The following is a 72,089-nucleotide window of genomic DNA, read 5'->3' as shown; positions in this document are numbered from 1 at the left end:
AATGAAAACTTATTAGTGCTTCTGAATCCTTGTCTCGTAAATGTATTCCATTTGTAATCTCTGCAGCATATGTTTCCAACTTCTCATACTTGAGTTTCTTCCAAAAACAAAAATGCAGCCCTTTCTGTTAGTCTTATCTGCTTTCGTAGGACAAACGTCTCTGTCAGTCACAAAGCCTACAAGTCACTGCCTGGGAGGACTCTTTTTCTTGGGCCTCCTTCACACATCAGTGAATCTGGTACATATGTTGCAGTTTTTATATGTACCAGAATCACGGACATACTCAGACCCATTAAAATGAATGGGTCTGCGCACACATCAGTGATTTCTGACTGATGTGTTTCCATGCAGCGCACGTGTGTTCCACACGGAGACATGTCCATTTTTCTCCAGCCTTAGTGATGTCCCACAGACCACACTATGGTGTGATTCGTGAAACACATACCAGATAAAACAAGTATATTTAAAATAAAAAAGCTTTATATACTCACCCATCTCCAACGACGCTGTCTCCGGCCACTGCTGTCTCTGCTACCCGGCCAGCTAATTATGCTCATACATATTCACTGCACAGCAGACCTGGAAGTAGCTGCAGTGGTGAGACAGCAGTGGCCAGACACAGCATCAGGGGAGACTTCAGCACTATGGACCGTAGCCTGTTACATCTCGTGGCTCTCCTGAGGCAAGGACTGAGGCAGTCTCCCATTCCTTGCCTGCCATGAGCACTCCTGCTCAGCAGCGCCGAAGGTCTGCCAGACTGCGCAGTGTGCAGGAGATACCTTCTCAGAGAGGCAGCAGAAGGGTGACACCTAGTGGTTCTCCTGTTACAAGGAGTGAAGCGGTCTCCCATTCCTGGCCTGCCGCAGACTCTCCTGCTCAGCGGCCCCGAAGGTCTGCGAGGCTGCGCAATGTGCAGAGGTTTACTGCTCAGGGAAGCAGTGAGATTCCCATTATCTCTCCACATTGTGAGACCGAGGATCCCGCCTCTATTTCCCAGAGGCAGGAGGGTGAGCATGTGCAATGCGTGGTGGGTCCTGATTCGCTCACTGACGTCACACGGCTTGATGACAAGGCTGGTGACGTGGTGAATCCTGACTGGCCAGGCTGGGACGTCGTGGACCCTGATTGGGTCAAGTCCGTCATCTCCGCCTCGCGCCCGCCCTCGGGTGGAGCTGCACCTCCTTAAAAGCTCCCCCTGCCATCATGGCGGCGCGCGACCGTCCTTCTATGTTTGGATGTCTGGCAGCGTGCTGCCACACCACTGCTCAGGCATTACTGTCTCTTGTGGGCTTGGCCCTTGCTGCTCCGGCAGTACCTCGTTTGCAGGCCGTGTTCCTGCCTTGCTGCTCCGGCAGTACCCCCGTCAACAGGCCGTGTTCCTGTCCCAGGTGAGCTCCTCAAGTCTCCATTGGACTCACCTGGTTATTGAAAGCACACGTGCGTGGGCACCTCTGTGCTACCCTCGTGCCATATTCTCGTGACTTCCACTGGCACACGTGCGTTGGCACCTCTGTGCTTCCCCGTGCAACAGGTACACCGAGCCGTGAGATCTGTGCCATACAACCCTCACGGGTTAGGGCAGATCGGTGTACATAGATCGTCTGTGACATTCCAGACGATCGCTAGCAGCAACCCGCTCACTCTTCACCCACCATAGCGGCGGTCCCTTACACCGCACAGTGGACCTTGACCGGCGGAAGCAGTCCATTTCCCATCTTGGCACGCTTCCCCGGGTCCCCCTCGTAACATTACGGTCGCGCCAAAGGTCTGGCTATGGCTGAAGAGCAGCAGCAGTTGCTGCGTTATGTGCAGCAGTTGGAGTCACGATTGGCAGCAGTGGAGCAGTCTTCCTCCGATAAGACTACTCTGACGACAGTCGCCACCCAGGCGGCTACCCAGGCTGTGCTATTGGGCGGAAGGTCTCCTCGCCTTGCGCTTCCAGAGCGCTTTAGCGGCAACAGCTCTGAGTGCCGTGGTTTTATAAACCAGGTTACCACCTACTTAGAGCTGTCCGCGACTCTTTACGCTACCGAGAAGGCGAAGGTAGCCTTCGTCCAGTCCCTGCTCACAGGGAGAGCGCTGAAGTGGTCCACGCCGTTGTGGGAGCGCGGAGATCGTGTGGTGAATAACTTAGCAGCTTATCTTGGGGCCATGAGAATGGTGTTCCTCGGGCCTCAAGTCACCCACGATTCCGCGCTGCGCCTCCTACGACTTCGGCAAGGGTCTGCTTCAGTCGGGGACTTTGCTGTACACTTTAGGACACTGGCCGCAGAGCTGGACTGGCCGGATAAGGTCCTTGTCCCTGTGTTTTGGGAGGGCCTGGCAGGGTTTGTCAAAGACGCACTGGCCACACGTGAGGTGCCTGCCACTTTAGAGTCCTTGATTCAGGTTGCCTCTCGCATAGACATCCGCCAGGCGGAGCGAAGGCTCGAGGTCTCTTCAGCACCCACGTCTTCTCGGCCTAAAAAGCGTCTGACTCCCGTCTTCCATCAGACAGGTCCCCCAGCCAGTCCTGTAGGCGACTCCGTGGAGTCAATGGAGGTGTCCAAGGTGGTCTCCTCTGCCCCAGGTTCTCGGTCTTGTGTCATCTGCTTTTCCTGTGGGCAGAGGGGACACATAGCTACCCTATGTCCCAAACCGTCGGGAAAAGACAGCGTCTAGTTTCTATCAGAGGGGGGACTCTAGACGCTACTTCTCCCTCTAGGTTGACTATCAGCGCCCAGTTGCAGTTCGGCACTACTCTCTTCTCTGCCCTGGCTTGCTTGGACTCAGGCGCTGAAGGCAATTTCATCTCGACCTCCCTGGCAACCCGATACTCAGTTCCCCTGGTTCTGTTGCCCAAGCCACTCAGGGTCCGGGTAGTCGACGGGTCCATACTACTCGATCCTATCACCCAGATCACCATCCCTCTCAGGATGAATGTACCACCGGGACACCATGAGCAGGTGTCCTTCCTGGTGCTTCCAGGGGGGACGGATGAGATCCTACTGGGCCTTCCCTGGTTGAGACAGCATGCTCCTATACTCAACTGGGCAACAGGGGAGATCTCATCCTGGGCAGGATCCTGTAGAGAGCACCTCGTGACTACCGAACCACCCGCTACCATTAGGTCGGTTGGGTCCTCAGGGAATACTGAGGGGCCGGGTTTACCGACACCTTATGAGGCCTACAGGGATGTCTTTTCCAAAAGGGCCGCAGATACTCTTCCTCCCCACCGGCTATATGATTGCCGAATAGACCTGAAGCCAGGCTCCGAGCCCCCTAGGGGCAGAGTGTATCCACTCTCTGCTCCAGAGACGGAGGCTATGTCCAAATATATTCAGGACAGCCTGGCGAAGGGGTTCATTCGCAAGTCTATTTCACCGGCTGGTGCAGGGTTCTTTTTTGTGCAGAAGAAGGAAGGGGATCTGCGCCCCTGTATCGATTACAGGGGATTAAATGCAATCACAATCAAGAACAAATACCCTTTGCCCCTCATTACTGAGCTATTTGATCGATTCCGCGGGGCAAAGGTCTTCACAAAGCTGGATCTACGCGGGGCGTATAATCTAGTGCGAGTCCGAAAGGGCGATGAGTGGAAGACCGCCTTTAACACCAGGGACGGTCACTACGAGTATCTAGTAATGCCCTTCGGACTCTGCAATGCCCCCGCCGTATTTCAAGACTTTGTGAATGACATTTTCCGGGATTTGTATCTTTCCGTGGTTGCATACCTGGATGACATTCTTATCTTCTCCCCCGATCTTACCACCCATCGGAGGGATGTCATCCGAGTACTTAAGAGGCTCCGCACCCATTCGTTATATGCTAAGCTGGAAAAGTGCGTTTTTGAACAGGAATCCTTGCCGTTCCTGGGGTACATAGTGTCCAGTCAAGGGTTAGCAATGGATCCGGGGAAGTTGGAGACAGTGGTGAACTGGCCTGAGCCCCGCTCGCTGAAGGCGATCCAGCGATTCTTGGGGTTTATCAATTATTATCGCCAGTTCATTCCCAACTTCTCGACGGTGGCAGCACCCATCATTGCCCTTACCCGCAAGGGCGCTAATCCCAAAGCATGGACACGGGAAACGGTAGAGGCATTTCACACTCTCAAAACTCACTTCTCCAGAGCTCCCATCCTTCATCGTCCAGACATCTCCAAACCCTTCCTACTGGAGGTAGACGCCTCTTCGGTCGGTGCAGGTGCAGTCCTGTACCAGAAAAACGAACGAGGAAGGAAACATCCATGTTTCTTTTTCTCCAAGACCTTTTCTCCGGCCGAGAGGAACTACTCCATAGGGGATAGGGAGTTACTGGCGATGAAACTAGCATTCCAGGAATGGCGGCATCTCCTGGAGGGTGCGAAGCATCCATTTGAGGTTTTTTCTGACCACAAAAACCTCACATACCTCCAGACAGCACAACGCCTGAACCCAAGGCAGGCCCGTTGGTCTTTATTCTTCTCCCGGTTCCGCTTTATTATCCGCCACCTGGCCGGTGAGAAGAACGTACGGGCCGATGCCTTGTCACGTTGTATGGTTGTGTTGGAGGAGGACGAGGAGTAGCCTCGTCTTATACTACCCCCGGACAGCTTGAGGATGGTCACTCCCACTTCTTTGGACCAGGTGCCACCTGGCAAAACCCTCGTTCCCCCTGAACTACGGAACGAGGTGCTATCGTGGGCCCATGCCTCCAAGGTCGGGGGTCACTTCGGGGTCAAAAGGACCAGAGACCTGGTGACCAGGCATTATTGGTGGCCGAGACTACCCCAGGACATACAGGAGTATGTGGGAGCCTGTATGTCGTGTGCTCGGAATAAGCCGTCCCGGCAGAGACCGGCAGGTCTTCTTCACCCACTGCCAGTGCCGGATCGTCCCTGGGAAGTGGTGGGGATGGACTTCCTGGGAGATCTGCCCAAGTCAGCAGGGCACAGGGTCGTATGGGTCATCACGGACCACTTCTCTAAAATGGTCCACTTGGTGCCTCTCCCACGACTCCCGACGTCACGTGCTCTCGCCACCTTGTTCATTCGGCATGTATTTAGGTTGCATGGCATGCCTGACAACAACGTGGTGAGCGACCGGGGTCCCCAGTTCGCGTCTCGCTTCTGGAGAGAGCTCTGTAAGCTCCTGCAGATAGAGCTGAACATCTCCTCCGCATACCATCCCGAGACCAATGGACTAGTGGAGAGGACTAATCAGACCTTGGTAACTTACCTCCACCATTTTATATCCGCGCACCACGACAACTGGGCTAACCTCCTTCCTTGGGCCGAATTTGCCATTAACAATTCGGTCCATGAATCCTCTGGCCAGACTCCGTTCCTACTCAATAACGGACAACATCCCAGAATCCCGGTTCCGATGCCCATTACGTCACCCGATACTAGAGTGGAGGATTGGGCGACCAAGGCCCGGGAGATCTGGGATGACACCCAAGAGGCTCTTAAAAGGGCTAAAGACCGGATGGTGACAACGGCTGATGTTCGCCGCCGCCCTGCACCATCCTTCGCCCCTGGTGACCTAGTATGGCTGTCCTCTAAGAATGTTAACCTACGGGTACAGGCAGCCAAATTCGCCCCTAGGTATCTGGGTCCGTTTAAAGTACTACAGCAGGCAAACCCAGTGGCATATCGACTCCAGCTCCCTCCACACTGGGCTATAGCCAACACCTTTCACGTGTCCCTCCTGAAACCCGTACGACTTAATAAATTCTCGGGGTCCCTGCCGGCTCAAACCGACTCCACGTCCGACGACCCTGAGGTGGCAAAACTTGTGGAGACAAAAGTCATACAGGGCAAGAGGTACTACCTCGTGGAGTGTGCCAGCCGTGGTCCGGAGAATAGATCCTGGGAGTTGGAGGATCATATCCGCGCCCCGGGTTTGATAGCAGCCTTCGAGCACGGACAGGGGGGGGGGGGGCCTAGACGGGGGGGTAATGTTACATCTCGTGGCTCTCCTGAGGCAAGGACTGAGGCAGTCTCCCATTCCTTGCCTGCCACGAGCACTCCTGCTCAGCAGCGCCGAAGGTCTGCCAGACTGCGCAGTGTGCAGGAGATACCTTCTCAGAGAGGCAGCAGAAGGGTGACACCTAGTGGTTCTCCTGTTACAAGGAGTGAAGCGGTCTCCCATTCCTGGCCTGCCGCAGACTCTCCTGCTCAGCGGCCCCGAAGGTCTGCGAGGCTGCGCAATGTGCAGAGGTTTACTGCTCAGGGAAGCAGTGAGATTCCCATTATCTCTCCACATTGTGAGACCGAGGATCCCGCCTCTATTTCCCAGAGGCAGGAGGGTGAGCATGTGCAATGCGTGGTGGGTCCTGATTCGCTCACTGACGTCACACGGCTTGATGACAAGGCTGGTGACGTGGTGAATCCTGACTGGCCAGGCTGGGACGTCGTGGACCCTGATTGGGTCAAGTCCGTCATCTCCGCCTCGCGCCCGCCCTCGGGTGGAGCTGCACCTCCTTAAAAGCTCCCCCTGCCATCATGGCGGTGCGCGACCGTCCTTCTATGTTTGGATGTCTGGCAGCGTGCTGCCACACCACTGCTCAGGCATTACTGTCTCTTGTGGGCTTGGCCCTTGCTGCTCCGGCAGTACCTCGTTTGCAGGCCGTGTTCCTGCCTTGCTGCTCCGGCAGTACCCCCGTCAACAGGCCGTGTTCCTGTCCCAGGTGAGCTCCTCAAGTCTCCATTGGACTCACCTGGTTATTGAAAGCACACGTGCGTGGGCACCTCTGTGCTACCCTCGTGCCATATTCTCGTGACTTCCACTGGCACACGTGCGTGGGCACCTCTGTGCTTCCCCGTGCAACAGGTACACCGAGCCGTGAGATCTGTGCCATACAACCCTCACGGGTTAGGGCAGATCGGTGTACATAGATCGTCTGTGACATTCCAGACGATCGCTAGCAGCAACCCGCTCACTCTTCACCCACCATAGCGGCGGTCCCTTACACCGCACAGTGGACCTTGACCGGCGGAAGCAGTCCATTTCCCATCTTGGCACGCTTCCCCGGGTCCCCCTCGTAACAGTAGCCCCCACTAGGGACAGGTGAGTATGGGTGCCTGATCTCTGTATACTATCACGGATAGCACACAGAGATCACACGTGTGCAAAAATCATGGCACAAGGAGGGACAAACACACCTTTATCACATCAGTGAAAAACGTTTGTCAATTTCACTAACATGTGAAGGGGGCCTTAAGTGATGTTGAATGCACAGGCAATACAGAGATAACGATTAGCACAATCATTCCTAATTCGATCATAGCAGCTTATATTTAAAAAAAGCAATGTCCAAGGCCAGTGGCTTACACAACTGAAATAGTGTACATAAAGAGTGTTCATTTAACATTAATCAAAACTATGCAAAAAGTAATAGGTAATTAGAGAGTGTTTTTTGATGAATGAGTCAGTATCTGTTCTGAGACTCATCAATCACTGAGTTCTTCCTTTGTGATGCTTTTCCAGGCCTTTACTTCAGCTGACTTCAGTTGTTGCTTGTTTGTGGATCTTTCTGCCTTAAGTTTTGTTTTAAGCATGAGAAATGCATGCTCGATGGGGTTAAAATCTGCTGATTGACTAGGCCATTGCAGAGTATTCCAGTTCTCTGCCTTGAAAAAAATTCCTAGTTGGCTTTACAGTTGTTTTAGCTGTCCATCTGTACTGTGAAGCGCCATCCAATCAATCTTGGTTGAATCTGAGTAGAAAGTATCACCCTGTACACTTTTGAATTCACCCAGGTGCTTCTATCTTCAGTTACATCATCAATAAACACTAGTGACTCAGTGCCATTGGAATCCATGAATGCCAATATCATCACCCTGCCTCCATCATGTTTTACAGAGGATGTGTTGTGCTTTAGAGGGGTTTCTCTTCATCAAGTTAGGATTCTGCGATCAACCACCAAAGATTTTACCATGTGAGCTCCAAGAAGATGGAAAACCAATGATGAAGTCAACATTCCAATGCAGGAAGAATTCTTCATGGTAGTCCTGGCCAAATGGAAAAGTAAAAGTTAAGTGATCATTCACCACTGTTGTCTTTTATGGATGCCCAGGTGTTTTGATCCAGAACCATGGAAGATCACAATAGATCATTGGCAAAAAAGGTGACAAGAGCATTGTCATTTAATCTAGCCGCCATCCCCTTACTAACCATCAACACTAGAAGTAGCTGAGGGATGAACTAACATCCTATGCACCGCAAACCCAGCCAGAGAACTAGCTATCCTAAAGGTAGGAAGGATGAATAACTCTCTGCCTCAGAAATAGACCGCAAAAGGTATAGCAAGCCCCCCACATTCAAAGACTACAGTGATATAGGAAAATACAATACACAGATGGATGATAGGATTAGCAAAGGTGAGGCCCCACTGACTAAATAGGAAAGGATAGGAAAGGGGCTGATGATGGCCAGAGAAAAACCCTACAAAAACCCAAATACCTGATAGTACAAAAAGGTCCTCAGATCGCACGATCTGCACTCCGTCCTATATCAGGATCTTGTCAAACCAATGAACAGAAAACAGGAACAATTACAAATTCAAGAAGCAACAAACACATGGACTTATAGGAGCAAAACTCCAAACATAGCTGCAGGGAGCTTCCAAGCTAAGCAGCAGAGAGGGAAGATTCCTGCATGCAAATAAACTGACAATAACCACAATAATTGACAACCAAAATAAGAACAAAAGAACATAAACAACATAAGAAAGAACCAAACACTTATCTGGGGTAGATGTGGTCAGAAGCAAGATGAAAAGGCTGGTGAGCTACAGGACAAAGATAACCGGCTCAGACTGCCAGGAGGCCAAGGTTTAAATAGGCAGAGAGTTAGCAATGGAAACGCCCATTGCTCCAGCACACCTGGTTTCTGTCCAAATCATTCCTGGCCACAAGAGGGAGCCTCACAACAGCAAAAGCATAACTGACATTCACAACACCCAGGCTTTTTTGCGTTTCCAAGCTCACCAATGCAATCATCTTTTGCACAATGTACCAAACTACTGATTTGGCAACTGCCAACATTTCTGATATCTCTCTGATGGATTTCTTATTTCAGCCTAATGCTTCTCGACGATTGAGAGCTACTTTCCCCACATGATGTAGCATGCGGGCTGCAATTCTTCGGCTGGGAAGTCCCAAATAACCATTGGCCTTCCAGCCTGATAATGCCGGCTTTACCTTGGCTGATTATCAAAAATAGAGGGGATACCATGTAGTTTTTTAAATAATTTATTCATAAAGAATTTTAAAAAACGGTGTGGGCTCCACTCTTTTTTTTTTTTTTTTTTTTATAACCAGGCAAGGTAAAGCATTCAGCTGGAGGCTGGTGTTATCTGGCTGGAAAGGCCCATGGTTATTGGGCTCTTCCCAGCCAGGAACAGCAGCTCACAGCCACCCAAGAAGTGGCGCATCAATAAGATGCACCAATTCTGGTGCATTGCCAGGCTTTTCCTGATTACCCTAGTGCAGTAACAATAAGGCTAATATTTGGAGGAGTTGATGTCGGCTGTGAATTTACAGCGGACATCAAACCCAATGGTTAGTAATGGATAGGTATCTATCAAACACCTCCAGTACCAACCCAAAGTGTACAGTTAAAAAATACACACACAGTGGGGAAAAATAGTTTATTTGAATTAAGACTCCCTCACACTCTCTCGTTCTCAATTAATTAATTTAAAAAAATCCTTGACGTTCCGACAAAATCCAGTGGTGTAAAACGGCTCCTCCACACTCCCTTGTTTATTGGCTGGTTATCAAAAATAGGGGGGACCCTACATCATTTTTTTTAAAAAATTCCCTATCGACATTTGTTTGCAGGGCAATTGTGATACTCTTACTCACATTTTGCTTCCTTTTGTAGCCCCATAGCCCTTACTATGACCATTTTCCAGCTATTTTACAGCACCAAAGTTCGGGTCACCATTGACTTATATGGGGTCCCGGGTCTGGGATCAAGTTTGGGTACCGAACTGAACTTTTAACTAAAGTGTGTGCGAACCGGAACATCCACGGGTCTGCTCATTGCTAGCGGAGACTCTAGACAGCACAAGACCTCAATTATGCACATTGAATATTTAAAGTCATGTAATGACAGCAGGAACTGGCAAGTGGAGCCAAATTCGTAAAATAGGAATTAGAAAGCTGCAGGCACATGCAAGTGAGTTACAATACTCCTCCCGATACTTTTGAGAGGGAGGAGATGACATCTTGACCTGGTTAAGTAACCTTTCGAACTGACTTTTTTTCTCACCATGTCCTTGCAGAAAATTTCTTCAGGAGAAGGACAATCCTTTTAACCCATATGTCATGACATGCATAATATTTATTACATGTTTTAGACACATTCTGCACTAGGTCTAACAAGGAGATAATGCTGTGAGCCCCCAAAATTGCCAAATTTGGGCTACAAATATCTAGCACTAAAGAAAATAGCAAATAGCTGGTATAAACTTATATTACACAATTTTAAAATATACCAGATTTATCAACTAGCATAAGTCACTATGATAAATCTGACACATTTCTAGACATCTTATTCTTAATCTGTAGTGTCTTAGAATTAGATAGTATAATTAAGTTCCAATATTTCCAATCAAAAAAGGCTTCACTTGTGAGTCACTGGATTTAACTGTTCTATATTTACTTATATGGTCCGTGTAGTTCCTATGTAGAACTGGTATTTGTCACTATATGTTCTCTGTGTAGTGGTAATATTGTATGGTGGGGTTTTTTTGTTAACTGTATGGGGATATTATTCAGTCACAACTGAATATGCTGGTAATTTGTAGTCATGGTTTCTCAGTATGTCTTGTCACTTGTATAATTGTAACATTGTTCTTGATTTATGAGGTTTTGTTGAGTGACAGTATGGACCACTGAACGTTCGTGTTTGCCGGGTTTGGCTGGACTTTAGTTAAAAGTTAATTTTGGGACCCAGACTTGACCTGAACTTCTAGACGCCGAACCCCATATAAGTCATATAAGTTAATGGGGACCCGAACTAACATGCTCGACTCGAATAATGAGTATAATGGAGATCAATGATTGGGCAGTTCAGCTCTCTGGCCACATACAGTCAGTCATAAGCAGAACATTTCTGGGGGAGAGAGGACGAGGTTTTTTATTTTTTTTTTCTCACAGCATTTGAAAATATTGTTTTTACCCCCAATCATAGACATTCAGAAACTGCAAGTGGCTCTTACTGGGCCGAGCACCAAGTATACCCAGGTAAAGCGATGCGAGATCGAGTGGTTAGCATTCGAACAGTACCTGAACTAAGGCATGGACTTTTTTTTAAAAGACTGTGTTCAGGTTCAAGCCCCTGGACACCCAGTGTTCGGTAGGAACCCCGATCTGCACAGGTTGGGTTCGCTCATCTCTATTCCTTACATAACGATAATGAGTTTGAAATGTATGACTATTTTATTTGGCTCCTTCCCAACCCTTGACACACCGTATGCTTCATGAAACCCTGTGCCTTCCCGACCTTTGACACACCATATGCGTCATGGCGGGTTTCCGTTCCTGCAGCGCTGGTGACCGAGTTTACTGAAATGACACCAGCGCTGCAGCTACAAGAGGACCTGTAGTTGAGCCCGGGGGGGGTGTCTTTGCCCCCCATGGCTACAAGTTCTCTGATTGGCAGTTGAAAGTGTCATTTTCACTTTCACTTTCAATCAGAATGATTGTAATAATTCACCAATGAAACTTGGTGAAATATTGCAATCCAGCAATGGCTGATGGTGCAATATCATCTGCCATTGGCTTGAGCAAGGTGACCTCTGTGTCGTCCCCATTCCCCCGATCTGATTGGAGCTAGCGTCTATGTGATGATATCCCTCCAATCAGATGTGGAGGGACGGTATTACTGGTGGGTAGCCGCCCTCTTCAGCCGCATCCTAGGCGTGGACGGCGACGCTGAAGGTGAGGGTCTTCTGGTGCCGCTACCACCGCGATGTGCCGCCACCGATCGCCATCTGCTGCCACCGATCACCATCAGGTAAGATTCCTTCTCCTTTGTGATTTCTTCCCTTCCCCTCTGTATTGTTTCCCGACTTACTCTGCTGTGTCACGCACCCCCCCGCCGTCCTCCGCACCCCCCCGCCGTCCTCTGCACCCCCCCGCTGTCCTCTGCACCCCCCTACCCGCCGTCCAATTCCACCACCCCCACACTGACCTCCGCTGCCTTCCCCGACCTCCGCTCCCTTGGATCACTCACCGCCGGTGCCCTGGCTGGTGTGAGGAGTGACTGCTGCTAGTGATCACCTGCCCCAGTGATCACCCCAAAACCCCCCCACTCCCCGCCGCAGTGATCCCCCCCACTGCAGTGACACAGCGATTGCTCCTGCACCACAGCGATCGCCCCTGCACCCCAGCGATCACCCCTGTGCCCCTGCAATTGCCCCTGCACCCCAGCTATCGCCCCTGTGCCCCTGCAGTCGCCCCTGCGCCCCTGTGCCCCAGCGATTGCCCCTGCGCCCCTGCAATCGCCCATGCACCCCAGCGATCACCCCTGTGCCCCTGAAATCACTCCTGTGCCCCTGCAATCACCCTATGCACACCAGCGATCACCCCTGCTATCGCCAGTGCGCTCCAGCGGTCGCCCCTGAGCCTGCCCCTGTGATTAATACTGCCCCCCACAATCACCACTACTCCAGTGATCACCCTTGCGATCGCCCCAGCGCCCGCCCCTGTGATCATCACTGCCCCCGCAATCACCACCGCCCCAGCGATCACCCTTGCAATCACCTCCAGCACTCCAACGATCGCCGCTGCGCCCGCCCCTGCGATCACCACTGCCCCCGCAATCACCAGCGCCTCTGCGCCCCAGTGATGATCACCACCCCAGTGATCACCTGCACCCCTGCGATCATCACCTGCGCCCCTGCGATCACCGCCTGCGCCCCTGCGATCACCACCGCCCCTGCATCCAAGTGATCACCCGCACCCTGACACAGTGATCCTGCCCCCTGCTCCTAGCTCCTGCATCTTCTCAGCCCCCTCCTGCCCTCCCTGCGCTTGTCAGCCCCCTCCTGCATTTGAAAGTTTCACCAAACACTCGCACATATGTGATGCCCTGGCGCCGCCAGGTGGTCACAGAAGTAAACAACACCCCGCATAACACCATCCCATACAAGGTACCAACAGCCCCAAAATCCTAGCCACCCCCCTCAGGGTAAAAAGGACACACCAGTGGGCAGGACCAGGCAGATTGGGAGTGCCCACCTAGGGGTCTTGACGATCTGTAGGCGGGAACCAGTTGGTCTAAAGGGTACTTTACACTCTGCGATATCACAATCGATATCGCTAGCGAGCGTACCAGCCCCCGTCGGTTGTGAGACACGGGAAAATCGCTGCCCGTGGCGCACAACATCGCTTACACCCGTCACACGGACTTACCTTCCCTGCGACGTCGCTGTGGCCGGCGAACCACCTCCTTTCTAAAGCCATCCAATAGAAGCGGAGGGGCGGAGATGAGCGGGCTGAATACCCCGCCCACCTCCTTCCTTCCTCATTGCCGGTGGATGCAGGTAAGGAGATGTTTGTCGTTCCTGCAGTGTCACACATAGCGATGTGTGATGCAGCAGCAACGACGAACAACTAGCGGCATGCACCTCCAACGATATTATGAAAAGAAGTGATGTGTCAACGAGCAACGATTTTTGACATTTTTGCGATCGTTGCTCCTAGCTGTCACACGCTGCGTTGTCGCTAACGACGCCGGATGTGCGTCACAAACACTGTGACCCCGACTATATATCATTAGCAATGTCACAGCGTGTAAAGCACCCTTTAGTCTAAGGCGGGCTTTGCACGCTGCGACATCAGTAACAATGTGTTACCGATGCTGCAGCGATAGTCCAGCCCCCGTCGCACGTTCGATATATAGTGAAAGCTGCCGTAGCGATTATTATCGCTACGGCAGCTTTACACGCACATACCTGCCGTGCGACGTCCCTCTGGCCGGCGACCCGCCTCCTTCCTTAGGAGGCGGGTCGTGCGGCGTCACAGTGACGTCACACGGCAGGCGGCCAATTGAAGCGGAGGGGCGGAGATGAGCAGGATGTAAACATCCCGCCCACCTCCGTCCTTCCTCATTGCAGCCGGCGGCAGGTAAGGTGAAGTTCCTCGCGCCTGCGGCTTCATACATAGAGATGTGTGCTGCCGCAGGAGCGAGGAACAACATCGCACCTGTCGCTGCACCGGCATTATGGAAATGTCGGAGGCTGCAGCGATGATACGATAACGACGCTTTTGCGCTCGTTCATCGTATCAAAAAGGATTTGCACGTTGCGATATCGACTGCGACGCCGGATGTGCGTCACTTTCGATTTGACCCCACCGACATCGCACGTGCAATGTCGCAACGTGCAAAGCCGCCCTAAGTCTAAAGGCCACTTTACACACAGAGATAAATCTTTGGCAGATCTGTGGTTGCAGTGAAATTGTGGACAATCAGTGCCAGGTTTGTGGCTGTGTACAAATGGAACAATATGTCCATGATTTCACTGCAACCACAGATCTGCTAAAGATTTATCTCTGCGTGTAAAGTGGCCTTTAGTTTGAGAGTTGGAAGTTGGAGGTCAAGTTGGAGGTCAAGGCTGAACCTAGTGGAGGGTAGCCAGGTTAGATGCCCTGGTCTACTCGCTAGGTGGCAAGCAGTGGACCGTATCCAAAGGCGACGGCAATACGGTCGTGGGAGATCCAGAGTGGACCGGGAAAGGGTTGGAGCCCGCCAGTACCGACCGCGGAGATCTGGTCTGGAAACCGTGCACAGGCGGAGCACCTGGACCCTAATTAGAAGACGGTTGCAAGCCCTTTCTCTAATTCACCAGGCTGGGGGCAAGGTTGCAGGCCTTGCTCCAGAAGTGTTATCCCAGATAGAGCGAAACGGCAGCCAACCGCGGGGGATAGGGTATCCAAAAACACCCACTGAGATCCCAAGGGTTAGTTTTCGTGAGCACGTCTCCCAACCAGAATATACCGGGAGCGGACTTCCCTGTTCCAGATGGAGTTGTCCAAAATTGAGGAAAATTACACAGTGCAGGAGGAAGGGACATCGGTACACCTGGACGCGGCAGCCGGCCACTGACACCTTGGTTTACCAACAGACTTGTGTGCAATTATTCCACAGGGAGTACACCAACATCCCCCGGTCCGGCCCGGCGCGCCAGCTACGGCCTCCCTCACTCCCTGTGTCCTGGACACTGAGCCCCAGGGCATCCATCCCTACCCACGGAGGGGTTAACATCCAGCTGCTATCCCATCACCCCAGGGTGCTCCCCAACAGCAGCGGTGGTACTACACACACCATGGGTGGCGTCACAAAGTAACTACAGCAATCCCAATACATATATGTCCCTTTTTATTTGAGTGTCCGTGCGACCCCCGGGTCCGGAAACCCCTCGAGCCACTGCGGATCTGGATACGAGCAGCACAGCTGCTACTGACGTCGGGGTGGCACACATACACACGCACACTATAATAAAGTTTAGGGTTTTTTTTACACACGCACATAGCACACACAAAATGTCCCACTTGTCCCAGTCACAAAGGGTGCGCTCAGCTGAGAAGGCATACGCCTTTATTGCCTCCGAAGCTGATAGTGAGGGGGAGGACCACATTTTTCTCTATTCCTCCTTCATCGACACAGACTCGCCACCACGAATACGTCGCAGGTCAAGAGATCGTCCGGAACCGGAGGCCGTGGAAGAAGAGCCGGAGGCCGGGGGGAGACGAGCTAGAGGCCATGGAGGAAGACCCACAGCCAAGTATGAGTAACCCACAACCTAGTGCTAGTCACGTCCAACCTAGCGCTAGTGCCCCCGTTCCTGAAAATTTTGCTCCACGGATTCCCGTTAATGTCACTGGACTGCTATGCCACAACAGGAACGGTAGCAAGGAAGCACGGCACCTGACCCTCATGTGCTGAGCCACGAATCTTGGCGTGAGAGGCACCTTTCACCTAGCCCTACCTACCGCTTCCAACAAGGTTTATGCCACCATGAATTATAAGTGAATATGAGTGAAGACTGCGCACCTCCATGTTGTCTCCAGCCCCTTTTATAACCTAGATCCGCCCCAAACCCAGGTTGGAACAACCAAGGTCCAATAGCAGAGTGCCATATCATCAGCAACGTCACAGCGGCCTATCCGGAATCGCCACGTCACTGATGACATCATGGCAGCCACGCCCCAAACACTTCACCAGTCATCATCTGATGACCAATGGTGAGGTTCCAGATCATAGGGACGGGCCTCTGCAAGCCAGTCCGGAGTGGCCATGTCATCAGGACACCTGACACCCTCTGCCCTATCAGGGCCTGCAACCTCACAGACATGCTCAGTGAGGTCCTTACCGGACCTAGCCTCTGATGCACTAAGTGCCTGAGCATGCTCAGTAGCCTGAACAACAGACTCAGAAATCAGACTACCTGCCTGAGCATGCTCAGTAGGCACATCCCAGAACTTAGACACAGCACGAAGTCCAAGTACCTGTGCAAAGAGGCTGTTAGGATTAATTGTGGAAGTATGCTCAGTAGCCTGAACTGAGGACTTAGTCTCAGAAATGACACAATCAGGCTGAGTATGCTCACTAGGCAAAACACCGGGCTTAGACTCTGGCTGGGGTAAATCGGCGCGCGCATACGCACTAGCCGACTCTCCACACTTAGATGTAGTGGAAGGAGCAGCCAACTGGACGACCCGAGGCACAGCCAAGAACGGCAGCCGGCAGCAGGCTGCTTGCGGCTATGGCGGCGCCGGTTCGTAACACCCCAAGAGTTCAAAATGCTCACTAAACATCTAGATAAATTCCATGAGGGGTCTAGTTTCTAAAATGAGGTCACTTGTGGGGGAGCTCCATTGTTTAGGCACATCAGGGGGTCTCCAAACGCAACATGGCATCCGCTAACGATTCCAGACAATTTTGAGTTTGAAAAGTCAAATGGCGCTCCTTGCCTTCCGAGCCCTGCTGTGCGCGCAAACATTTGATTTGCCTCACATATGAAGTATCTGTGTACTCAGGAGAAATTGCACAATAAATTTTATGGTGCATTTTTCCTGGTACCCTTGTGAAAATGCTACATTTTATGGCTAAAGTAACATTTTTGTGTAAAAAAGTAAAATTTTAATTTTTTTCTACCACATTGCTTTGGTTCCTGTGAAACACCCAAAGGGTTAATAAACTTCTTGGATGTGGTTTTGAGCAGAGTGAGGGGTGCAGTTTTTAGAATGGTGTCACTTTTGGGTATTTTCTGTCACCTAGGCCCCTCAAAGTCACTCCAAATGTGATGTGGTCCCTGAAAAAAATTTTTTTGTAAATTTTGTTGGAAAAATTAGAAATTGCTGATGAACTTTGACCCCTTCTAACTTTCTAACGAAAAAAAAAATTGTTTCGAAAATTGAGCTGATGTAAAGTAGGCATGTGGGCAATGTTATTTAGTAACTATTTTCTGTGACATATCTCTCAGGTTTATGGGCATAAAATTTCAAATTTTCAAAATTGCGAAATTTTCTAAAATAAACGCAAAAAAAAAATCAGTCTAAATTTACCACTTTCATGAAGTACAATATATCACGAAAAAACAATCTCAGAATTGCGGGGATCGGTTGAAGCGTTCCAGAGTTATAACCTCATAAAGGGACACTGGTCAGAATTGCGCAAATTGACGAGGTCAGTAAGGTCAAAATAGGCTAGGGGCTGATGAGGTTAGAAGTTAAGTTATCATAGACAGAAAAATGTCATAGCTATATTTGTATTTTTTTGTGTGAGGGAAAAAAATATACAGTACATGTTTATAGACCCTAGCAATATACCGTATTTTTCGTTTTTTTAAGACACACCGGATTATAAGACGCACCCCAAATTTGGAGAAAAAAAGGTGAAAAAAAAAAATATGGGGTCCGCTGGGAGAGGGGGCAGCAGCGGAGTGGGGTGATGCAGCCCAGATACTCACTGCGGTCTCTGCTCTGTGCGGGGCTGGTGTCGCCGCTATGTACGGGGCCGGTGACGCCGCTCTGTGCGGGGCCAGTGATGCCGCTCTGTGCAGGGCCGGTGAAGCCGCTCTGCTCTGTGCGGGGGGCAGGGAGTCATCGGCCATTCTGAAGATGTCGGCGGTCTACAGTGAGGGCTTCAAATAATGGCGGTCATAGTCAGCGCATGCGCAGATGACAGCTTGAGATCAGAGCTCCATCTGCGCAGGCGCTGACTCTAGGCGCCATTATCTGAATCCCTGCTATCTTCAGAATGACCGCCCGCCGATCAGCACAAAGCAGCTGCGCGCCGAGCAGCACATAGCAGCCGCGCGCTGAGCAGCACGTAGCAGCCACGCACTGAGCAGCACATAGTAGCTGCGCGCCGAGCAGAACAGACAAGCCACACACAGATCAGAGCTGAATAGAGTGGAGCCGATGCACACAACAGCGCCGTACTGACAAGCGCCAGCAGCACCCGGTAAGCTACATTCGGATTTTAAGACGCACCCCTCATTTTCCTCCCAAATTTTTGGGAGGAAAAGTGCGTCTTATAACCCGAAAAATACGGTAGTTGAAAAGCCATTTCCAAACTTTGTGAAACCTGGTTTGTATGCAGGTTAAGAGCATTACAATGTTATGTGGCTGTCGTACTGAATGCATGACTGTCAGGAGGAAATGAACGTCATTCCTCCCCGGAGCACCGGCTTTCAGTCATAGAGGCGTGCCCGGACTGTCTTCAGCCATTGTTTAGTACCCAGTGAGCAGAAGCCTTAGGCACACCCCCTGGCACTTTAATTGACTGCTTGGTCTGCACAGATACGTTGCAGAGCCAGCTGTCACTGAAAGTGCTGAGGCGTGCCAACATTGTCGCTTACAGTGCTGTGCATAGTGATTGTAACCTCTCCATGCACATCTCTAAGACTGAAATCCAGCTCCTCCCAGGAGGAATAGTTTATTTCCTCCCGGTAGCTGGGCTTTCAGTAAACTGTCTGGACATCATTGTAATGCTATTAACAGGCAGATTAACTCTATATTTGCAGGTTAATACCACATTGAGATATGACAGGTTCCTTTTAAGATAATTTTGTACGCTATTAATATTGCAGTATATACTGTATGCATTTGCATTTTTATCATTATCTTTGTTTCTTCAGTTGACACGTACAACTTCTTATTCTAAAGAAACTAAAGGGTTAAAATATCAGTACCCTGTTAGATGGGCAGAGATGAGCAGGAGAGTGATTTAAAGTCTCCAAATGATGGAGAGGTTTTCAGAAATAGGTTTAGAGAGGTCCAATCTCAGGGAGATTGAGTGTGAAATAATTGAACTTGCTGGCATTCTCACTCCTGCGTATTTATATGTTAATCGTGTACCCTATAAGATTCTCATAGTGTAACAGGAGCTCAGCCAGGCTGTAGAAGGGGATTGGTTTAGTGCAGAGTAAAAGCTTTTCATATTAAACCATAGATGCACACAAGCTGCATCCATTTTTGGCTCAAACATTATCTTCCATCTCTCCATGGAATATCTTTTTATGCATTCACACAACACAAATACCATGTAATACCAGTGCATACAATCTGTTAGCTTCATTACCACACAAATAAGTTTACATTACTGATTAAAGCATACAAGCTGTCTACTACTTAGACATATCTGACATTTACTAGGAAAATGGGCACTGATGTTCATTTTTACACCCACTTTTTAATTTTCAGCATTGGTTTACTCATATGCTCATCTAAGTTTAGTATGTTAAAATCTTGTCATAAAGAAACATAGTGAAGAACATCACTTTGAGAAAGCAGAGGCAAAAGGTATGTCGGGATGTGGACATCTCTATAGTCTTTGGGTAAATAAACAACATTCTATCAGATTTATGATCATGTTTTCCCTACTATAATTTCATATAGAGTATTTATGATATGCATTTATATTAGAGGTGCAATAATCTGCTATATACAGCTCTGGCAAAAATTAAGAGACCACTGCAAAATTTAATCTGCCCAATTCCAGCCTTGATGAAGCATCCCCAGATCATTACCAATCCTCCACCAAATTTCACAGTGGGTGCAAGAAATGCAAAGGTTGTACGTCTCTCTAGATCTCCGTCTAATCATCAGAGATTACCTTACTCTACAAATTGGGCAAGAATTGTGCAGATTAAACTTTGCAAAGGATGTATGAATCAAGCTGCATACAAGGTTATCCTGGAAAAACAGTTGCTTCCTTCTGCTCAGGCAATGTTCCGCAACTCTGAGGACTGTTTTTTCCAGCAGGACAATGCACTATGCCAGACAGCTAGGCCAATCAAGGTGTGGATGAAGGACCACCACATCAAAACCCTGTCACGACTAGCACAATCTCCAGACCTGAACCCCATTGAAAACCTTTGGAATGTAACCAAGAGGAAGATGGATAGTCACAAGCCATCAAACAAAGAACTGCTTATATTTTTGCACCAGGAGTGGCATAAGGTCACCCAAGAGCAGTGTGAAAGACCGATGGAAAGCATTCCAAGACACATGAAAGCTATGATTAAAAATCATGGTTATTCCACAAAATATTGATTTCTGAATTATTTCTGAGAAAAACATTATTAGTATTGTTGTTTCTAAATTATCTTGTTTTCTTTGTGTTATTTGAGGTCTGGAAGCAATGGAGTGTTTGTTATTTTGACCATTTCTCATTTTCAGAAAATAAATACAAAATTTATAACTTGGAAATTCGGAGACATGTTGTCAGCAGTTTATAGAACAAAAGAACAATATACATTTTACTCAAAAATATACCTATAAAGACAAAAATCAGAAACACTGACAATTTTCCAGTGGACTCTTAATTTTTGCCAGAGCTGTATACACCTACAGTGAGGAAAATAAGTACACTGCCGATTTTGCAAGTTTTCCCACCTACAAAGAAGGGAGAGGTCTGTAATTTTTATCATAGTTACACTTCAACTGTGACAGACAGACTCCTCAAAAAAGTCCAGAAAATCACCTTGTATAATTGACCAGACAATAGATACTTGACCAGGATTGATGGTAGTCTCAATGCTAAGCTATATGTGAGTAAGGTAGTAATTGAGTAAGCAGAGAAGCAGGATAGTTATTCTGATTATGACATCATCGCAGCTCACCATCTTGGCTGATTCCTCAAAATTTTAGAGAACTAAATAGATTTCAGACATTCATGGCCACTCGGCTCATATGTGCACAGGCTGACTAGAATACTGATAGTCATGTTGTATCTGGTATTCAACTACTGCTCTCTGTTACTCACAAAGCTTTGCCAACATACAGTATGTAATGTTGAGTTCCAAAGTGTGGGCAGGTGGCAATCCAGTCGATGAGCTGGCACTTGCAAGCACAGCAACAGATTGACTGCAGCTGTAGCTGATTTGCATAAATGGTCCCACTCATGGAATACTTTAACAAGTAGCTCATGCAAATCTAGGTAGGTTTTCAGAAAGTATTAAACCACTAAGTTTAGCACGTGCACCATGCCATGGTACATGTGGCAACTTGTAAAACTTCAGAGCCGCCGCCAGGTTATGGACATTAATGCACACGACCATGACTGGTTGAAGGTTCAGCAATGACAGCCACAGATCTTTCTACTCTGTTAGACATTTCAACAACTCTGCAGTGGTGTGCTGTTGTCATCTAAAGAAATCAATTTCAGAAGAGCCTATTGCCGCTTCACTGAGGCAGTGCTGCAGTCTTTCTAGCTTGTGACTAATATGGGTGACCTGGTTCACCCAGAATGCCATCAGGGAAATGTAGCATCCCTTGCCATAAGAACTTTTCTATGTGTCAGTGGTTAAGTGGACCTTCCCAGCAACTGTATTTGTGAGGATAGGGATGATGTTATTGGACATATGCTTGTGTAATGTGGGGATGGCACATCGGGAGAAATAGTGGCTTCTGGGGACCGAGTACTGAGGGATGACTGCCTGTGTTAAGTTAAGGAAAGCCTCAGTGACCACAAGCCTAAACGGCAAGATTTCTAGGTCAAGCAGTCTGGAAATGTGGTGGTTTAGTGTTTGGGCCTGTGTTTGGCTGATTGCATATTTCCACTTGTATTCCAAGGCCTGCATAGAGACATGTCAATGCTGAGCTGGGCCAAGGAAATGGACCTGGTTGCTGATGATGGTTGAAAATGTGCACCAACAGGTGCAGGCATCTGTGTCTGTGTTCCAAACAGGGGATTCTCCAGAATGTAGCACAGGGAAAGAGGCAGTTGTGTCACTCCCAGATGCTGATTGTGGACTTTGTCGTTTGGCCCACCTAGTCATGTGCTTGAAAATTATGTGCCTGAGTATGCTTGTAGTGGTGAGGCTGGTAGTGGTCTGGCCCCTGCTGAGCTCGGTATGGCACAGGCTGCAAATGACTGTTTCTTTTTCTTCTACACTTTCTGTAAAAAAGCGCCAGACTGGGGAACACTTAACCCTTGGTCTGGGATCTGTCTGTGTGTGGGTGCTCTGGAGAACAGATGCCTGCTTTCTCCCTCTGTCAACCCCACTGCCTCGTTCTGCCTATTGCAATGCTGTGTATCCCTTCCTATCTGCGCTGCTGGGCTCCCTTTGCATGCCACATTGAATGATTGGGTCAGTGACTTTATCGTCCAGCACCTCATCTTTCACTTCCCCACTCTGGTCCTCCTCCTGACTTGTTAAATAAACAAAGCTTAATAACAACTGTATCTCATCATCATCATCGACCTATTGAGACAGTAATATTTAGGCATCACTGCACATGACATCCCCTTGTGTCTCTTGAACCATGCATATTGAGAGACCAAAAGAAGCCAAAAATGGAAAGGTAAAGATCTCCTTGAAGTGTTCAAGTGTCAGACTGGACCGTGTGAAAAACAGGGTGGTGTTGGTAAACAAACTGGAAGCATAATCCTTCTAAATGCCTCAAATTTACTATCCCTACTCCAGAAACTAACCCTAAGCCAATTACAGCTAAGAGCGATATTACTAGAGAATAGAATGTATGTAAATTATCCCTGAAAAGTACTGTTGTTTGTACATGGCAGCAAGGTCACTGCCTAAGTGCCCCTAATACAATATCCCTACTCCAGAACCAAATCCTACACTAATTGCAGATAAAGGGATATTATTAGAGACTAAAGGTACTGTCACATTAAGCGATGCTCCAGCGATCCCACCAGCGACCTGACCTGACAGGGATCGCTGGAGCATTGCTACATGGGTTGCTGGTGAGCTGTCAAACAGACAGATCTCACCAGCGACCAGTGACCAGCCCCCAGCCAGCAGCGATGCGTGGAAGCGATGCTGCGCTTGGTAACTAAGGTAAATATTGGGTAACCAAGCGCTTGGTTACCCGATATTTACCTTGGTTACCAGCGCACACCACTTAGCGCTGGCTCCCTGCACTCCTAGCCAGAGTACACATTGGTTTAATAAGCAAACCGCTTTGCTTATTTACCCGATGTGTACTCTGGCTACGTGTGCAGGGAGCCGGCACTGGCAGCCTGAGAGCGGTGGATGATAGTAACTAAGGTAAATATCGGGTAACCAAGCAAAGGGCTTCTTGGTTACCCAATATTTACCTTGGTTACCAGCATCCGCAGAAGCCGGCTTCACTGCTTCCTGCACATTCAGTTGTTGCTCTATTGCTGTCACACACAGCGATGTGTGCTTCACAGCGGGAGAGCAACAACTAAAAAATGGTCCAGGACATTCAGCAACAACCGGCGACCTTACAGCAGTAGCCAGGTTGTTGCTGGATGTCACACACAGCAAAATTGCTAGCAAGATTGCTGTTGCGTCACAAAAAACGTGACTCAGCAGTGATGTTGCTAGCGATGTTGCTTAGTGAAATGTGGCCTCAAGGGATACTTTGCATGCTGCAACATCGCTACTGCGGGGTCAAATCAAAAGTGACGCACATCAGGCGCCGGTAACGACGTCGCAACGTGTAAAGCCTAGATATGCCGATAAACTATCGCAAAAGCGTCGAAAATCGGTGATCTGTGTAGCGTCGGTCATTTTCATAATGTTGCACCAATAGGAGACACGATGTTGTTCCTTGTTCCTGCGGCAGCACACATCGTTGTGTGTGAAGCCGCAGGAGCGAGGAACATCTCTTTACCTGCCTCAACCGGCTATGCGGAAGGAAGGAGGTGGGCGGGATGTTTACGTCCCGCTCATCTCCGCCCCTCCGCTTCTATTGGCCGCCTGCCATGTGACGTTGCTGTGACGCCGCACGACCCGCCGCCTTAGGAAGGAGGCGGGTCGCCGGCCAGAGCGGCGTTGCAGGGCAGGTAAGTGCGTGTAGAGCTGCCGTAGCGATAACGTACGGCAGCTATCACAAGATATCGCATGTGCGACGGGGGCAGGTACTAACGCGCTCGGCATCGCTAGCCGATGCTAGCGATGTCGCAACATGCAAAGTACCCCTAAGATCTATTTGAATTAGAACTGAAAAGAACTGTTCGTTTAATGTTGCACCAGCAGGTACTGTGATGTTATAACACACTGCCCATTCTCTAGCAAAAACTCTCTCCACACTATTTCTGGGTAAAGTGTGTCAAACATGCTGTTCCCAGGTCTTATATAGACCCAATGAAGTGATGTAGCAACCAATCATACTAATTCCAGTAACCAACATGGCTGTGGCATTGTCATGATAGGAAGGCAACCTTGCATGTTTAGTGGCTGAAAATCAACTTGAGCATGGCGCTTGAGTACCAGGATACTTGTTCGAGTACCGAGCAGTGCCAAGCATGCTTGCTTATCACTAATTATTATTTACAACTTATATTGCTTTTTTTGTTAGAAAAAAAGAAGGATTTAATAATATTTTAATGAAAAGTGTTGCATATTATTTTTTTGTCTGGTTATTATATTTGTTTGTGCGTACTTCATGATTTATATTATTGTTGTAAATAGGTTATCTCATAAAGAAACAAAGTGAAGCAATTCATACCTAGAATTGAAACATGGTATTATACAATTGCAATCAAAACTATTCAACCTTAACTGCATATTAGGTCTTTTAAGAAAATTTATATTTCTGCTGTTTGTAATAAACCAATCAAATAACAATTTAAATAATTCAACACAACTAATTTAACAAGTGTTTTTTCAAAATTCAACACTAATGCCATTTTCAAGGATTACTGTGGTGTTAGTATTATTCAACCTATTCATGGTAACATCTTGACAGCAGTACGTAGTAGAGCACCCTTTGGCTGTTATGACCAGATTCTAACATCCTGCATAGCACTACACAGCTTCTGTCAGCATTCATGATGAATCTTAGCCCATTGTTCATGGACAATGGCCTTCAGTTCACTAATATTCAAATTCCACCAACGATTTTCTTTGTCAATTCAGTCAACTTTGATGGCCACTCTAGAAAAATCCAGGACTTCTCTTGAAACCAAATCACTTGGTGGGATCCTTGTACTGTTGGAAAGTCCAGTGATGCCCAAGCTTCAGCTTCTTCACAAATGGTTACTCCTATAACTTCCTGATACTTGATTGAATCCATCTTGAAGTCATGAAACTCTGGCAAGTCTGTGACTAGAATGTCACAATGCATTATTGTTTGCAGGTCTACAACTGGAATTTTAATGAATCTACTTTATTGTACTGTAGCAGGGGTTAACGACTCTTTTCTATCTGGCCGGTCTTTGTAGCCTTAATCTCAGGTGTACTTCTTTTGTGACCACTCCCCTTCGCTATGAAAAGTTGTGTAGAGCTAGGCAGACTCACAAAAAAACGGGACTGGTGGGTCCCTGCTCATTTTTTTTAAAAAAATCCAGTTTCGGTCTGGAATCCGGTACCCATTTAAGTCTATGGGAGCTGGAAACTGGGGATTAAAAATGTTGGTGGAAGGGATAGGGAGATAGTGGGGATAGGAACGCACACGGTGCACTCACCAAAGTACTGTGTCATGGTGGCAAGCTGCTTTCAGGTCGCACATTCCCTTCCGGAGCTGTGTGCTTCTAGATCATGCACTAAAAGTAAAGATAGATACTAGAATGTACGGGCTGATTCCAGGTATGACATAATTTGTCACATGATGGGGGGGGCATGTTCAAAATGCAGCCAGGTTTAGAATAAAAATTATTTTTCCAAGTCCACGTGGGCATAGGGTTGTTTATAATTGAAGCAGGGGTCTGGGGAAAAGACCCCTAGATAGGGGGGGAGAGGGATGAGCAGATCTCTGCACCTGCAATTTGTCCTCTTCTGCTTAGTCTGAGTGGCCTGCTTCATGAGCTGGCCACGATGTGTCCTCCTCGGCTCAGCCTGTGCCATCTGCTTCATGAAACAGGCGGCTCAGCATGAGCTGCGCCCATGATGTGTCCTCCTCTGCTCAGCCTGAACAGCCTGCTTCATAAAGCAGGTGGCTCAGGATGAGCTGCGCCCATGAAGTATCCTTGTCTGCTCAGCCTGAGTGGGTCTGCTTCATGATTAAGCCTGTGATTAGTTGCAGGCAGACACTCTCACACAGGCTGCAGTTGAAATAAATACTTAACTGGGTATCCTTGATTAAGACAACCCTTGTACACTAACAGATACTGGCTGTGCATTCTTGTCTCAGATGCATTGCTATTAATTGGACCAAGATTGACAGATCTGGAGATCTCTTGTTTCCAAGACAGTTATGTAAAATGATGGATGACTAGTAAAATCAGGGTAAAAAAAATAGAAACAAAGGGGAAAAAACAAGATGAAAGTGGGGCTAGAAAACTGTTGTACCGATGAATGAGAAGAAAAAAACCAAACCAGGAATAATCTCGTAGAGCCACAAGATGGCTGGGAAAATTTCACTTAGATAAGGATGAAAACCGTGAAGGCAGAGGAGAAGAATGTGTGCAGGTGAATAATAAGGAAAAGTAATAAAGAATTGTGTCCGAGATATAGTGTCAAGAAGACACGAGTGCACAACCTCTGTGGTTGTCAGGTCCTATGCAGAAGGAAAGAGAAAAGCAATATAAGAGGAAAAGTATAGTTTTACGGAAAAGTGGGTGAGTAGAGTGTTGAAAGGATAAAATTGTATAAAAAATAATAACAGGAAGTATTGTGAGGTAAATGGTGCTTTAAAAAATAGTAAAGAATAAGTCGGGTGAGGAGACGTCCAATGAACCAATTTTTGAGGGAACAATAAAGAAAAAGCTTATAAGAAGTTGAAGAAGGGTGAACAGATAGATAAATAATGTGTGTAAGAAATGTGAGGATGGTATTGGAGTGGGAGCTTGAATGTAAAAGAAAAAGTGAGGATAGAATTCATTAGCAGTGAAAATGAAATAATAATAGTGAGCTTGGTGTAGTAAACGAGAAAAGAAATGGAAAAGATTTTGTTTGTGATAGAATTGGGTGTGCATTCCGGTTAACGCAGCTCAAAAACATGATTTCTTTTCCTTTGAAAATCCTCATGGAGTTCATTTGCCACAAGGCAGCAGCAGCAGCCGGTATTGAGCTTTCACAGGAGTTGCTCAGGTAAGGAGCTGACCTGGATGTAATATATCTTTTTATGACGGTATCATCGTATGGTCTGGTGTGCTGTGTTTCCCCAAAGTGTTTATGTATCTCTTCTTGATTTTCTTTTTGTTTTAGTAAAATTTGCCATGTTAGTCATGTGTGGTGCCCCTAAGGCTTCAGTTGCCACAAAGGTACTGCACCTCATTCAGAGGTGTGGTATTCTATCCTGGGTATGGAGGAGGTCACCACCGGTTCAAACAAAAGCACAACACTCTCACTCAGCAACACCTCATCAGACATGATAAGGGCATGATTATTCCCAAAGCCAGGCAGAGGGGTGGAGTCTTATGAGTGGGGACACACAGTAGTGGAGTGTGGAGAGAGAAGGAAAGGAGAGGAGCAGTGGAGGAGAAAAGACCTGTGTCCTGGAGCTGGTACCGCTCGGCCCGTACAAAGACAGAAGGGTTCCTAGAGACCACGTAAAGTGCAACATCCTCTCGTCGCCTTGTTCCATATAATTTACGGGTGGAAGGACTTGGCCGCAACATGGGGACTGGTCCCTAGGCTAAAGAAGAACCTACGTACTCCACTAGTAAAATCAATGGCTGAGGTGACTGCAAGCACCGAAGCCAAATCCGCACATGAATTCGCTGGAAGGTGACCCAAAGGACCAAGGGATAGAGCTTCACGCCACCCAACAGGGTCTACGAGCACTGGCACAGGGTTCAGTGAGCAAGGGCGCAAGGTAGGATGGAGAAGAAATCTCAGGAAGATGACCAGGGAAGGTGCACTTAAGAAAGGTGCACCGGACTCGACCTCTGTACTACCCGGAATCCGCCAGAGCCAATCACATTGAAACCCCAGGACTCTAAAGGCGGTCACTGGCATGTCGTGTTACCTTGGAACCTGCTAGAGTTAGTAAAAACCATGAGACTGCATCCCTGTGTGGCTCCATTATTCGCCTGCGCCTCCCGCACGGCTACCTCCGCCATCGCATACTACTACCACCTCCATCCGTCCTGGGGCCCAGCTCTACCTGTGGAGAGCTGCACCATCTAAGCCTCGTCACCATCTGCCACAGAGGTCCCCATCCCGCAGCAGCGGCATCTAACTTGCCACATACCACAGGTGGCGGCACGAATAAACTCTCATCATTCCCTTCCTATTTACTAAACGACACTGCTGGGGTCACGGAACCGAGCCTCACCACTGCGGCGCCCCAGAAGCAGAACCGCTGCCCGGTAATGAGTCACCCCAGGCCCCGGTGTGGGAGTGTCACATGCCTAAAATTTTGCTACAATGAGAAGCCTATAAACTATTGACTTCTACCTGCTTTGCACTTTAAATGCTACCAGGCAACTTCTTCAAAGAAGTATTACATGTCTACATATTCTATAGAAAAGGCATCTTAAGTGGTCTTTAACATATCCATTAATATAACTGTTGGTTTGGTGGACACTTATAAGGTTCAATTCTGTATCCCACTCTATGAGGGAACCCCTCTTCATAGCCATCATGTTTTGCCCCATTTTCCTTGATTGGTTTTACTGTTGAAATGAAAGGGGTTTTCTCTTCCCCTTTACTTCTGTAGCCTTCCCATATACAGTAGATATGATGTGCTGTAGGATCAATCCCTCTTACCCTAGTACCTTAGGATCTGGTTGCATCTCTCCCACCCTGCCCCCCTAAGTTATGTTTCTAAACTTGTGCTTTATAGTCATTCTCATTTTACTATTTGGCAAACAGTTTTCTATAAGAACTCAAGCCACAGCGCATAGATGATGGAGAAAATCAGTAATTAGGGGGATTTGCATACCAGCTGGGTGTTTCATATATCCCTAGGGACTTTATGTGTCGAGTTTGCTACTTGTTTTTGTTAAAAAAGTTGTGACTGGCTTCTACGCAACTTGGCGCTTATGTTTTATTCCATATATACACTACTCAAAAAGTTAGGGATATTTAGCCTTCGGGTAAAATTTATGTAAAACAGAAAAAGTTCACTCTACAGTGGTATTTTACAATGAAACTACGGCATTTAGGTAGAAGCATGCAATAGTGATTTCCTCATCTCAAACAAGTTTTTGAAACAAAAGCTGACAAAAGTAGTGGAAATACCCCCAGTAAATCATCAAGTACAGCTTGACAACGACATCTCATTTGTTCACAAGTCAAGTTGTGGTCTACCGAGGCATGGCATCCCACTCCTCTTGAAGGGCGGCTGTTATGATCCCATGTTTAATGACTACCATGAACACAATTCACCAGAGTCGTAGGTAGTAAAGTACCGACCGCAAGCCCTCAACTTAACACCACACTAGAAGTAGCTGGGCAGCATGCCTAACAACCTAGATGCCTCAAACCCAGCCGGAGGACTACATAACCTACAAGGCAGAAAGAGAAAAGAAACTATCTTGCCTCAGAGCAGATTTCCCCAAAGAAAATAGGCAGTCTCCCATATGTACAGACTGTGAACAAAGATGAAAAGACGTACACAGTAAAAGCAAGATGGAGCAAAGAGAGGCCACACTATACTAAATACGAAAGACAGGAAAGGGAACTCTTGCGGTCGGCATAAAAACCCTATCAAAACTTCCTACATGGAATGTGCAAAAAGAAAGAGTAATATAACACTTGCACGTTCACAATCCGTACAAGACTCTGGTAGGAAAAGACTAGCAATTACCCTGCCGACTAACCCTTGCTAAGATTAATAGCATAGACTAACTAGGAAGATAAATCTTCCTTATCTGAAGGCACAAACAAAACAGGATTCAATACATAAAACCTTCAGAGATAATTCACAGAAGCAATGAGCAAATAACACACAAAAAGTATGGCGCAAAACCAAAAACTTAGCTTAGCTTGATAGTGGGGAAGCCAGGAGGACAAGAGACAGATTCCTATAGTCTCAGAAATTTCAGACAACTGGCAAAGACAAACAGCCAGCAAATGCCTATATTCAAAATCGAGGTGTGAGCGGCCAACTAGGTGAGTAGAACTGAGGAACAGAATCCAACCTACTAACATCAACAACCACAAGAGAGAGTCCCAGAGCAAAGCTCCACCAGAGAGTATTCCCAACAGGCGGCCCTCAGGTCATTGAGGTTCTCGAGTACAGAGTTACGAGCCTCCACACGGCAACTCAGTTGATCCCATAGGTTTTCTATGAGATTCAGGTCTGAAGTGCAGGCCATTCCATTTGAGGTACCCCAGTCTGCCTAATGAGGCGACCTTAATGAACTGAACAATTGTTGTCCACAAAAGATGATATTAGACTCTTCCAGGTTAGGGCATGCTGGCACTTTAAGAGCAGGGAGGCATGCAGGTGCCTAAGTGCACTCCCAGGAGAGGTGTGCGTCAAGCGCTAGCTAGCGGCAGATGTCAGGAGGAACAGGCGCAGACCCTGATGCTGAGCAGCCGGAAGGGTGAGTGCACCAGTGTCTATACTGAGAGGAGGAATCGGGACAAAAGAGAGACACTGGTATAGGTGTTACAGTACCCCACTTGTGCACGCTCTTTTCCAACCACTAAGGGAATCTCTTCAGAAGAAGATTGGCATTAAAATTGTCCTTGGGCTCCCATGACCTTCCCTCAAGACTAATGATGGGCAGATCGGGACTCTAACAGTCCAGATCCGCGTGCTTTGAAATGTATATATGAGGGGCTACTGATAAGTCTTTGGCTTTACCCAGAAAGAAACGAGATAGGATGATGAAATTTTACATTCATTTCACATACTCTCCACTGATGTCAACACACTTCTTACATCAGTATTTCAAGTTCTGTAAGCCTAGCAAAAAAAGGATTTCGGTTGTGTCTCACACCAGGCATCCGTGGCAGCCATGGCATCAGAAATGGTGTGAAATATGGTACCCTGGCCTTGAGGTGTTTCTTCAGGTTCGGAAACAGATGATAGTCGGAGGGACCTAGATCTGGTGAATAAAGTGGTGATCAACCAGATGGAAGTCCAGCTCTGCCAGTTTTCCATGGTCGCTTGTGCGGTGTGAGCAGAGGCATTGTCTTGCAGGAACAAGATTCCTTTGAACAGCTTCCTGCGCTTTTAGCCTTCAGAGCTGCCTTCAATTTGTCCAAAAGTTCAATGTAATACCTTGCATTCATGTTGGAATGCTTTTGAAGGTAGTCCAGTAGCAGGACACCCTCCTTATCCCAGAACACAGACGCCATCACCTTGGTGGCTGATTTTTGCACCCTGAACTTCATTAGATGAGGAGAACCACTGTGCCTCCACTCTTATGACTGCTGCTTGTTTTCAGGGTCATACAAATAAATCCAGGTCTCATCCATAGTGACCAGTCATTCCAGGAAGTTCTTATCAGTCCGGAAGCGCTGACAAATGGCCTGGGAGGTTTTCACTCGCATGCCTCTCGTGGTCTGTTGTCAAACATTTGGGGACTCACTTTGCAGATAGCTTCCTCATGTCCAAATGTTCATGGATAATGACACAAACACGTTCACGGGAAATCCTCATGATGTCTGCTATTGCTTTAGCTGAAATTCGTTGATTCTCCAGTATGAGGTTGCGCACAGCATCGACAATCTCTTGAACAACAAGCACTTTCGGTCGTCCAGGACGTTTCTCATCATTGATGCTTAAGTGGTCTATTTTAAATTTGGCAACCCATTTCTTAACTGTGGAATATGAAGTGCATTCATCCCCCAATGTCTGCAACATGTCACCATGAATATCCTTCGCGGACTTTCCGTGCAGAAACAAGAATTTTATCACTCCTCTGCTCTCAGTTGTTGTGAATATCAAATTAGACTCCGCCATTTTGTTTTTCCGCTTGTGTAGAACACTTGCCATAAGCAACAAACACAACATTTTGTAAACATATATAAGGCTTTCATGTGATGTAACATTCATTACCATAGAAACAAAAAAAAGATCACAAAGCCAAAAACTTATCAGCAGCCCCTTATAGGTGCCAGACCCGGGTCCAGCAACTCGGGAAATAAAAAATAAATAAAAGAAAATAAGAATAAAGCAAGCATGTTATACTTAGTAAGTCTCCTTTACAGCTGTAACACTGCTTCTTGGTCACTCAGTCTTCTTCCAGGGCCACTCATTATCGCTCATCCATATGAACAGTTTTCCCTGCCAGGAAAGCAGTGCATATGTCCCTGCATCTGTGATTGGCTGCAGTCAGACGCACCCCAGCCTGTGTGGCAGCGTGTCTAACTGCAACCAATCACAGACCCTGTCTGCAGGTCCCATCATCGTGTAAAACTAAATAAATTAAAAAATTGGAGTAGGGTCCTCCTATATTATGATACCCAGCACAAAAAAAGCATACAGTTACATGATGCAGTCCCCAGCCATGCGCTTATTGTGGTTGTGTAGCAATTAGAGGAACCACATGCTGGTTTTTTTTAATATTTGAATAAATAATTTTAAAACAATGACTAGCAGTTCCTCCCAGTTTTGATACCCAGCCATGATAAAGCCCGACAGCTTATTGGGCCCCCCATCCTAAAAGTAGCAGTCTGCAGCTGCCCACGATTGTCGCATCCATTAGATGTGATATCCGTGGAACTTTACCTAGCTCTTCCTGATTCCCCTGGTGCGGTGGCAATCAGGGTTATAATGTGTTAATGGCAGCAAACAGCTGCCACTAAGCCCTATATTAGTAATGGGAGGCTGTGAGCTTCAGGCAAAGAATGAATGAGCTGCAGTGATGAGCGGTGACATAACTCAGGTTAGTTGCGATCACAGCTGAAGGTTTCCATGGTGCTACATGTAACCTAATCTCAGGGTACTGAGTTCATGGACCTGCATCTCCTTGCAGAAAACCACATGTTTTTGGCAAGAGATGAAGATTTGGTGCTGAAATTTTTACAGTGTATTCCTGCACCCAATCTAATCCTCCTGGCACAAAAAACACACCACTACCGCGTTCAGGCAAGTTGATGCGGTAGTGATGTGTTTTTTTGCCAAAAGGTATAGATTGGGTGCATGAATATGATGTAAAAATTTATTGCATCTCTTGGCCCAAAAATGCAAAAACAAAATGGTTTTGACATCTTTTCTAACAGGAGATGCAAATTTGGTGCTGAAATCTGGTGCAGACAAACCCTAACCTTCCTCTGCATTAACCTTAACCCCTTCCTGCCCTGCCATATATATTTATGCACTGCTTTTATCCCTTTGTTCTCTATTTAGGGATAGCGTGTGTTATGTGGGTGGGTTTCTAATTGTGAGTTTTAAGTAATGTGGGTTGCATATTATTAGGAAATTGTGAGTTTCAATGTGTATTACTAGAATTGTGTGCTATTACTGTATTTTTTATTAGTGTGGTAGTTACTTTTGGTGTGTAAAATATATATTATCTATTAGTACACAGGTTTGTCACATTTAATCTTAATTAATATGTATTTAGCAAAAGAAACAGAAAAAGATAAAGTGTTATTGTAATAGTTGGATATTAATTATTGGTAGCCGAAGCTGACATAATTAATGATGGCGTTAGCGCCATTTAACATTGGCTGTAGTCCTCCTTTAATAATATTTTACTTATGGGAAATTTAGTTTATTTTTTTCACACTTTCCTTATAGTAGCTATAAGTCTTATTTTTTTGAATATGTGATTTTAATATTATTATTATTATTATTATGCATACTTCACAAGAGAGTTTCAACCTTTAGATGGTATTTTGGCTTGTTACACGCTAAAATTATATATGCAAAACAAAAGTTTTGACACATATGTATGTAATAGTTTTGCTTGATCTTATTTTAATGTGCACATAGATTCGGATTGAAGGCCGCAAAATCACTAAGTAACACATATAAAAACAAGGAGTAAAGAAAGAAGAATATGTATTAAACCTTAGATCCCTCAATGTATCTCCTTTTTACTTTGAACTAGAAAATGTTATTCACTGCTCAGCTGTCACACACTACGGTAATGTTTGCTCCGTGTTTTAGGGCTTTCTCTCCCTATTTATATTGTTTAACTGTGAGCTGTGATATTCTGTCACAATCTAGATTTGCTCCTAATAGCTGCTGCAATTACTGCCTTGGCTTTTATACAGACTCTGACGGTCCCTCCTGTTTGGCTGTGTTGTACAATGTGATCTGATAGCTCCAATGCATTTTAACGAAGCCCACCAGGCCATGCCCAAAGTCATGCAAGCCTTTTATGGCTAATGCACTCTTCTACAATGTGTGTAATGGCAGCAATTATTTCTGGCAATTCAAGCAAATCAAGTTGCAAATTGTTAGAATTTGACTGTTTCAGTGAATTCCTAAAAAATTGATACAAGTTCGAATCTCATCAAATCAATTTGCTAATTTCTAATTAATGCATAAAAAAATAATTTCAGACTTTTCTCCTTCTTACACAAGAATCAGTTAACGAGCTCAACTTGAAGAGATAAAGTAAGGAACCTTTGCATATGCCTGTATTTAAATCTGTAATGTGCCAGTAGCATTCTTCTGGGCAGATATGAACATCTTATGTTCTGGCGTACTCAGTATATTCTTGGGATATTTTTAGTATCATTATGCTGTCCAACGTCAGTAAATTTTCTGATAATAATCATGTATGCTTAGTGTTCCAAAGAAATCTTTAAATAACCAGGCCATTTAAATAGCACTGAAGCATTCATGACATATAGAGAAGGGCAGAATTTCTAACCTTTTATTTCCTATTAAATGTGTATGTGGTATTAACTGTAAAATCTAATCATGCTTCTGCTATGTATTTCCGTATTATTTGACAGGTACACTTTAAAAGATGTTTTTTTCCCTCTCCACCCCCTCGTTCTATACTCTTCTATTGTAATTAAGTTAAAGAATAATAAAGGTAGGGGGACAGATTGTGAAATTCTATATTCCTTCCCCTGGAGTTGAACAGTCAGATAGAAGCGACCACAGTGTACTGGATACTGGTAAGTGATTGAGCGAGAATGATACCTATATTGAAAAGGTAATGTTTAAAATTGCCAGGTTCCCATCCCACTCCTGTCTATTCTGAAAGTGTCATTCCTAACCAACCATTAGCTGTTTTTCCCTGACAAACTGGAAGCAGTATGGTATATTCAGGCTCAGTGTTGTATGCACTACATTGTACGGAGAAGTAGCAATTTCCACTGCTAGATTTAAAAATAGAATGAGTGGTGCCACACAAAGCTATTGCTTTCTCTTTCCTGCATGTGTCAAGATTAAATCTCACAATGATCGGGATAATAGTAAGATGGCTGTATACGTGCATATTACACTAGAAGATGAGGCAAAGAAAATCTAATATTTTATTGAAACTATATTTCAGTCATAACATATATATTCTATTGATTGTAAATATATAAATATGTTAAGCACAAATACTGTGTATGTATATATATGTATATATATATATATAGAGAGAGACAATTTTTCAGAGCAGCACTTGAAAATTAGTTGGGTGCAATATCCTACCCAACAGTATCCTACCGTCCTTTCAATATTTCCAAAAAAATCAGAAGGCAGTGTTGTGGGCAGGGGACAGACCACGGCAAGGGGGCTGCTCAGGACGCTCGTATCCGGGATCGTGGCTGTGGCTCAAGTGGCAGCCGGATCCGGACGCATGCAGCCGTCTGCCGACAACATGTGATTAAGGGGGTTATTTACAGGGGAGAGTTTGTCAGTGACGCCACCTGTGGGTTGCGGTGATTGTTGGTGACACCGTTACTGTCTTGGTATGGGGCGCCCGGGGCTGATGGAGCGGGGCAGCAGGATAGTATCCCCTCCACGGGTAGGGGAGGTGTTGTCCCGGGGCCCAGGTGTAGGTGGGGTGCTGAGACGCAGTCTGCAGGGCTGGACCGGATGGTACCGGTGTACTCACTGTTTTGAATAAATCACACAGAGTCCAGATAGTAAACCAAGTGCCGGATACCGGTAGCCTCCGGAGGGGTGTGCCGGGTTCCCACACACCGGCAGACAGAATGGGGGCCCTTCCTCTTGCACTTCTGTGTTGTCGTGTGTTGATTAGTCTGCATGAAATGGGGTAAGTCCACTCCCTGGGTCTTCGCTGGGGGAGCTGTGGCCCGCGAGATCTGACCCTTGGGATTTTTGCAGGCACTTGCAGATGCCCTATCCCCCGCAGTGGGCTTCCGTCTTGCTCTGTGGTGCTGGTGGGACAAGATGTCGAATCTTATCCCCTGAAGGCTAATCGACAAGGTGCTTGAAGCTGTCCTCGCCCTAGGATCCAGGCACCCTGACTGTGCACAGCATCTGGACCGGATTCCCGCTGTCGGCACCGGTCCACTTAAGGTCTCCCGCGACCAGATCTCCGTCGCCTGTGGCCCTGCTCTGCCGTCTGCCACCTACTCAGCTCAGGTAGTCTGGTAGTTCGGGAGCTACTACCCCCGACTACCACTTCCCTTTTCACTCCTCTCACTTCCTCTGCCCACACTACACTGACTTGTTACCTTCCCTCACACCTCAGGACCCCTAGGTGGGCATCACCTTCTGCCTGGACCCGCCCACTGGTGTGTCCCTATTGTCCCAGGGGGGTGACTAGGCTTTTGTGGCTGGTGTTTGTACCTTTGTGTGGGGTTGTGTTGGAATGCCGAGGATAGAGTCCTGCACCTGGAAGATTTGTGCAGTCTCTGTGACAACCTGGTTTTGCTAGGGCGTCACAGCAGCACTCCACTTTTCTTTCAAATAAAATCTTCTTTAATGGCCCATACGACAGGACGTTTTGGTCAAAGACTGACCTTTTTCCAACATTGTTCATAAGATGTGTCAGTAAAGGGTATATAAAGGCATTCTAATCTACATAATTAAATTTCATTATAGCTTGCATACAATCACTTCTAAACTTGAGACTGGCCCACCCACCGCCTGCAGATCGGCGCGCACACTATATCCACATGTCTCCTCTGTTTGTCTCATTACCCAGTATGCAATATTGCGCTATTCCACCCATTTCCAGCCACATGACCGCTCGTGATCACATGACCACTCAGTTATAGGAGCCAGCGCCATCTTGCTCCTGGGCAACTTGCCGTTGTGGCTCAATTTCAGCGCAATGCAGTCTATTAAGACCACATACCCTGGTCTCCACCCATGCAGCTAGCATAAATAGAACCTTTTTAGTATACTCCATATATTCTCCTATTATGTAAAAATAAAATTATTGTCCACAACACATTACAATGACTTTTTATTTTTATTGTAATATATGTGGAATAATTAATCAATAATATTTAATTAATTATACACTCCGTGCTGCTGTGGTGGGTGTTCCTTCCATCATTAATTACTGCAAAAAAACCTGAAATAATAAATTATCAATAAAACATCTGTTTTTAGAAATACTCATTTCCTTCCCACTATTGACACTTTATTGTTATTAAGCTCACACATGAATATAGGTATCACAGTTCATAGGTTCATACTTAATTTATAATCAACATTGAGACCCCCTGGTTTAAGTGTTTGTAACTTTTGTATCCATTTTAATTCTTTTTTTTAATAACACTTTCGTCCTATCTCCTCTCTCCTCATTATTAGTACATGATCTATTATTCTGACTTTTAGATCCCATTCTGTATGTTTGCACTCTACAAAGTGCTTAGACACCGGAAGATCCAATCTCTTTTTCCGTATGGTGTACCTGTGGTAATTTATTCTAGTTTTTAAATCTAATGTGGTTTCCCCCACGTATAATAGTTTACATGGACATTCCAACAAGTACACAACATGGTCAGTATACCAAGTAAGATAATTGATTTCAAATTTTTCCAGTCAATGGGTGTGAAAATTCACTCCCTTTTTTCATCAATATACAATTAACACAAGAAAGACATGGGTAGCATCCCACTTTTTTCGTACTATCCAACATACTTTGTATCATTTTCTTCTGTAACACCCCAATATCTGATTTGACCAATTAGCTCTTAATATTTTTTCCTTTTCAATATGCAAAGCATGGGGGATTTCTAAACTCCTCAAGATTAGGTCTACATTTTGCTAGCATTCCCAATGTTTTAATATACTTTTTTCTATCTCTCCACTTTGAAAATTAAAGTTAGTGACAAAAGGTATTCTTTTAACCATTTGTTGTTTCTCCCTCACCATCTCTTTTCTTCTCACTTTCTCCTTCTGTTGAATTAGAAGGAGTACAGGGTAGCCCCTATCCTTGAATTTTTTCACCAGGGTATCTAATGATTTTTCCACATTTTCTTCCTTACTTTTAATCCACTGAACTCTCATCATTTGGCTATATGGAATAGATTATATAGTTTTTTCGGATAACTATCAAACCTCAAGAATGTATTCCTGTCCATTGGTTTTGTATATAATGAAGTATTTATGCTTTTTCCATCTTTTGTTACTAGTACATCCAAAAATTAGATTTGTGTGTACGAACATACTAATGTGAATTTTATTGTAGCGTCAATCCCATTCAAAAATCCATGAAACTCAAATAACTCCACTATTGTGCCTTTCCATAGTAGGAGGATGTCATCTATTAACGCCACAACCTCAGCACTAAGCCAAAGTGGTGGGATCCATAGATGACATCCTGCTCCATAACAGCCATTACCGAATTTGCATATGCAGGGGCCATATGTGCCCCCATCGCGGTTCCGCGCTTTTGCATATAATGTCTCCCCAAATATGAAATAGTTTTATCTCAATATTATGTCTAACATACAAACAATAAATTCTCTGCATTCTAGCGTATATTTAGTTGACTCCAATTTTCTTTTTATCGCCACTAGACCCCGATCATGATCTATTGATGTATATAATGATGTAACATTGAATTATGCCAACATTATATAGTCCGATATTTCCCCAAATAATCTCAGTTTTTCTAAAAAAAAAAAAAATGCCCTGTATCTTTAATGTATGATACTGTATCACTTGCCATTGGAGTTAAGTATTTTATCCAAAAAAAAGTCCATCTTACTAAACACTGAATCCACCCCGGAGACAATTGGTCTCCCAGGGGGATCTGTGAGTGATTGATGAATTTTTGGCACCACATATAATACCGGTGTCACCGGATGTTTAACTATTAAAAATTCATATAGTTCCTCATCATTTATACTTCTATCAAATGCATTTTTTTAACCATTCATTTCTTTTTCTCTGGATATCAAATTTCGGATCCCCATTCAATTTCTCATCTAGTTGTCGCATAATCTCACCTATATATTTTTCTTTGTCCATGACGACGACCACCCCACCTTTGTCAGCGGGTTTCACCACTAGGTCGCCGTCATGGTTAAGTACCATCAAAGCACTATACTCTTCCCTTGTAAGGTTGGACCTATTAGTCCTTACTTCCTTTCTTTGCTTTAAACTATTTACTTCATCTTTACGCAGTTATAAATGCTTCTATTACCGGCACATTTTTCTTAGGCACAAAATTACTTTTCTTATACAAGTCTACATCCCGCAACCCCAGTTCACTTTTCCTCACTGTTTGTGACATGTTCTTATTCTCAAACCAATTCTTCAATTTAATATTTCTAAACAGGTTATACAAATCTATTTCTAACTCAAACCAGTCCATAGGTTTCGTCAGACAATATGTCAACCCCTTATTTAGCACTTTAGTTTGTTGTGCTGTCAATACCTTACTGGATAAGTTCACCACTAGGTCTTTTTCACATTCACTTGTCTTTGTGGAGGCTTCCCCCTCTTCTCTTTTCCTCCGCTGCTGGTGGTGGCGGCCTCCCCTTCTTTGCTTTTGTAATCTTCTTCCATATTGGCCATGTCTATTTTTCTTCTGTGTTGATGTTAGTCCCCTGCCAATTATCTATATTGCATACTGGGTGACGACACAAACAGAGGAGACATGTGGATATGGTGTGCACGCCGAGCTGCGGCCGGTGGGTGGGCCAGTCTGAAGTTTACAAGTGATTGTATGCAAAGTATAATGAAATGTAATTATGTAAATTAGAATGCCTTTATATACCCTTTACTGACACATGGTATGAACATTGTGGGAAAAAGGTCAGCCTTTGACCGAAACGTCCTGTGGTATGGGCCATTAAAGAAGATTTTATTTGAAAGAAAAGTGGAGTGCTGCCTTCTGATTTTTTGGAAATATATATATATATATATATATATATATATATATATACACACAGTACAGACCAAATGTTTGAGCACACCTTCTCATTCAAAGAGTTTTCTTTATTTTCATGACTCTGAAAATTGTAGATTCGCATTGAAGGCATCAAATTATGAATTAACACATGTGGAATGAAATACTTACCAAAAAAATTGTGAAACAACTGAAAATATGTGTTATACTCAAGGTTCTTCAAAGTAGCCACCTTTTGCTTTGATTACTGCTTTGCACACTCTTGGCATTCTCTAGATGAGCTTCAAGAGGTAGTCACTGGAAATGGTTTTCACTTCACAGGTGTGCCCTGTCAGGTTTAATAAGTAGGATTTCTTGCCTTATAAATAAAGTTGGGACCATCAGTCGTGTTGTGCAGAAGTCTGGTGGATACACAGCTGATAGTCCTACTGAATAGACTGTTAGAATTTGTATTCAAGCAGCTAAGTAAAGAAAAATGAGTGGCCATCATTACTCTAAGAAATGAAGGTCAGTCAGTGCGAAAAATTGGGAAAACTTTGAAAGTGTCCTCCAAGTGCAGTGGCAAAAGCCATCAAATGCTACAAAGAAACTCACATGAGGACCACCCCAGGAAAGGAAGACCAAGAGTAACCTCTGCTGCGGAGGATAAGTTTATCCGAGTCACCAGCCTCAGAAATCGCAGGATAACAGCAGCTCAGATTAGATACCAGGTCAATGCCACACAGAGTTCTAGTAGCAGACACATCTCTAGAACAACTGTTAAGAGGAGATTTTGTGCAGCAGGCCTTCATGGTAAAATAGCTGCTAGAAACCCCCTGCTAAGGACAGGCAACAAGCAGAAAAGACTTGTTTGGGCTAAGGAACACAAGGAATGGACATTAGACCATTGGAAATCTTTAGTCTGATGAGTCCAAATTTGAGATCTTTGGATTCTACCACCGTGTTTTTGTGCAACGCAGAAAAGGTGAATGGATGGACTCTACATGCCTGGTTCCCACCGTGAAGCATGGAGGAGGAGGTGTGATGGTCTGTTGTGCTTTGCTGGTGACACTGTTGAGGATTTATTCAAAATTGAAGGCATACTGAACCAGCTTGGCTACCACAGCATCTGGCAGCGGCATGCTATTGTATCCGGTTTGCATTTAGTTGGACTATCATTTATTTTTCAACAGGACAATGACCCCAAACACACATCCAGGCTATGTAAGGGCTATTTGACTAAGAAGGAGAGTGATGTGGTGCTACGCCAGATGACCTGTCTTCCACAGTCACCAGACTTGAACCCAATTGAGATCGTTTGGGGTGACCTGGACCGCAGTGTGAGGGCAAAAGGGCCAACAAGTGCTAAGCTGTAATGTTCGGTGCAGAGGAGGATCCACAGGACCATGCACCGGACTCCCCCAGGGAGACTACCAGGAGAGAACCTCTATACAGGGACTTTCTGGTGGCCACCCCAGAGGGCCTAGATGCACAGCAGCCGGGACACGAGAGGAATACGGTTAGTGTCCTTAAGATGTCCGTGCAGGATATGGAGGCTGGTCCAACGGTAGAAGTGAGCTGAAGGAAATCAGTATGGATAAGTGGAACCAGGTACAGGTGCAGACTGATGGTAACAGATGGAGTGCGGGATTAACGAGGGTGCAGACTGAAGATACCAGATGGAGTTCAGAACCGGCGACGTGTACAGGCTGGCGGAAGATGATGGGATCCACAGAAGACTGTCACCGGGACACAGCGGGACCTGAACACCTAGCACAAAAGACAAAGCTATTAGTTGAACAGGCACTGCCCACATGGAAAGGAAGTCTTATATACCCTGTACCTGATATCAGCCATATCCTATTTCAGAGACGCTGGCCCTTTAAGACAAGGTGAGAGAGCGCGCCCGCACCCTAGTGCGCATGCGCGAGGCCCGGGAGCCGGAGATCAGTGCAGGATGCAGAGGAGATGTAGGAGAGCCGGAGACAGAGTCCTGGGCTGCAGTGAGGCAGACGAGAAGGGAGCATGGAAGAGGTTGAGGAGGGAGAGTGGGAGCGGCGACCGTGGTCAGAGTGAACAGGGACAGGGTCGGTGAATAAGGAGCGGCGCCATGGCGAGCGGTGCCGTGGCCCCGGGAACATGATATTAGCATCTCTGGGAACTCCTTCAAGACTGTTGGAAGACCATTTCCGGTGACTAACTCTTGAAGCTCATCAAGAGAATGCCAAGAGTGTGCAAAGCAGAAATCAAAGCAAAAGGTGGCTACTTTGAAGAACCAAGAATATAAGACATATTATCAGTTGTTTCATGCTTTTTTGTTAAGTATTTGACTCCACATGTGTTAGTTCATAGTTCTGATGCCTTCAATGTGAATCTACAATTTTCAGAGTCATGAAAATAAACAAAAAATTTTTGACTGAGAAGGTGTGTCCAAACTTTTGGTCTGTACTATATATGTGAAATGCATGTTAACTTTTGACTTTGCATAAAGTAATAAAAATGCCTTAAAACATGATCTCTCTCTCTCATTATTCCGGCATTTGGCAAATATAAATAATGTTGGTTCCTAAGTAACCTAAAACAGAAAAGGTTTATTCTGATTTCATCTCAGATAGTGAGAAAACATGCATATGTGTCTTGTCAGAAAGTGTATGTAAACTTCTGGTTTCAACTTTTTATATGTGTGTTTATATATATCTATGCCTTTAAACAAAATGGGACAGCCCATATGATGATGTCATGTCTTTGTAAACTTCTGATAGGTTCATTGGCAGCATCTGCGTTACTTAGAGACACACCTGTGGATGTATTTTAACCCTAGAACGCATACCTGGGGCCTCGCAGGCCTGCTAGGTCATTTGTTTTCTCTGGTAGATTGAATTGCTTGCGCGTTCCAGGGTTAATACACCCCTGAAACACACTGTTTCTTTGTGTAGCATCATGGGAAAGTCAAAGGAAATCAGCCAAGATATTAGGAAGAGAATTGTAGACTTGCAAAAGTCTGGTTAATCCTTGGGTGCAATTTTCAGACACCTTAACATGCCTTGTTCATCTGTACAAACCTTTAGATGCAAGTACAAACAAGATAGGAACGTTCAACCATCATACCGCTCAGGAAGAAGACATGCTCTGTGTACCAGAGATGAACATGCTTTGGTGAGACTTATGCATATCAACCCAAGAAAAAAAGCGAAAGACCTTGTGAAGATGCTGGCAGAAGTTGGTAAGATTGTGTCATTATCCACAGTGAAACAAGTGCGGTATCAGCATGGGCTGATAGGCCACTCTGCCAGGAAGAAGCCATTACTCCAAAAGAAACATAAAAAGGACAGATTCATGTTTGCAAATGTACACAGAAACAAAGACCTTGCCTTGATTTTTTGGGGACATGTCATGTCATCTGACGAAACTAAAATGTAACCATTTGGCCATAATGACCATCGCTACGTTTGGAGGAAAAAGGGAGAAACTTTGAAGCCTAAGAACACCATCCCAACTCTGAAACACGGGGGTGGCAGCATCATGTTTTGGGGTTGTTTTGCTGCAGGAGGGACTGGTGCACTTCACAAAATAGATGGCATCATGGGGAAAGAAGATTATTTGGCAATACTGAACCAACATCTCAAGACTAGAGTTGAGCGCGGTTCGAGGTTCTCCAGTTCTAAGCTCGAGTGATTTTTGGGGCTGTTCGAGATCGAACTAGAACTCGAGCTTTTTGCTAAAAGCTCGATAGTTCTAGATACGTTCGAGAACTGTTCTAGCAGCAAAAAGCAGGGCTTTTTACAGCTACAGTGAGCAGGAGCCATTGCTGGCAGCCTGCCACAAGCTGGTAACCAAGATAAACATCGGGTATCCAAGCAAAGCGCTTTGGTTAGTAACCCGATGTTTATCTTAGTTACGTGCAGGAAGCCCACACTTCCCCGCTCAGCTCGCTCTGCCCCCTCCTGCCCGTGGCATGTACACATACATACACATACACACACACACACACACACACAAACCCCCCCCCTCACCCCCGCTCGGCTTACCTGCGGTGATGAAGTTCCGCCATCCCGACCTCAGCGCTGTCACTGTCCTCCATGGCCACCGCTTGTCACATCACCTCTCGCTTCCGACCCGAGACTGACTAGCGGTGACGTCACGGACCTCTCGCGATACTTGAGGGGAAGGCGCCGGTCATTGAACTCAGTGACAGGGGCTGTCAGTGTGCTGGAGATCAGCGCAGGTAATGTACCTCGCTGACAGCAGCACTTGTCATCCCCTGCAGTGACCTGGGCTGACCCATTGATGTTAGCTCAGGTCACTGCACTGCTCTCCCAGCCAATGGGGAACATCCTGCTCTTCATTGATTGGGACAGTGTGGATCGTCATGGCAACCCCTTGGATTACACCAGACCTGGATTTGTTTTTCAATCTAATAAATTGGTTAAAGAGGGAATGTTTTGGGGAGTGTTTTTTCAAATAAAAATGTGTTTGTCGTCTATTTTTTTTTATTACTGACTGGGTTGGTGATGTCGGGTATCTGATAGACGCCTGACCTCACCAACCCCAGGGCTTGATGCCAGGTGACATTACACATCTGGTATTAACCCCATATATTACCCCGTTTGCCACCGCACCAGGGCGCGGGATGAGCTGGGGCGAAGCACCAGGATTGGCGCATCTAATGGATGCGCCACTTCTGGGGCGGCTGCGGCCTGCTATTTTTAGGCTGGGGAGATTCCAATAACCATGGACCTCCCTAGTCTGAGAATATCAGGCCCCAGCTGTCTGCTTTACCTTGGCTGGTGATCCAATTTTGGGGGACCCCTACGTGTTTTTTTTTTAAATTATTTATTTAATTTAAAATAACAGCGTGGGGTGCCCTCAGTTTTGGATTACCAGCCAAGGTGAGGTTGCCAGCTGTGGTCTGCAGGCTGCAGCCGTCTGCTTTACCCTAGCTGGCTACAAAACTAGGGGGAACCCTACGTCATTTTTTTTTCATTTTTTTGGCTAAATACAAAGCTAAGCACCCCTTAGTGCCACATGAAAGGTACCAAAGGGTGCTCCACTTTTTCTCCATTTTTTTCTCCACTTTTTCTCCACTTTTTCTCCACTTTTTCTCCTCTTAATCTCCACTTTTTCTCCACTTTTTCTCCACTTTTTTCTACACTTTTTCTCCACTTTTTTCTCCACTTTTTCTCCTCTTATGCTCCACTTTTTCTCCACTTTTTCTCCACTTTTTCTCCACTTTTTCTCCACTTTTTCTCCTCTTATGCTCCACTTTTTCTCCACTTTTGCTCCACTTTTTCTCCACTTTTTCTCCACTTTTTTCTCCACTTTTTCTCCACTTTTTTCTCCACTTTTTCTCCTCTTATGCTCCACTTTTTCTCCACTTTTTCTCCACTTTTTCTCCTCTTATGCTCCACTTTTTCTCCACTTTTTCTCCACTTTTTCTCCACTTTTTCTCCTCTTATGCTCCACTTTTTCTCCACTTTTTCTCCTCTTAATCTCCACTTTTTCTCCACTTTTTCTCCACTTTTTCTCCTCTTATGCTCCACTTTTTCTCCACTTTTTCTCCACTTTTTCTCCACTTTTTCTCCACTTTTTCTCCTCTTATGCTCCACTTTTTCTCCACTTTTGCTCCACTTTTTCTCCACTTTTTCTCCACTTTTTTCTCCACTTTTTCTCCACTTTTTTCTCCACTTTTTCTCCTCTTATGCTCCACTTTTTCTCCACTTTTTCTCCACTTTTTCTCCTCTTATGCTCCACTTTTTCTCCACTTTTTCTCCACTTTTTCTCCACTTTTTCTCCTCTTATGCTCCACTTTTTCTCCACTTTTTCTCCTCTTAATCTCCACTTTTTCTCCACTTTTTCTCCACTTTTTCTCCTCTTATGCTCCACTTTTTCTCCACTTTTTCTCCTTTTAATCTCCACTTTTTCTCCTCTTATGCTCCACTTTTTCTCCTCTTATGCTCCACTTTTTCTCCACTTTTTTCTCCACTTTTTTCTCCACTTTTTCTCCTCTTATGCTCCACTTTTTCTCCACTTTTTCTCCTCTTAATCTCCACTTTTTCTCCTCCTATGCTCCACTTTTTCTCCACTTTTTCTCCACTTTTTCTCCTCTTATGCTCCACTTTTTCTCCACTTTTTCTCCACTTTTTCTCCACTTTTTCTCCTCTTATGCTCCACTTTTTCTCCACTTTTTTCCTCTTAATCTCCACTTTTTCTCCTCTTATGCTCCACTTTTTCTCCACTTTTTCTCCACTTTTTCTCCACTTTTTCTCCTCTTATGCTCCACTTTTTCTCCTCTTAATCTCCACTTTTTCTCCACTTTTTCTCCACTTTTTCTCCACTTTTTCTCCACTTTTTTCTACACTTTTTCTCCACTTTTTTCTCCACTTTTTCTCCTCTTATGCTCCACTTTTTCTCCACTTTTTCTCCACTTTTTTCTCCACTTTTTCTCCTCTTATGCTCCACTTTTTCTCCACTTTTTCTCCAATTTTTCTCCACTTTTTCTCCACTTTTTCTCCTCTTATGCTCCACTTTTTCTCCACTTTTTCTCCTCTTAATCTCCACTTTTTCTACACTTTTTCTCCACTTTTTCTCCACTTTTTCTCCACTTTTTCTCCTCTTATGCTCCACTTTTTCTCCACTTTTTCTCCTCCTAATCTCCACTTTTTCTCCACTTTTTCTCCACTTTTTCTCCACTTTTATCTCCACTTTTTCTCCACTTTTTTCTCCACTTTTTCTCCACTTTTTCTCCACTTTTTCTCCACTTTTTTCTCCACTTTTTCTCCACTTTTTTCTCCACTTTTTCTCCTCTTATGCTCCACTTTTTCTCCACTTTTTCTCCACTTTTTCTCCTCTTATGCTCCACTTTTTCTCCACTTTTTCTCCTCTTAATCTCCACTTTTTCTCCTCTTATGCTCCACTTTTTCTCCACTTTTTCTCCACTTTTTCTCCACTTTTTCTCCTCTTATGCTCCACTTTTTCTCCTCTTAATCTCCACTTTTTCTCCACTTTTTCTCCACTTTTTCTCCACTTTTTTCTACGCTTTTTCTCCACTTTTTTCTCCACTTTTTCTCCTCTTATGCTCCACTTTTTCTCCACTTTTTCTCCACTTTTTCTCCTCTTATGCTCCACTTTTTCTCCACTTTTTCTCCTCTTAATCTCCACTTTTTCTCCACTTTTTCTCCACTTTTTCTCCACTTTTTTCTCCACTTTTTCTCCACTTTTATCTCCACTTTTTCTCCTCTTATGCTCCACTTTTTCTCCACTTTTTCTCCACTTTTTCTCCACTTTTTCTCCACTTTTTCTCTTCTTATGCTCCACTTTTTCTCCACTTTTTCTCCTCTTAATCTCCACTTTTTCTCCACTTTTTCTCCACTTTTTCTCCACTTTTTCTCCTCTTATGCTCCACTTTTTCTCCACTTTTTCTCCTCTTAATCTCCACTTTTTCTCCACTTTTTCTCCACTTTTTCTCCACTTTTTCTCCACTTTTTTCTCCACTTTTTCTCCACTTTTTTCTCCACTTTTTCTCCACTTTTTCTCCACTTTTTTCTCCACTTTTTCTCCACTTTTTTCTCCACTTTTTCTCCTCTTATGCTCCACTTTTTCTCCACTTTTTCTCCACTTTTTCTCCACTTTTTCTCCTCTTATGCTCCTCTTTTTCTCCACTTTTTCTCCACTTTTTCTCCACTTTTTCTCCTCTTATGCTCCACTTTTTCTCCACTTTTTCTCCTCTTAATCTCCACTTTTTCTCCACTTTTTCTCCACTTTTTCTCCTCTTATGCTCCACTTTTTCTCCACTTTTTCTCCTCTTAATCTCCACTTTTTCTCCACTTTTTCTCCACTTTTTCTCCACTTTTTCTCCACTTTTTTCTCCACTTTTTCTCCACTTTTTTCTCCACTTTTTCTCCTCTTATGCTCCACTTTTTCTCCACTTTTTCTCCACTTTTTCTCCACTTTTTCTCCTCCTATGCTCCACTTTTTCTCCACTTTTTCTCCTCTTATGCTCCACTTTTTCTCCACTTTTTCTCCTCTTAATCTCCACTTTTTCTCCACTTTTTCTCCACTTTTTCTCCACTTTTTCTCCACTTTTTCTCCTCTTATGCTCCACTTTTTCTCCACTTTTTCTCCTCTTAATCTCCACTTTTTCTCCACTTTTTCTCCACTTTTTTCTCTACTTTTTCTCCACTTTTTCTCCACTTTTTCTCCACTTTTTTCTCCACTTTTTCTCCACTTTTTTCTCCACTTTTTCTCCTCTTATGCTCCACTTTTTCTCCACTTTTTCTCCACTTTTTCTCCACTTTTTCTCCTCTATTCTCCACTTTTTCTCCACTTTTTCTCCACTTTTTCTCCACTTTTTCTCCACTTTTTCTCCTCTTATGCTCCACTTTTTCTCCACTTTTTCTCCTCTTAATCTCCACTTTTTCTCCACTTTTTCTCCACTTTTTCTCCACTTTTTCTCCACTTTTTCTCCTCTTATGCTCCACTTTTTCTCCACTTTTTCTCCTCTTAATCTCCACTTTTTCTCCACTTTTTCTCCACTTTTTCTCCACTTTTTTTCTCGACTTTTTCTCCACTTTTTTCTCCACTTTTTCTTCAGTTTTTCTCCACTTTTTTCTCCACTTTTTCTCCACTTTTTTCTCCACTTTTTCTCCTCTTATGCTCCACTTTTTCTCCACTTTTTCTCCACTTTTTCTCCACTTTTTCTCCACTTTTTCTCCTCTTATGCTCCACTTTTTCTCCACTTTTTCTCCTCTTAGTCTCCACTTTTTCTCCTCTTATGCTCCACTTTTTCTCCACTTTTTCTCCACTTTTTCTCCACTTTTTCTCCTCTTATGCTCCACTTTTTCTCCTCTTAATCTCCATTTTTTCTCCACTTTTTCTCCACTTTTTCTCCGTTCTTTTTCTATGGTCGGTCTACCTATTAGCTCTGTCATGCATACTGTAGCTCTACACCTACTGCACATGTTACTTTATGATTGACATCTCTTTCTTACCAGAGCTGTCTAAGTCTACTCTGACCCCATATTTGTCATTACTATATTGTCCTTGTACTGTATTATGACATTTGTATCATGTGTTTCATTTCTTGCTGTGTTGCAATTTTTTTGCTGCATCCCAATTGTACCTCTACATTGTTCGAGTTTATGTTATTGTTCTCTCACTCTTATGTGATACTGATTATTGTCATTTTTCATGATTACATGCAGATAAGTCCAATCTGACGAAGGCTCAGGCCGAAACGTCATTTGTAACTTGTTTTGGACAAAAACATATATGCTTATGAAAAATTTTTTTTTCTTAATATGGACCAATAAAGAGTGATTTTGCATTACTATCCATTGTGACTTACTGACTTAGTCTGGGAGATTTAGAGTGCCGAGGTTACTCACTAATTTTATCTATTATTACCTCTGAGCCCCTATATACCAGTGAGCAGAGTTTCCTCTACAGTAGTTCTCCTGATTAGGCATGCCCTTACCTCATGAGCAGGGCATTGCAGCTTTGGTAGCAACCATTACGACATGGACTCTGCTGCTGTGGACCCGGGGAGAGTGAGTGCAGATTCATTGCACCCACACTCCTCACATGAAGGCTCCGCACTCCTAGAAAATGGGGGATACGTTCCCTGAGTGTCTCCCCCCCATATTCTAGACGGTCCAGAGTCGTCGTGGGACCCCTTTATTTTTTTTCTTACAATAAATTGGTGAAAGAGGAAATGTTTTGGGGACTGTTTTTTCAAATAAATTTCTTTTGTCGATTTTTTGTTTTTGTTAGTACTGACAGTTTATGATGTTGGGTATCTAATAGACGCCATGACATCACAAACTGCTGGGCTTGATCTCAGGTGACTTTACAGCTAGTATCAACCCGATTTATTACCCCGTTTGCCACTGCACCAGGGCACGGGATGAGCTGGGGTGAAGCGCCAGGATTGGCGCATCTAGTGGATGCGCCACGTCTGGGGTGCCTGCGGCCTGCTATTTTTAGGCTGTGAAGGCCCAATAACTATGGACCTTCCCACCCTGAGAATACCAGACCACAGCTGTCCGCTTTACCTTGGCTGGTGATCCAATTTGGGGGGGACCCTACTTTTATTGTGTAATTATTAATATTTATAAAATAATTATAAAAAAAAGCCTGAGGGGACCTCCACATTGGATCCCCAACCACGGTAAAGCTGCCAGCTGTGGTTTTCAGGCTACAGCCGTCTGCTTTACCCTAGCTGGCTATCAAAAATGGGGGGACCCAACGTCATTTTTTTTTTAACTATTTTTTAAATAGAAAAAATTAATGGGCTTCCCTTTATTTTGATTGCCAACCAAGGTAACGGCAGGCAGATGGGGGTGGCAACCCATAGCTGTCTGCTTTATCTGCGCTGAGAATCAAAAATACCGCGGAGCGCTACGTCATTTTTTTAAAGATTTATTTTTACAGCACTGTGATGTCCAGCAATCAAAATACAGGGAAGCCCATTTTATTTTTAGTTATTTAAATAAATAATTAAAAAAAATATATATGGGCTCCCGCTGCATTTTTTGTATTGCTAGCTAAGGGTAATCCAAGCAGCTACTGGCTGCTAACCCCCACTGCTTGGTGTTACCTTCACTGGCAATGGAAAATCCAGGGAAGCATTTTTTATTTTTTTTGCCAAAAAACTACAAAAAAAGGACGTGAGCTTCGCCATATTTTTGTATGCTAGCCAGGTATAGCAGGCAGGTGCTGGAAGAGTTGGATACAGCGCCAGAAGATGGCGCTTCTATGAAAATGCCATTTTCTGAGGTGGCTGCAGACTGCAATTCGCAGCAGTGGGGCCCAGAAAGCTCAGGCCAACCGGTGGTGCGGATTCCAATCCCCAGCTGCCTAGTTGTACCTGGCTGGACACAAAAATGGGGCAAAGCCTACGTCATTTGTTTTCTAATTATTTCATGAAATTCATGAAATAATAAAAAAAGGGCTTCCCTTTATTTTTGGTTCACAGCCGGGTACAAATAGGCAACTGGGGGTTGGGGGCAGCCGTACCTGCCTGCTGTACCTGGCTAGCATACAAAAATATGGCGAAGCCCACATAATTTTTTCAGGGGGCAAAAAACTTCTGCATACAGTCCTGGATGGAGTATGCTGAGCCTTGTAGTTCTGCAGCTGCTGTCTGTCTGTATGGAGAAGAGCAGACAGCAGCTGCAGAACTACAAGGCTCAGCATACTCCATCCAGGACTGTATGCAGAAGTTTTTTGCCCACCAAAAAAATGACGTGGGCTTCGCCATATTTTTGTATGCTAGCCAGGTACAGCTGGCAGCCACGGGCTGCCTCCAACCCCCAGTTGCCTATTTGTACCCGGCTGGGAACCAAAAATATAGGGAAGCCCGTTTTTTTTAATTATTTCACTTATTTCATGAAATAATTAAAAAACAAATGACGTGGGCTTCGCCCTATTTTTGTGTCCAGCCGGGTACAACTAGGCAGCTGGGGATTGGAATCCGCAGCACAGGTTAGCCCGAGGTTTGTGGGCGCCTCTGCTGCGGATTTCAGTCCGCAGCCGTCCCAGAAAATGGCGCTCTCATAGAAGCGCCATCATCTGGCGCTGTATCCAACTCTTCCAACAGCCCTGGAGCCGGGTGGCTTGTTGGGTAATCATGAGTTAATACTGGCTTTGTTTTACCAGCCAGTATTAAGCCAGAGATTCTTAATGTCAGGCACGTTTGACCCGGCCATTAAGAATCTCCAATAAAGGGTTAAAAAAAAGACACCACACAGAGAAAAAATACTTTAATAGAAATAAATACACAGACACATTAGAGACTCCATCTTTATTACCCCCTGTCAGCCCTCCACGATCCTGCTCTTCTGTCTTCTTTCTTTCTAGTGTAGTAGTAGTGACGATTGTAGTGAGGATGAGATTCACCAGCTCATCACTTGGGGCTGGGGAACCTCCATCCTCACTACAATCCTCACTAGTGTAGTAGTAGTAGTAGTGACGATTGTAGTGAGGAAGGATGAGATTCACCAGCTCATCATTTGGGGCTGGGGAACCTCCATCCTCACTACAATGCTCACTACAATCGGGAAGCAGCGTGCAGCCTTCACTCCGTGAGTGATCAGTGCTGGCTGCTAGCGGTAACGCTGACAGACGCGTTACCATAGCAACGGTGCTCTCGGAGCCGCGGTTAGCGGTGACGTCACCGCTAACTGCGTTGCTATGGCAACGGTGATCTCCGTTAATGACCGGCTGTGTCAGCCGGTCCCTAATGGAACGGGGAGTCGACCGTGTGCTAGAGCATGTCGCCGGTACACGGCGATACACATATGTGCACCGTGTACCGGAGAGATGCACTCGCAGGTCCTACATGACGTGTCATAGTCATGTGACCAGTCTGTAGCCAATGAGATAATAGCCACGTGACTGGTCACATGGCTATTTTGACGTCACGATAGGTCCTGCTTCTCTGCTGGCAGTGCAGGTCACCGGGAGGATTCAGCGACCATCGGATGGAATAGCGGCAGGAGACAGAGTGCAGAAGGGATCGCGAGGACCGGTAAGTGTTATGGCAATGTTTATTAACTGTTTGTGTACATTTATAATGCATTTTTATGTGTTTGTGATTGCCTCCCATTATAGCCTATACGTTCGAGTTCGGTTCGTCGAACGTTCGACGAGCCGAACTCGAACGGGACCCCCGTTCGGCGAACCGGCCTCGAGCCGAACCGGGACCAGTTCGCTCATCTCTACTCAAGACGTTAGCCAGTAACTTAAAGCTTGGGTGGAAATGGGTCTCCCAAAAGGACAATGACCTGAAGCATACTGCCAAACTGGTTACAAAGTGGCTTAAGGATAACAAAGTCAATGTTTTGAAGTGGCCATCACAAAACCCTGATCTCAATCCTATTGAAAATTTATGGGCAAAGCTGTAAAAGCAGGTGCGAACAAGGCGACCTACACACATGGCCTAGTTACTCTATCAGGAGGAATGGGCCCAAATTACTACAAACTATTGTGAGAAGTTTGTGGAAGGATATTCAAAATGTTTGACCCAAGTCATACAGTTTAAGGGCAATGCTACCAAATACTAATGAAATGTATGTAACTTTTGACTTTGCAGAAAGTAATAAAAATGCCTTAAAACATTCTCTCTCATTATTCTGGCATTTGGCAAATATAAATAATTTTGGTTCCTAATTAACCTAAAACGAGAAAGGTTTATTCTGATTTCATGTCAGATAGTGACAAAAAAAATAAAAATAAAAAAAAAATATATATATATATATGGCTTCTGCTGCAAATGAATGTTATTGTATGTCAATTTATTTTCCTCTGTTTTTTTAAAGATAGGTAGCTGTTTTATCACATACAGTTCTGGCCAAAAGTATTGGCACCCCTGCAATTCTGTCAGATAATACTCAGTTTCTTCTTGAAAATGATTGCAATCACAAATTCTTTGGTATTATTATCTTAATTTATTTTGCTTGCAATGAAAAAACACAAAAGAGAATGAAACTAAAATCAAATCATTGATCATTTCACACACAACTCCAAAAATGGGCCAGACAAAAGTATTGGCACCCTTAAGCGGACTTTACACGCTACGATATATCAAACAATATGTCTTCGGGGTCACGTCGTTAGTGACACCCATCCGGCCTCGTTTGACATATCGTAGCGTGTAACACAAATGAGCGACTGTGAACGAACAAAAATACTCACTTTATTGTTGCTCATTGACACGTCGCTCATTTTCAAAAAATCGAACGTCCTTCTGTGCTCCGGTTGTTCAATGTTCCCAAGGCAGCACACGTCGCTCCGTGTGACACCCTGGGAACGATGAAATGCAGCTTACCTGCGGCCGCCGGCAATGCGGAAGGAAGGAGGTGGGCGGGATGTTTAAGTCCCGCTCATCTCCGCCCCTTAGCTTCTATTGGCCGGCCACTTAGTGACGTCGCGGTGACATCACTGTGACGCCGAACGTCCCTCCCCCTTCAGGAAGAGGATGTTCGCCGCCCACAGCGAGGTCGTTCGGGAGGTAAATACGTGTGACGGGGATTACTGACTTTGTGCGACACGGGCAACAAATTGCCCATGCCGCACAAACGATGTGGGCAGGTGCGATTGGAAATGCCATCGCACGAGATATCGAGGCGTGTAAAGCAGGCATTAGCCTAATATTTGATTACACAACCTTTAGCCAAAATAACTGCGAACAATCGCTTCCGGTAATCATCAGTGAGTTTCTTACAATGCTCTGCTGGAATTTTAGACCATTCTTCTTTGGCAAACTTCTCCAGGTCCCTGAGATTTGAAGGGTGCCTTCTCCAAACTGCCATTTTGAGATCTCTCTCTGCAGGTGTTCTATGGGATTCAGGTCTGGACTCATTGCTGGCCACTTTAGTAGTCACCAGTTCAACCATTTTCTAGTGCTTTTTGAAGTGTGTTTTGGGTCATTGTCCAGCTGGAAGACCCATGACCTCTGAGGAAGACCCAGCTTTCTCACACTGGGCCCTACATTATGCTGCAAAATTTGTTGGTAGTCTTCAGACTTCATAATGCCATGCACATGGTCAAGTAGTCCAGTGCCAGAGGCAGAAAAGCAACCCCAAAACATCAGGGAGCCTCCGCCATGTTTGACTGTAGGGACCATGTTCTTTTCTTTGAATGCCTATTTTTCTTTCCTGTAAACTCTATTTTGATGGATTTTCCAAAAAACCTCTACTTTTGTCTCATCTGACCAGAGAACATTCTTCCAAAACGTTTTAGGCTTTCTCAGGTAAGTTTTGGCAAACTCCAGCCTGTCTTTTTTATGTCTCGGGGTAAGAAGTGGGGTCTTCCTGGGTATCCTACCATACAGTCCCTTTTCATTCAGACGCTGATGGATAGTACGGGTTGACACTGTTGTACTCTTGGACTGCAGGGCAGCTTGAACTTGTTTGGATGTTAGTCAAGGTTCTTTATCCACCATCGCACATTCTTTCGTTGAAATCTCTCATCAATTTTTCTTTTCCTTCCACATCTGGGGAAGCTAGCCACAGTGCCATGGGCTTTAAACTTCTTGATGACACTGTGCACCGTAGACACAGGAACTTTCAGGTCTTTGGAGATGGACTTGTAGCCTTGAGATTGCTCATGCTTCCTCACAATTTGGATTCTCAAGTCCTCAGACAGTTCTTTGGTCTTCTTGCTTTTCTCCATGCTCAATGTGGTACACACAAGGGCACGGGACAGAGGTTGAGTCAACTTTAATCCATGTCAACTGGCTGCAAGTGTGATTTAGTTATTGCCAACACCTGTTAGGTGCCACAGGTAAGTTACAGTTTCTGTTAATTACACAAATTAGAGAAGCATCACATGATTTTTCAAACAGTGCCAATACTTTTGTCCACCCCCTTTTTTATGTTTGGTGTGGAATTATATCCAATTTGGCTTTATGACAATTTTTTTTTTTTCTTCATTGAAGACGAGTTAAATGAAGATAATAATACCAAAGAATTTGTGATTGCAATCATTTTCAAGAAGAAAGTGAGTATTCTCTGACAGAATTGCAGGGGTGCTAATACTTTTGGCCAGCACTGTATGGTCCTATGTGTGCAATAAGGAGCTCTCCGATGTTAAAGCAACTGTCAGTTTTAAGTCAAAAGGCAATAAGCAAGCCAATACCTACAATATATGTAGTCATGCCTCCTGATGAAACCAGAAGTGCAATGAAGCGCACATCAAGGTGAGGTAGGCTACATGACAAGCTTCATAGATGCATACATGGCTACAGGTTAGTTACATGGGCACTAACGCTTCTCTTGTGGGGCAGCGAAACCTATGGGGCTGGCTGCTGTTTTGATCATTTATTAGGTGAGCCATATTGGATGAAAGTATGGGGAAACGATGTTCATTTATACAGCCATATTTGATTCACTAGAATCTATCTGCTAACTATATCATATGTCATTCTAAACCAGTGGTCCTGCTACCTTTTTTCTATAAGTGAGCCATTATATGCTGTTACAGCTAGGATTTATACAGCTATGTGCCATTTTCCCTTTCCATACCTTTTATAGTGTGACACAATTTCCCCTTTATCTTTATAGTGGTAGTCTATGCATAAAGTAAACATTAATTTGTATGTACTTGCACGTTATTTAATTAACTTTTTATTAAGTAAATTAGTGTGGCCCCGAATCATGTATATGTAGGATCTTTATATGTAGCCAATGCACCTCATCACTATGAGTTGACTAATGAATGCAATAAAGTCAGTGTTGTTTCCATTTCAGTCCTGTGATTTCTATTAATCACGTGGCTTTTCCTTCTTGATATTGCCATTTCAATATTGAGGAGGAATATGATATATCTAAGATAATTGTAAAATTAAAAAACAAAAACAGATCAGCACATCCTTATATAATAATGCGTGTGAACAGGTGCAAGCTGCTATAACTGCACAATATACACACAAAAGGATACTGCACCACACTGTAAAAGCAGTTTAAATGTCATATAGTCAAAGTCTGCCTGCATCTTAACCTATACAGAGTGCTGCTGTATGCTTTTGTTTGTATATCTAAGAAGCCTACAGGAGATATCATATATGCAAATTCCCTTATTTTCTTTGACTATGCATTTATAATTTAAATCAATGGTTTCTATTGTTACAAGGACTAGCAATATTTTCATTTTTTTTAAAGCTTGCTTATATAATAGGCTTTAGTTAGGGAGTAACCCCTACAAATAATTTCTGTAAATCCAGAGCAACAGGTGTAATTCTTTCCGGACTATATCTCTGATTAGCACAAGGCTAGGGCACGATGTTTTGATTGCTAGAAAGGATCTCAGAGTCATGAACATTGCCTAATACACAGGATGAAATTCCATGTATCTTTTTGTCTCTCTCTGACACTCCTACACACTTGATGTTACAGTTGGTGTGTGGGAGTGGAGCTCTACGCTGCTATTCTGTTTCTTAGGACTGGAAGCAGGAATTCTCGGTGAGAAAACTGTGTAAATACATGTTACTCAAGCTAACATGGAAGGAGTAGGTTCAGTGGGTGGAACTAATGGAAATGTATGGTTTATTACAAGTCTTGAAAGTGTCAGTAGATTTCACCTTCGAAGCCTGTCATTATGAACGCACACATATTGTCATTTCGAATGTAAACTCGCTGACATTTGTGATAAGCAAAATCACATTGAGAGGAATACTTTAACCCTCAGTGCAGCTCCTGTGCTTAATATTGTTAAAAATATAGCCAGTTCTTCAATCCACGTAGCACAATCTGGTGCCGTGATTTACAAATAATGTAATATATTATGCACGTGCCCCTTAGACAGACATGAACCTTAGACCCCATGAACACATCATCTTACCTTATCATTCTATTATCATGGAGGATTATTGCTAATATAGAGAAAGATCTTAAAAATGTATCCTTTAATAGTTATTAATTAGAAGAATGTGATGCTAGAAGTGTCTCGTATGTAGTGTTGAACTAAGGCGCAAATAGTATTGACATGTAGGCCTACTGGTCAGCTGCATGCAAATATTACACCCTCATTCACACGTACTTAAGCCTCTATAGAATACTAAACTAGATAGATTGTTAAATCAGTGATGAGATCCTGGCATTGTCTGTACATAGTGAATCAATTGTATTGTGCCAACTATTTCTCACATAGTGGGCCGACTCATGCATAGGGGCCCACCTGGGAAATCACCGGCTCCCCTGTGGCAGGTCCAAGCCTGGCAATAAATGTGGGAGAAGACAAACACTGGAGCAAGAAGTAAGGGATCTCACAAGGACCACAGATTGGGCCTCCTTATGAAGAACCAGTTACGAGCCATAAGGTACCAACTGGTAATGTGGAACAGAATCTCTAATAATCCAGTAAGGATCAGAATCTGAATGAGTCAATTACTACTATATACTGGATAATATACTAAATGTACCCATTGATAAGCATATTATTGCTAATCTCTGTATACTCAGCATGGTTCTCCTTAACATCATAGATTTGCATTTAAAGACCTTACTGATGATACCTAGTATTAGATGTATGCTGTCTATGCTCCTGTACTACAGCAAAACATAATGTAACACCTTTAGGGCTATTCAGTAAGTTGTCCAAAATATTGTACTGGAGCTTCAATGTGGTTACATTATGGCAAAATTACCATGGGAAAAATAAAAGTAATATTGTTGTTTTTTTTTTTTTTCATTTATCCATACACTTTTTAGCTGAACTCCATTTATTCATGTGCTGCTTGTAGTTTTCTTTCAGTATCATCTCAGCAAGAAACTGTAAGAGACTATGACAAACTGATTAGCAAAGAAATACACATAGTGAAGTATCTACATGTATCTACCAGTACAAGTCAGTTCTCATATATACACAGGGATTTTAGGGTATCTGTCATAAATAGAGATGAATGAACCCAATCAGTAAAGTTTGGGGCTCATACTGAACACAGACATTACAAAAAAAATCAGTGTCCAAGTTCAGAGTTCAGGTGCTTTATGTGTGAATACCACTCGAGCAATCATCTCTGTGCTCTGGTACGCTCGGTGCTCAGCCCAGTGCGAGATGCTTGCAATGTTTGAATGGCTCACACTGGGTGCAAACAAACAAAAATAAAAAATAAAAAAAGCACCCACACTGCCTCCCCAAAAAGTCTTTGTTTATGGCTATCTTCTTCCCAATCAGTGACTTCCAATGGGGTTCAAGTCAAGCCCAGGTGTATAAAAATAGAGATTAGATCCCTGGATCCCAACGTATAAATCACTTGTAAGCAGGGGGGGATTCAAATTTTTAACAACAGGTTCTCTGTAAACCCCGCCCATTTGAAACCACGCCCCATTCAGTAACCACACCCATTTTGTTAGCCACACCCATTTTTGTGCACTTTCCTCAACCACAAAATACAAGTAATTAATAATAAAAACTTTCCCCTTCTTACTCTTCCTATGCCTTCACTTTCCTATCAAGTACTAGTTGTTTCAGTCACTTTCAGTCACTTATTTACTTGGCATATTGCATGAAACTTTTTCTACAATGAAAATGTTTGAAAATTATTACTATTGGGAGCCTGCTGAAATTGGAAACGGACAACCAATCCCATTCAGATCCCATTAAGCCTCCACTCCCCTGCAGGCTCCCGTCCCATGTGGCCTCCTCTCCCCTGCAGGCTCCAGTCCCATGTGGCCTCCTCTCCCCTGCAGGCTCCAGTCCCATGCATCCTCCACTCCCCTGTGGTCTCCTCTCCCCTGCAGGCTCCAGTCCGATGTGGCCTCTACTCCCCTGCAGGCTCTAGTCCCATGTGGCCTCCACTCCCCTGCAGGCTCCAGTCCCATAAGGCCTCTTCCTCCCCTACAGGTTCCAGTCCCATGTGGCCTCCTCCTCCCCTACAGGCTCCAGTCCCATGTGGCCTCCTCCCCTACAGGCTACAGTCCCATGTGGCCTCCTCTCCCCTACAGAGTCGCATCTTCGGCTCACAGAGCGCTTACCTGCTCCAGGGGCCGACTGCCTCTCCTCAGTCATCCTCCACAGCACTCTGCATACTGACGTTGACAGGCGGCAGCGTAGTGAGGTAATTTCACCACGCTGCCGTAACCTCTGAAGCGTCATCATGCCGCCGGACGCCGGGTCAGAGAGCAAACTTGCTCCACTGAACCTGGAAGTGCGGCATGCACGGAGGTATGGGGATTCATTTGTATCGGCATCTTAAAGACGCCGATACAAATGAATATATTGGAACTGGGTCGCAGACGCCGATTCTTGCCAGTTCTCGGAACCGGCTGTTATTTTAACAACCGGTTCCCCAGAACCGGACAGAACCGGCTGAATCCCACCCCTTCTTGTAGGGCCATATCTAGAATCTAGAATATAGGATCCAGATTTGCACTCCACAGTTTAAAAAGGACATTCAGAAGTTACAGTTCAAAGGAGGGCAACTAGATTATTGCAAAGAATGGAAAGCCTTCCATATGATGACAGGTTGGAAAAGATATATGTGTGGTCAAAATGTAGTGGCCCGGTCCAGATTGTGTCTGTTTCTTTAAGTACATTCTCTTATATGTAATATCATGTTATAAGTAAAGCATTTCTCATTTGTTGTATTCTAGCACCATCTACTGGTGAAAACTATAAGAATCTGAAGTGTGCATTGGGTGTTATCCTATTGGCTAGTTTTTGGTCACATGACTCAATAGGTGGAGTTACTCTCCAGCCTCTGTCTGGAAAGAACTGGAATGAAGTGGTTCTGGCTGAGTCTCCTCTGAGGGCAGACATTATGTGGAGAATCTCTTCACCACAAGACTCCTACTAGGCAGAGGCCTAGAAATTCATCATTTCCTGACTTTTACAGCCAATATACTGAAGGCTTCCTATCCTGAATCCTCACTGGCCAGATATACGTTGTGCATCTCTTCAGACAGTAGGGCATACTGATTATATACAAGACCCTACTGCATGCAGATTGGGGAAGTTTGAGGGTCTCCCTCCCCACTGCAATATTAGTGTTTTTCATGCCATTGTCCACGCACCAGCCGTCCGGTCCCCGTAGCGTGCTGGGCAACTATTTACATTTGCTTACATGTACTGCACGTATCTGAACTAGTGACATTAGTGAAATTAACCCCAGTGAAATTAACCCCAGGACTCTAGGTCTGTACAATCTTATTATATCTACCCTCTAAGCTCAAGAGACTCTGAACCTGCTTCTAAAGACATACCAGTATTACATCTGAAGCAAATTGTGCTCTTAAAGCTACAGAACCCTAATTACACTTCAGTATTCAACACCAAGCTATATTTGCCGTGGCCTACCCACAAAAGACCGTGAAACATACTGTATATTCCGTGTTGTTTTCCTTTGTTCCTGCTGTATTAAAGCAACTGTTATCCTCAAGACCATGTCTGTGGACTGTCCATCAGCTGTGGATACTGTGTGGGGGTGGATAGCAGGGAACATCAGGGCCTTGTAGACCACCCAGGGAACACAGCCCCTGCACCCTTGTGCCAGAACAGCAACTGTGACATATAGAGCATTTGAGGTCAGAGGTCCTCTGTAGAGATGAGCGAACCGGTCCCGGTTCGGCTCGAGGTCGGTTCGCCGAACGGAGGTCCCGTTCGAGTTCGGTTCGTCAAACGTTCGACGAACCGAACTCGAACCGCATAGGAAACTATGGCAGGCATTCACAAACACATAAAAACACCTAGAAAACACCCTCAAAGGTGTCCAAAAGGTGACAAACAACTCACAACACAACACAAACACATGGGAAAGTGACAAGGACATATACTCATGCGAAAACAAAAGAGCTGGACAAGGAAAAAGAGGAGGACACACAGATATATGAGTATATGCAAGGAAACATCGATGCCATTACTGTGCAACTTGAGCCCTGCTCATTTTAGGCTTCCAATCTGGATAAATTGCCTGAGATTGCCATTTACGCCTTGGGGATCTTGTCGTGTCCTGCAGCCAGCGTTCTCTCGGAACCTGTCTTCAGTGCTGCTGGGGGTCTGCTGGCAGATAAGCACACGCGTCTGTCCACTGACAATGTGGACATGGCTGTCAGAGGACTTTTCTTCCCCTGGGTCAGCCAGGGGACGGGAAAGGCACGCGTATTTTTGAGAGTGCTTCATGCAAAGCATCTTTTTCATTTTGAAAAGAGGCATCAAATGATGTCAGTCAAGTGGGGTGTGTGTGGCCCAATTAGTGGCAATGAGGGAGACTGTGGTTGGAGTCCCCTCGCTGTGTTTCTAAAAGAACCAAGATGAACAAGTCATGGCTCTGAGAGGACTTGTCTTCCCCTGGGTCAGCCAGGGGACGGGAAAGGCACGCGTATTTTTGAGAGTGCTTCATGCAAAGCATCTTTTTCATTTTGAAAAGGTCGGTCAACTGATGCCAGTCAAGTGGGGTGTGTGTGGCCCAATTAGTGGCAACGAGGGAGACTGTGGTTGGAGACCCCTCGCTGTGTTTCTAAAAGAACCAAGATGAACAAGTCATGGCTCTCAGAGGACTTTTCTTCCCCTGGGTCATCCAGGGGACGGGAAAGGCACGCGTATTTTTGAGAGTGCTTCATGCAAAGCATTTTTTTCATTTTCAAAAGGGGGGTCAACTGATGCCAGTCAAGTGGGGTGTGTGTGGCCCAATTAGTGGCAACGAGGGAGACTGTGGTTGGAGTCCCCTCGCTGTGTTTCTAAAAGAACCAAGATGAACAAGTCATGGCTCTGAGAGGACTTGTCTTCCCCTGGGTCAGCCAGGGGACGGGAAAGGCACGCGTATTTTTGAGAGTGCTTCATGCAAAGCATCTTTTTCATTTTGAAAAGGTCGGTCAACTGATGCCAGTCAAGTGGGGTGTGTGTGGCCCAATTAGTGGCAACGAGGGAGACTGTGGTTGGAGACCCCTCGCTGTGTTTCTAAAAGAACCAAGATGAACAAGTCATGGCTCTCAGAGGACTTTTCTTCCCCTGGGTCATCCAGGGGACGGGAAAGACACGCATATTTTTGAGAGTGCTTCATGCAAAGCATCTTTTTCATTTTGAAAAGGGGCATCAACTGATGTCAGTCAAGTGGGGTGTGTGTGGCCCAATTTTTGGAACCAAGGGAGACTGTGGTTGGAGTCCCCTTGCTGTGTTTTACATGCTTTTAGAAGGGCATGACATGGCTTAGAGGTTGACTTTCAGCATCTGGAAACTGTTGGCTACCAAAATGCTGCCTTTCAAACCTTTTTAACCGAGGATTTTCGAGACCTTATGCCCATCGCAGTGCCCCAAGAGCCGATGCCCAGGCGCCACTCCTTCTCCAACAAAGGCGTGCACGCGCTACACCAGCATGTCGCACTAAATATCACTGATTCCTTGAGAAACTCTGTGTGACAGGGTGCATTTCACCACAGATAATTGGCCCAGTAAGCATGGACAGGGGCGTTACATGTCGCTGACTGGGCAATGGGTTACTATGGGGAGAGATGGAGAAGGGTCTGCTGTACAAGTCTTGCCGTCCACACGAGTTGTGTCAATCCTTCTTCTGTATGTAGAAGTTAATACACTGCTTCTGCCTCTTCAACCTCGTGTGGGTCCTCCACCTTGGCCCAAACCCTGTGTGGTCAGGCCACCCTTCCTTGTAACTGCGCACAAGGAATACCACACACCTCCTTACTATGCTGGCAGCAGAGCTCAATGCCATCAGGCGGTCAAAGGTTTACTTTGAAATGTATAGGAAATGTGAGTCACACCGCTGAGAAGTTGTGGACGGTTAGCTCTGGAGACCGAGTTTCATCAATGGTTGTCTCCACTCAACCAGCAGCCAGGGAAGGCCGGGTGCGACAATGATGCAAACATGGGTGCGGCCCTTCGCTGTGACAATGTGACACACGTGCCTTGTGTGGCTCACGTGTTGAACCTGGTTATCCAGCAATTTTTAAAACACTATCCCGGCCTACATGGCCTTCTGACCAGGGCACGGTGTAACGCCTGCCTGGATCGACACACTCAGATGGGCTGTAAAGGATAGGCTAGAGGCAAGCCACTCACCATGCTGGCCACCCAGAACCCTGAAACCCTTTAACCCCTATACAGTGATTTGGAATTACACAGGGCCCAAGTTGATCAATTCCTGTGGAAGGCTGCAGTTCCAGAGAATAGTAGTCATGCACGGTCAAAAACATTAATTGAGGAAGAGGAACAGAATGGGATGGCCAGGACTTAATCAGAAAACAAGCAGAGGTGAAATGCGGATCGGACAACGAGGTACATAAACAGCAAGCAGGAAAAGTAGTCAGGTAACAAGCACACAAACTCATAAAACTGAACTGGGGGTAACAGTAACAAGAGGTTCATAGCTTTGTCTGGCAGTGGTCTGCAGACAGGAGGGGCCTAAAAAAGGGTGCGGTGTTTTCCCATTGGTTGTAGCTGAATGATGGTACTTCATCTGTGAGATACCCACCACCTACATTCAGCCTGTGGTTCTGTATCTGTCAAGATAACGCAACCCAGTGGGGGACCATAACCTGCGTCCACCTGCGCCGCTGGCATCGACTCCTTTCCCATCATCAGCACTATGCACGAAAGGAACACGTTGTCACCTGGCGACCGGAGTACAAATTGATTGAGTGGACTACGTTGGTGACTTAACAGCTGTGTGCGGCAATGATGCAAACCTGTCTGCGGCCCTTTGTCAGGGCAATGTGACACACGTGCCTTGTATGGCTCACGTGTTGAATCTGATTCTCCAGCAATTTTTAAAATACCATCCCGGCCTACATAGCCTTGTGCAGCGGGCACGCTGCTATGTGCTCACTTTCATCCTTCGCACCCAGCAGCTCAACAACTTTCATCGCTCCTGAAGTCTTAGGGTCTGGCGGTTAAACGCCGTAAATGCGATGTTTCGACACGCAGGAATTGGAATCTGCACATGTTGCAGCGTCTGTGGCAGCACCGCAGAGTCCTGCTGAAATACGGTATGATGTATACCCTGGGCTAACTTGATCCAGAGGTGGTGCAGATCACGCTGCTGGAGTGGTGTCAGATCAAGGACCTATGCACCCTTCTACACAGTTTACAAATGTCGACGAAGATGTTTAGCACTAGCGATGCCATTCTCAGCGTGACAATTCTGGTCATCTACAAGATGGAGCACACTGTAAGCATTATTCGGAGTCAGGTGTTGGTCCAAGAGGAAGGGGAGGAAGTACAGGAGGAGTCAAATGCAGAAGGGATAATAAGATCTACAAGGTCCATACGTTGAGCGGCACCTAGGCGGCAGTCATGGTGGGGGATAGGGATTAACAAGGGCGCATAGTATCAGCAAAAAGTGTTGAGGAAGGTGCAGGAGCCCATGAAGAAATGGAGGACGAACTGGCGATGGGCATGGAAGACTCAGCAGATGAGTGACAGCTTGCTCACATTTCGGTTGTGCGAGGTTGTGGGGAGAGGGCAGAGGAAGGAGGCACGATTCTCACCTCTCTTCCACCAACACACCAAGGACTTGGTCCTCCTGGATGCACAAGACACATGAGCGCCTTCTTGCTGCACTACCTACAACATGACCCTCGGATTGTACGAATTCGAAGTAATGCTAACTACTGGGTTGCCACACTGTTAGATCCCCGGTACAAGACAAAATTTGGTGAAATAATTCCTGCCATAGAAAGGGACGCACGTATACAGGAGTATCTGCAAAAGGTGGTACGCAATCTTAGATCTGCTTTTCCACTAAACACCAGTGCTGCACAGAGTGAATCTCAACGCTTTGTCATGGATAGGAGGAAATGGTCTTTTACTTGTCCACATCTGAGGGACCGAGGGCTGGCTGCTGTGCTGAGATGGCATTGAGTACGGTGTCCCTGCAGAGTTGCACTTTTGGTCATATACAAAATGAGTTGAAAAAGGACAGATGCTGGTGGAAAGGGGAACAGGTGTGTTGGAAAGGGGAAAAAAGTTTTTGTCCGTGGGTTTGGTGGTTAAGCAAAAGTAACATTTGATGAAGAAACACCATCTGTTACGGTGGGACTGGCAGATTTGGATAAGGTGGTATATACTATGTTACCGCTATATAACGAAAATTAATGAGAAAAGAAAGAGAAAGGTATATATCCCCATCAGCAGTCAATGTCCACCATGCTCCCAGATGGAAAAGGAGAGGTTGGCAACTGGAAGGTTAGGTGGAGGATACAGATCTGTGTGGCTATGAAACTAATAGTTGCCTGAACCAATTTAGACGCCACTCGGATCTTGAGACTGGGAGCACTGTTAGCGTCACAGGGTCCACACGCCCACCCAGCCCAGGAACTCCCTGTTAACATCACAGGGGCCATTCAGTACGCTGTGTGCATTGGGGCCACACCTGTGGACAGCAGGCGCATCAGCAGCAGCAGGCCTGTTAATGCCACTGGGCTGCACAAGCAGGACTTGTAGGACAGGAGCTGGTCTTAACCATTCTGCGTTACCAACTGTGGTGGCGGCCTGCATCGACGCCCTATCCCTGCCTACCTCTGGCCTAAAGCCGCAATGGGTTCAACACATGGAGGTGTGCTCTTTCGGAGCATAATAGAAGACTGCGCACCTCCTTGTCGGCTCCAGCCCGTTTTATAACCTGGGTCCGCCCCAAACCAGGGTGGACCACAATGCACCTCCTGGAGACAAAAGCAGAGTGACACGTCATGAGTGGCATAACTAGCGTCCTATTTGGAACCGCAACTTCAATAATGATCTCATGGCTGCCACGACACAAACACCTCACCAGTCATCGTCTGACCATCAATAATGAGGTGACAAGTCATAGGGGCGGGCCTCTGCAAGCCATTTGGGAGTGGCCTGGCCACATCGTCAGGACACCTGATGACCTGTGGTCTATATGGGCCCCCCCACATCAGGGGCAGGGCCAAAGAGTTCATTACCGGACATAGTTTCTGATGCAGTAAGTGCCTGAGCATGGTCAGTTGCATGAAATAGAGTCTCTGAAAAAAGACTATCAGCTTTAGCATGGTGCCTCGGCACAAAACAGGACTTAGACCCGGCACGGAATGCAAGTACCTGTGCAAAGAGGCTTTTCACACTAAGTGTGGGAGCATGCAAGGTATCCCGAAATGAACACTTAGCCTCAGGAATGGCACAGTCAGGCTGAGCATACTCACTAGGCGAAACACTGTAGTTAGGCTGCAGCTGGGGTAAATCGGCACACGCATGCGCACTAGCTGCCTCTCCACACTTAGACGTGGAGGAGAAATTGCTCTTCGGGTGTGGACTTGGAGATGCTGTCTATGAACAGAAGGAAAAGCTAAAGAAAGCCTCACTTTCTATCCTTCCGAATTATCAAATGCAGCAATGAATTCCCTGAGTTTGCTATAACATTAGCGTAGCAAAATGTGCATGAGGGTGTCCTGCAGAGGTGCTAGAAATAGCTTGGCACCAGTGGGACAATAATGAAATACAACATCCAGTTCTATGATGCCACTAAATGGCAGTATTTTTTGCTATCAATATAGCTTATTAAAAACAGAGCAGGAGGGTGTCCTGCACAGGTGCTAGAAATAGCTTGGCACCAGTGGGACAATAATGGAATACAACATCCAGTTCTAAGATGCCACTAAATGGCAGTATTTTTTGCTATCAATATAGCTTATTAAAAACAGAGCAGGAGGGTGTCCTGCACAGGTGCTAGAAATAGCTTGGCACCAGTGGGACAATAATGGAATACAACATCCAGTTCTATGATGCCACTAAATGGCAGTATTTTTTGCTATCATTATAGCTTATTAAAAACAGAGCAGGAGGGTGTCCTGCACAGGTGCTGCACATAGATTTGCACCAGTGGGGCACTAATGGAGTACAACAGCCACTTCTTGTATGCCACTGGGTTCACTCAGTGTTTGCTAGTATAATGGCTTAGTAACAATGAGTTTGAGTGTGCAATGCAGGCAGACGTGCTGCAAATATCTTTGCGCTAGTGGGACAATACAGAAGTCCAATAGCCACGTTTAGGATGCCACTAGGTTCAATCAGTGTTTGCTAGTATAATGGCTTAGTAACAATGAGTTTGAGTGTGCAATGCAGGCAGAGGTGCTGCAAATATCTTTGCATTAGTGGGACTATACAGAAGTCCAATAGCCACGTTTAGGATGCCACTAGGTTCACTCAGTGTTTGCTAGTATAATGGCTTAGCTACAATGAGTTTGAGTGTGCAATGCAGACAGACGTGCTGCAAATATCTGTGCACTACTGGGGCAATACAGCAGTCCAACAGCCACGTTAAGGATGCCACTAAGTTCACTCAGTGTTTGCTCGTATAATGGCTTAGTAACAATGAGTTGGAGTGTGCAAAGGGCAGGAGGGTACAGTGGCAGGGTTGTGGGTCTCTGGGTAGAGGAATGGAAGCCTGCCTTTCTATCCCTCCTAATGGGGAAATGCAGCGAGGAAATCCCTGACCTTAGCTACACAGACGCTGTCATCTTGTGTAGCTGTTAAACTCTGTTTTCAGGACCTGTCACCTATGGCTCTGACCCTGCCGGTATCAGCCCTTAAAAGGACTGATAGAAAGTGCTATCCCTAAGCTGTCCAGCGCTGTGTATGGAGCGCATACAGCAGTATCGGCGATAGGACTCAGGACGGAGCTGAGCCAGTGATGTCTGACACCAAGGACGCAGAAGGCAGATAATGGCGTGCTGGAGGAAAATGTCCGTTTTTATAATGCAGGGACATGTGACATGGACATCCTATCACACATGCCGTTGCTTCTCTGGCTAAAAGTCCACTTAGCTGTGTGTGTGTCTGGGATTGGCTGACATGCTGGCCCGCCCCACTACACGGGCGCGCTTAGGGAAGGAAGACAAGGAAAAAAAAAAAAAATGGCGATCGCCATTATCTATACAGCAGTGATCTGAATGCGCTGTTCCCGCACACTATACACTGAAATGTCATAATAGTGTGAGTCACAGAGTGACTTACACTATTATAGCGGAAAGCCAGCTATGAATTAGCTGTTTTTTTTGCTGCTAGAACCGTTCTCGAACGTATCTAGAACTATCGCGCTTTTGCAAAAAGCTCGAGTTCTAGTTCGATCTAGAACAGCCCCCAAAATCACTCGAGCCTAGAACTGGAGAACCTCGAACCACGAACCGCGCTGAACTCTAGTCCTCTGTCCCTGGGCCCTTACAAAAACATAGGACTGGCACATAACTTATTCCTTACAAAGACAATATTAAGGACCAGGGGGTATTCCCTGCGAGTGGAAGAAAAGTGATTCCGGTAGCTAAATAGGAAAGGGTTCTTTACAATTAGAGCAGCCAGACTGTGGAATTCCCTAACAAAAGAGGTAGTAATGGCAGACACTATAATAGCTTTTATAAAAGAGCTGGATGATTTCCTCAGTACACACAACATTGTTGGTTATCAGTGACAAAATGTAGAACTGGTGGAGGAAGGTTGAACTAAATGGACCTAGGTATTTTTTTCAACCTACTGTATGTACCGTAACTACTGTATGTAACTACGAACCAAACTTTATCTTAAGTCTGGCTGAACCCGCTGAACTCAAAGTCATTAATTCTTCAATTTTCTGGATGTCCACAAATCAGAAACTGAGCAAGAGGAGGCTTGCAAACACAATGATGAGTTATTGGAAAATGTTGAATGTGTCTCATCAACTCTCTGATTTAAAAATAAAGATGCAGTATTTTTAAGAAAACTCGGACAAGTGTAATTTGTCATTTTGATCTGAGTGCTGTTCTTGTGCACACATTACTGCGCATGGACAGCACATAGAACAATTGGCCTATTTAGATATGTGATCGAAAACTGCAACACATTATAGTCTAGAAGATCTACCATAGAGCACATAGCATGTGTGCCGATCTGCGATGTGGATAAAGGCAGGAAGCTGCATGCTTGTGATATATACATAACATTTATATAAAATAAAGAGAATTATTTTAGAGCAGAATGATATATTCTGATTCCTCTTAAACATTTGTATGATTTAATTCATATCCTCCGTGTTTGTCAGCTCAGCTACTCAACCATCTCAACAGCTAGGCTATGCCTTCAAACTACTTTGGACATAAGATTACTTTGCCATGCTCCTTTTATACACCAAAGAGTGAAAGCAACTCGTGAATTATAGCACAGTTGGGGGTAGGTTTCAAAGTAGCAGTCCCTACTCTACACTTTGACAAATATAAGATATTTTCCATTTTAGCTTCAAATGTTTACCTGCTTTCGTATTTTTTTCTAACATCCCTCTACCTTCAAGCTGACCAACAACGCCACTAACCTATTCATCTTTAGATCATTTTCATTTTGCGCTAAAGTTAGAAAAGCTGCAAAGGGAGATAAGCAGTGAGCTACATGCTGGGAAGAAATAAGCAGCACCAGGTTGATTTCACCGAGTTGGATCACAGCAAGATGAATCTGGTTGGGTTCTGTTGTGCTGCAGCCAGGACAGCATTATCGAGACTGAAATACAAAGAAAGCCACATTAAAATATAATATTGTATCAACGCGATAAAGCAAATCATTTTTAAAAAGCCCTAATCTTTGTGCTGCCTGACAGCCAAGCCCACTACTTAATCCTGCCTGTCGTCCAGCTGTCTGGCACAGCTTTCTCCATGCTTTATGGCGAGTTCAGAACAGAATGTGCTATGTATGAAAGCATCTTCTCGGAGTGCTGATGGAGGCATGCTCTCCTCTTGTCATCCTTCCTTTTTGAAGTAATGAAGAAGTGTGATTTTCATCCAATACGTCTTCTTCGAGTAAAATTTCATAATTAGGAAACAAATTCTCTTTTACTATACCAAACACAGACATCATAACTAGGAATGGGTGAGCATTAAAATGCTCGGGTGCTCAGTACTCAAGTCGAGATGGTCAGACACCCTGAAAAGGCTTAACTTGAGTAACGAGTATAGTGCAAGTCTGTCTGTCTCATTCACAGGTATGACCGTCCAGTTGTTCTATGCATCTGAACTTCCTGCTTTGACTTTAATCTCCTCGCCTGCATATACATTTAAAGTCCCTTTGCTTTTGGTATGACCGTCCAGTTGTTCTATGCATCTGAACTTCCTGCTTTGACTTTAATCTCCTCACCTGCATATACATTTAAAGTCCCTTTGCTTTTGGTATGACCGTCCAGTTGTTCTATGCATCTGAACTTCCTGCTTTGACTTTAATCTCCTCACCTGCATATACATTTAAAGTCCCTTTGCTTTTGGTATGACCGTCCAGTTGTTCTATGCATCTGAACTTCCTGCTTTGACTTTAATCTCCTCACCTGCATATACATTTAAAGTCCCTTTGCTTTTGGTATGCTAACCTGCTGTTTTCATGTTGTATAATTAGTTAAATCCTGTCTGTATTTTTTTTTTTTCTCTTCTTTGAGTGCTTCCTACCTGTTTGTAATTCTTTCATGTGCCTCACCCCTGCTGGTCAGCTGATGTTCATCTGGGTCAATGAGACATGTATATAAGTACTGCACTAGGTCTATGACCGTGGTCTGTGTGCGTGCCTCTGGATAAGTGCCTCATAAGTGTCAGAAATATACCAGAAATGAACCAGACATGACCAGAAGGTAAACTTCAGCTCTTTCTAACCAAGCTTCCCACTGACACAACTTACTTGTTAAATCATATACTTACCACACTACTCCCACCATGTTCACCTATGCCCTCACAGTCTTTGCCCCTCTCCTCCTCACTCTCCTTCGCTATCCCCACACCCCAGCACCCTCTAAGCAAATATTCATCTCCCCGTCCCTCCTGCCTTCTCATCTGTCCTCATCTGCTGACCTATTCCTGAACCTCAGATCGCTCCTAATATCGCGCAGACCATGCCGTCCACTCTCCTTCTCCCACCTGCTCTCCCTTTCTCTACTCCTTCTCACTGCTGGTGACATAGCCCCCAATCCTGGCCCCCCATGGATGGTACACCCCTCTTTATCACCCACCCACCACTCTCCACATAATAGTAACTACCGCAATCTATCCAACATAAAAACTATTCCCCTCTCACCGACTCCGCCGCCCCCTCTCTCAGGAGTGCTCTGGAATGCCCGTTCAGTGTGTAATAAACTGCACATCATTCATGATCTCTTTACCTCCAGCAATCTATCCTTTCTGGGCATCACCGAAACATGGCTGACACCATCCA

Source organism: Anomaloglossus baeobatrachus, chromosome 2 (genome assembly GCF_048569485.1).
Source record: "Anomaloglossus baeobatrachus isolate aAnoBae1 chromosome 2, aAnoBae1.hap1, whole genome shotgun sequence".
Classification (NCBI taxonomy): Eukaryota; Metazoa; Chordata; class Amphibia; order Anura; family Aromobatidae; genus Anomaloglossus; species Anomaloglossus baeobatrachus.
Note: the sequence above shows the minus strand (reverse complement) of the source record.